General features: G+C 30.0%; 4 protein-coding genes, 1 long non-coding RNA gene and 1 pseudogene across 10 annotated transcripts; 5 read left to right on the top strand and 1 right to left on the bottom strand.

Moving 5' to 3' along the window:
* The first annotated feature begins 25,620 nt into the window (after window positions 1–25,620).
* On the top strand, window positions 25,621–31,794 carry LOC129287757 (uncharacterized). Of its 2 annotated transcripts, none has more exons than XM_054923989.1 (9): window positions 25,621–26,026; window positions 26,802–26,939; window positions 27,166–27,318; window positions 27,500–27,605; window positions 27,913–28,095; window positions 29,677–29,839; window positions 30,184–30,497; window positions 30,814–30,906; window positions 31,331–31,794. In XM_054923989.1, the coding sequence occupies exons 2-9, from the start codon at window positions 26,925–26,927 to the stop codon at window positions 31,390–31,392; spliced, it is 1,089 nt and encodes a 362-aa protein (XP_054779964.1). In that variant the 5' UTR covers window positions 25,621–26,026; window positions 26,802–26,924; the 3' UTR covers window positions 31,393–31,794. The 2 variants fall into 2 exon arrangements, with proteins under 2 accessions (XP_054779964.1, XP_054779963.1); XM_054923988.1 differs by having other exon boundaries at window positions 25,621–26,083.
* Window positions 31,795–33,515: 1,721 nt separating this feature from the next.
* LOC129287761 (uncharacterized) lies at window positions 33,516–34,835 on the top strand. The gene is made up of 3 exons (XR_008587799.1): window positions 33,516–33,631; window positions 33,873–33,933; window positions 34,467–34,835. It is a non-coding gene; the product is annotated as an uncharacterized LOC129287761 (long non-coding RNA).
* A 3,284-nt stretch (window positions 34,836–38,119) lies between these two features.
* Window positions 38,120–41,969, top strand: LOC129287755 (cyclic nucleotide-gated ion channel 1-like). Of its 3 annotated transcripts, none has more exons than XM_054923984.1 (8): window positions 38,132–38,377; window positions 38,799–39,012; window positions 39,222–39,434; window positions 39,539–39,837; window positions 40,432–40,543; window positions 40,716–40,961; window positions 41,036–41,427; window positions 41,539–41,969. In XM_054923984.1, the coding sequence occupies exons 1-8, from the start codon at window positions 38,373–38,375 to the stop codon at window positions 41,825–41,827; spliced, it is 1,770 nt and encodes a 589-aa protein (XP_054779959.1). In that variant the 5' UTR covers window positions 38,132–38,372; the 3' UTR covers window positions 41,828–41,969. The 3 variants fall into 3 exon arrangements, with proteins under 3 accessions (XP_054779960.1, XP_054779959.1, XP_054779958.1); XM_054923983.1 differs by having other exon boundaries at window positions 38,515–39,012; XM_054923985.1 differs by having other exon boundaries at window positions 38,120–39,012; window positions 41,523–41,758.
* A 3,669-nt stretch (window positions 41,970–45,638) lies between these two features.
* Window positions 45,639–46,780, top strand: LOC129289378 (putative cyclic nucleotide-gated ion channel 13; annotated as a pseudogene).
* A 10,359-nt stretch (window positions 46,781–57,139) lies between these two features.
* LOC129287754 (cyclic nucleotide-gated ion channel 1-like) lies at window positions 57,140–64,274 on the top strand. 3 transcript variants are annotated; one of them, XM_054923981.1, is made up of 10 exons: window positions 57,140–57,396; window positions 58,036–58,151; window positions 59,121–59,694; window positions 60,533–60,739; window positions 60,823–61,022; window positions 61,205–61,316; window positions 62,505–62,741; window positions 62,900–63,294; window positions 63,513–63,816; window positions 64,057–64,274. In XM_054923981.1, exons 2-9 carry the CDS (start codon window positions 58,123–58,125, stop codon window positions 63,814–63,816), a joined length of 2,058 nt encoding a protein of 685 aa, XP_054779956.1. In that variant the 5' UTR covers window positions 57,140–57,396; window positions 58,036–58,122; the 3' UTR covers window positions 64,057–64,274. The 3 variants fall into 3 exon arrangements, with proteins under 3 accessions (XP_054779956.1, XP_054779957.1, XP_054779954.1); XM_054923982.1 differs by lacking the exon at window positions 64,057–64,274 and adding an exon at window positions 63,917–64,012; XM_054923979.1 differs by lacking the exon at window positions 64,057–64,274 and having other exon boundaries at window positions 63,513–64,012.
* Window positions 64,275–67,743: 3,469 nt separating this feature from the next.
* LOC129287760 (non-specific lipid-transfer protein-like) lies at window positions 67,744–68,894 on the bottom strand. The gene is made up of 2 exons (XM_054923991.1): window positions 68,448–68,894; window positions 67,744–68,137 (listed from the first exon to the last, which is right to left on the bottom strand). Exons 1-2 carry the CDS (start codon window positions 68,834–68,836, stop codon window positions 68,116–68,118), a joined length of 411 nt encoding a protein of 136 aa, XP_054779966.1. The 5' UTR covers window positions 68,837–68,894; the 3' UTR covers window positions 67,744–68,115.
* Window positions 68,895–72,089: the final 3,195 nt, after the last annotated feature.

The following is a 72,089-nucleotide window of genomic DNA, read 5'->3' as shown; positions in this document are numbered from 1 at the left end:
TAAGGAGAGCTTCTAAGAAAGCACTTTTTTTTTTTTTCAACTTTAGTGCAATTGAACTTGTTAGAAATTATACGTATATATAGTTCCTATATATTTCTAGTAAAGCATAGCTAATGTTTACATATATAGGGACAAAGAGGCAAAAATATCTAGTAACTTTTTCTCCAAACACACTTAATATCCTTAAATAAAGAAATGTACAAGAGTTTTCATGAAGTTATTTTAATGAGTGCAAAAGTAACTAAACCATTAAATAGTTCAGACGTTTGTTATCTCCTTTTGTTTTGTTTTGCTTACCCTCCATGCTCTGATTTCTCAAATTCACTCTGCTCGCAGAGCCACTTATTGAGAGAGATGCATATCCATCCTAGCTTCGTAGCTCCTAGATCTCTTTCACCAACTCTAGTGATGGCTCAACCTAGATCTCCTAGATTCACCTTCTTCGGCAATGGCTCAACCCATATGTCTTGGATTTACCTATTCCAGGGATGGCTCAGCTTCTTGTGAAGAAGCACAGTGACCGGGATGTGATGAAGGTGATTCCTCCTTCGTCTTATCTCTTACTTTGCATTTTTGATTGATAAACAGCATCTTCCTACTCTTCCTTCATCCTGTACTTCTCTTTTTCCCTTACGACAATCGAAAGGGCTGATGGGTGTCCGCCAAAGCTTCATCCTCTATGGATTTTTTTTATTTTCAATTTTGATTTTTTTACTTGTTTTGAAGTGTGGATCTACATTTTTTATTATTGCGAATGTTAATTGTGACCGTGGATCTGAAAATTTTCTATTATAGTTTGGTCACTGTTTCTTGTCTTTTCTTGTGTTGTTCAATCCGGTGAAAAGGAAGCACTACTACAAAATATATATATATATATATATATAAATATAAAATAGTTGTTTTAGCTAATATTTAACGGTTATAAATTTTTGAGTAACCTGACGCTAAATGTTCTTGGTGCCTTTATTCAAACATTTTTTTTTGACAAAAAATGGTTGAATATTTAATTTGTTTAAAAAACCATTGAATATTTAATTTGTTTCAAAGATTTTGGTTAGCATCTCTGAGAGGCAATATTTAACCATTGTAGTCTCAGAATTGTTGAATATTATGAGAAATTTCAACAGTTATGGTCTCAAAATTGTTGAATAGTTTGCAATATAAAATGGTTGTGTGACATAACTGCTCACTATAAAAAATATTCAATGATTTTCCTTCGTAACTATTGAATATTATAATCAAATTTTTAAAAATAAGGGATTGCCTATCTAGCAACCCTATGCATTGTAAATTACATAACTATAAGCACTTAGAAACAAATTCCAACTAACAATAATAATATATTATCACGCTCAAAAAATAGAGGGTGACTAGCACGTAAGGTGAATCACATCACACATCTCTTAAGTTTCAAATAGAAAAATTATTCTATTTCTAAAACATAATTAAATTTATATTGAAATTATGACATCCTTAATAATATTCATTATAACTAAAGCTTCAGTATTTTATAAAAATTTGATAAAACTTTTCCTATAAATAGGATTTCTTGAAATCTCTACAACAAAAAATATTATAATATGCATTCAATAGTTCAGAACTACACTCCCTAGCAACAAATAGTCTAACATAAAAAAAATAAAATCAAGATCCTATCTATAGTTAACGTGGAGTACCTCAAACATAATCTTAAAATAAAACACATCATTGAATATTTACATCAAAAGAAAAGACATTTTCAAATATAAATATTCACCCAATATAGTTGTATGCCCTTCAATGATCAGCAAGAGGTCCAACATCAATTAATGAATCTGAGATCAAAATATTTTTAATTGAATAATATCCTCAAAAATAAAATTTAAAATAATAAAAATAATAAAATCAAACAATTATGTAAAATAATTAAAAAATGATAATTCAATATAATAAACTTAATAAACCTATAAACCTTAATCATAATCATAAATTGAGAGTGAACTAAAATTGCTTTATTCTATCATACTTGAAGAAAATAAATTATCCATATGTAAATCAAAGTAGCATACTTACTAACTGAAAGCAATGACATTTCAAATACCTAAGTTAGTTAAAAATATAGAATTTAGAGAATTTAACAGAATAGGTAATAAATGTGAACACATAGTTCATGAAGGTAAAATAACCAGACGCGACTTATGCCACGAAGATAAATGTAAACACACAGTCCATGAGTGTAACTAACCAGATGTTTTCAAAGATACTAGACATACAGTCTACGAAGATAACTAACCAGACGTGATCAAAGCCATGAAACAAACACAGGTGTAAGATTAATGAATAACAGACGTGAAAACATAGCTTATGAAGATTCAATTAGCTAGTCATTGATCAAAGCATGCCAAGGACTAATAGAATTGCTGTTAACAATAATGTTCTGCTTAAAGTCCTCTCTCAACATCAATTTTCGAACATGCGAGAAAAATAATCATTTTTGAAATATAATTTTCATTCTCAATACCAAACTTGTATGAGTCATCTTAAGTTCTAATTCGATACTTGTCAAAATAAAATTTTATAAATAATGTCCATTCTTGCATTTGTTGAGTGGCCAAAAATTTCCAAAATTAAATAAATAAGAATGCCTTCATCAACCTTAAAAATATATCTCTTAAGAAAAATACTAATACAAATCATAATTTAGTTATCCCTTAACATTATTCTATAATTTCTTAAAAAAATAATTTAATTAACAAGGTAACTGATATTTATCATAGTTGTTAATAGAAATAATATACATAAAAAATGTAATAGTTACAATGAAAAAACTTTTATTAATAAATCAACTGGAGTGCTATTCATTTACCTATTAAATTCCAAAATGCAATAATTTGCTCCCTCAATTCTCAACAAAGTACTCATCCTCCACACACCCTATATTCAGAAAAGCTAGAAGCAAAGAAGGAAGCGAAACTATGGCCGAATAGGGGAGAAAGTTTTAACAATGGCACACAAACAAGAAGCAGAAAAGAAGAGGTTGATGGTGTTACACAAGGTAGACGAAGGAGACCCGATGCACTCCTCAACATGACATGAATGGTGAGCTTGAAGCAAGGGAAGAATGGGGGGATTTTCAGTCGATGTTTAGCAGCAGCAAACGAACTCTAACACCTACCAGCGGTAGATGAATAGACGAACGGTAGATACTCACGCCGGTGATGATTGAATATAGAAAGGGAGGAGAGCGGAGGACAAGAATTAAGGACGAAGAGTTTCAATGCTTTTGGTCTCTAGCTAGTTGCTCTTATCATAAATTTTAATTTATCTTAAATTGCAGGGCTATTACACACATATACATGAATATACAATAAATTCAAAATTTAATGACAATAAAATGCTTTTCCAAGCAAAATCATTAAAGTAAATATTTTTTTTAGAAAGCAAGAAGTGTTTGAAAGATGTATACAAAAATGATAATACTAGAATAAAAAATATGGTTGATGAGGGAAAAACTTTTATGTCATCAAGGAAATACGTTTGATACATTCAACTTTACTCTTTTTCTTGGCTTGGTAGATGATTAAAAAGCTTTTATTTTTCTTGTCCTGCTACTTTACTCTTTAACTTGAGCTTTCTTCTCCTCTTTCAATTCCAAAGCTATTCTTTCCCTTTCCAATTCAATCTAGCCAAAAAGTAACATTAATTAATTAATTTTTATATAAGTTGAGGATACCATTGAATTCACAAATAGCATCACTAACTATGTCTTTGGTGCAACTTTAATATGCTTGAAATATGTTATAATCTTCATGGAAAATATGATTTGCGACATGTCATGTGTAAAAAAAAAAATAAACAAATGAAAATAATTATACCAAACTACCTCAAAAGCTCAAATAAACATATCAAGTTCTTTTATATTTGTTTTAAGAAAAACTAACATTTTTTGTGTTAGGAGTAACCCACGTGCACGGCAAGAATGGCTAGGATAAGAGCAACCCATGGTGGTAAAATTGCCCATGAACGGAATGGAAGAGGAAGATGAAATTAGGAAGAGGAAGAGGAAGAGACAAAGAAGCCATGAAACCCACCAATGAGCGTACCCATGGCAATGCAAGGAGAAATTGACAATGGCAACCCAAAAATGACGTATCAACAGCCTGTGAGGATTGGTTGGAAATGCAATCCTAAAGCTTGTGGAGATGGGAGCATTTGATTTTTTAGAAAGAAAATAGAAAGTTTTGCACGACTTCAAGTAAATAATTTGAGAAGAATATGAAAAAATTTTAAAAGATACTATTCAACAATTGTTGAGAAACAACTATTAAATAAATAATATTCAATGATTTTTATAAAAGAACCATTGAGTATTTAAACTCTTTCCTCAGCAATTCTTTATAAACAACTGTTAAATACTGGTAGAATTTTAAAAATAATAAAAATAAAATAATACTCAATGGTTATATGACATTACCGTTGGGTATTGTGATGCAATATTCAACGGTTTCACTAAGAAATTTCAAATTTTTACCTATTTATGTACACAATAGGTTTTTTTTTTAAGAACTGTTGAATAAATCGCACTATGTATTGCCATTTTTTTAGCAGTGAAGAATCAAATATCAATGCAAGAAGAAGAAAAGGAGAAAGAGGAGGGTTTAAAAATGGAGGGGTTGGGTGGTAATTTGAATGAGTTTGAGAAGATCATATTTCGCTTACCACTCTCTCATGACCCATCTTCTTGAAAAAGCTCTTGAACATGAAGATGAAGCCATACATACCAAATTTCAAGCTAGCCTTTAAGCATTTTTGTATTCATGCCAATGTGAGAGAGATAGAGTGTGGCAGATGATGTTTGAGAAGGATGAAGAAGAGAGACACATCATGTTTTATACTCCACATCAATGGAATTTGTCAACAGTTTTCCTACATAGACAGCATAACGGTCAACATCTTAGCTATTTAACAGTTTAGGTATTCTTGCACACATTAAACTAAATTCATGAGCACTTTTGCATAGATGCGGCGCTGTGTTTAATTCAAGGGGGCAAATGCACCCCCCAATTTTAGATAAAATTACAAAGAGGATGGATATGTTCTATTATTTTTCACCTTTTAACCTAAATATTTTGCACCCCTAACCCACCTTTGAAATGGTTGGATTCTAAAAAAAATTAATAATGCTTGATAATTAACTTAAGAATTACATAATTGATATGTGAAGAAATACTGAATTTGCATAGTCTTGCACAAAAATTGGTGTAAACAAGAAGAAATATAGTTTATTCCTTACTTTATACTCTCTTGAAATTAGCAATGATATTATCAATTGCCACAGCAATGGTAGAAAGAGCCTTTTCTGCTTTGAAGTTTGTAAAGAATCAATTGTAAAATCATATGAGAGATTCATTGATGAATAATTATCTAGTGACTTATATTAAAAAAATGTTGATGGTTGTTTAACAATTTCATAATATGAAGTCATGAAGGGTACAATTGTAAAGTATGTACATGCTTTTTTTAAAAAATTACTAAATAGTCTTTAAATTATTAATTTTAAAAATATTGCACCCCCTGACCTAGGGCCCTGGCATTGCCACTACTTGCACTTACTTCATTTAAAGATACTAGGTGCCCTTAGAAGAAATGTCAGTGGGCATTTTTATCCCTTTACCTATATATATATATATATATATAATTAACAGCATGGTTAATTGCTCAATCACCATCATCATGTTGTTGGTGTTTATATATATTTTTAATTTTAATATTAAAAGGGATTGTGTTAAAGCCAATAATTTGGGTTTGGAAATTTAGAAATTTTCCTTTACTTTAAACTTATTCGAGCTATTTGAATAAATTTAAAGAAATCTAAGTCAAGCTCAAACTCAAACTGGGTTTTGCCTGAGTACTGAATTTTTTATTATTAATAAAATGAAATTAACATTCGCTTGAGCTTTTACGTATTCAGTATTTCATTATTAAAAAAAAACCTCTTCCAGACTCTAAGTTCACACATTTTACACTCTTAAACGAAGTTCTAATATCCTAATATTTATTTGTTTTGAAATTTCTTGAAAATATAAAGGAAAAGTAAACGCAAAATATTATTTCATATATTTTCATTTTTATTCTTTAATGCTTGGTCTCACTTTAATAAGGATAGAAAAAAAGTGCATTGTATTGTCATCATGTTACTAGAATAATTTTAATTTTAAGATAAAAATTAAAATTGACTTAAAAAATAAAATAAAATAATATTTAATAATTCAAGACTTGAATAAGTCTGAAGCATCAGGACCAAGCTTGGTTATATGATTTTTTTTTATATATATTTAGGTATTTTAAATTTGACCAACATTGAATCTAACTCAAACAAACCTAGTCCATCCAAATTATTAGCTCTAGGTTGTAGTTGAAGAAATCATATCATGCATCTGAATTTTAATTTAATTATTTATGCAACAAAGACAGAAATTGAAGTATTGTAATTTTTGAAATGTTAAGCACAAGTGCTTGTGTTTAATTAAAGCTCCTGGCTTATAGTTTGAGTTACCCTATACATAGCTTAGCACCATTAATGTAAAATTAAGCTTTGATTAATCAGTCAAATCTACCAAAACAAGACTCCTCTGCTCTTTCTTTCATCGATGTTCATGAACTTCTACTCAAGTGGCAGTCAAATTGCGCCTAAAAATCACTTAAATTAATGACTCCAAATTGAAGGGAAAAAAAATCTTTGCTAAAAATCACTAAAATATTATGACGAGTCATCAGCTTGAATATAATTGAATCCAACCTATGCAAGGAATATCAAGATCAGCCAACAATAAAATCCGAAAGGCAGTAATTGAATTCAATCAATATAATTACACAGTTTACTAAAAACTGAAATGGAGTGAGGATTATTAAAGTAAACCAAAGAAAGCCAGTGGAAATATTATAACTTCTATATAGCATGTGTGTTTGTGAGAGGGAGTGATGATGATACTCATCCAAAACTGTTTCATTCAAGGGGAAAAAAGAGGGCAACAGATAATCTACGACGTGTTTGGATTAATATTAAAACAGAATTTGAATAAAATTGATTTATAAGTATGATTTTAGACATAATTGGTTTAATCAAAATGAAGAAGCTCATGGGAGGATAATTGATTGAATTAGTTAAAAAGGTAGAGATATGCAAGGGGCAAGGAGGGGTGCTTCCCCCCCATTGTTGTATGCTCTTCTAGTACTTGCATGTAAAACTTTTAAAACTAGGTTTTGACCCCCATTCAATGTTTTATTTTCAATTCCCCCCCATTCATTAGCATCCCAATCAGTCCTAGTCAAGTCAACTTATCCTAGTGTATTGGAAAATTAGTGATGGACATAAGATGTCATCACATTTTCATCCAATTTTATAAATTTAGTGACCAATTTAAATCGATCACTAATTTCCATCACTAAATTTTTATATTAGTGAAAAATGTTTTTAATTGAAAAAAATAGTAAAATGAGCTCAAATATTTTTTAAAAATAAATAATTTGTAATATACATAAAGAGGCTCACATCAAAAATCTTCAAAATTATCAAATTTAATAATTAGACAAATAATTTTTCTCTTATTATAAGTAAAATATATAATCTAAAATTATATGAAAATAAAAAATATTTTTTTATTATGTAAATTTAAATATAAAATAAAATTTTTACCGTATGAAAATATTTTAATTATATCATAGATAATATAAAACAATATGTACAAATAATTATTTTCATAATATATATTATTTGGTATTAAATAATATATTTATTAACTAATAATAAATATTAAATTATATATTCATGTGTTAATGTGTGTGTTTGATAATATATGTTATCAACATATTTAAATAATAATATATAAATATATATATATATATATAATACATTTAAATTAAATATATGAGTTCAATTAAGTAATATACATTAAATTTTGCATACCAAGAATGAAAGATTATCACAGCTCAACTTGCAAAAGAAATGAGATCTTAGGTTCAAAACAAGACGATGTCACATCTAAAAAAAATTAAAATAAATTATTGACATGACAATGATATGGCGTGGAGGTCCAAGTGGCGATGACGTGGTGAGTGGTGAGTGATGTGTACTTGTGAGGTGGCATGGAAGGTTGGACCCACAAAATTTTTTAATGATACAATAAATTAGAAACAAAAGTTTATTAATTAATGACAAATATTTTTCATCACTATCATTTTGGTCACTATATTAGTGACGTAATTTTGTAATGAAAACGGATGATCTTGATGGATTTGCTTACTAGTGACAAATTCGTCTATCACTAATTTCATTTTTGTAGTAGTGGGATTTAAGTTTTAAGATATGCAATCATATTAAATAAAAATATTGAAGATATTCACAAGGTACCCCATGAGACTGCCACTAATAAGAATCTGTGGTCACACGCAACAAGGTTAAGATTAGTATAAAAAGATAGTAATATCCCAAATTTTCCAAATACGAGACAATGGAATTTTAAAAAAACAAACAAACAAACACAATTTGAGCTTTCATGATTGAGTTAATCTAAATGAGTGTTTAGTTGAGTATTAGATAATTGATTTCATCAAAACAGGTGTTTAGATAAATTTTTAGAAAACCAAATTTTGAGGGTTGATAATTGATTTCTAGAGCTATCCCAACATAGTTAGATAATTAACCGAGTTTGCTGCATGTGAGATCACAGTTGAGAGAATAAAACTACTGTTAAGAGTCATTATTTTGTCGGTTATAAGTTATTTGCATATTTTTTTCACATTTATTTAATTATTTTTAAAACATTTATTTTTCATTATATATCAAGCTAGCACAGTTCTGTGCAACAAGCTAATCATTGGCGAGTCATTTCCGGGAGTTTATTCTTGGCTATTCAGAAGCTTGAGCGTGAGATTCTTGTTCTTTCCTTCTCAATGGATTATTATTCCATTAAAATTCCTTTTATTGGTTTGAGTTCCTATCAGAGAGAAAAAGAGAGAAATTTCTAGAACTGGTGTGGTAAATTTAAAAATTACCATCTGTAAATATCGCATCTAAATTAACATTCAACCACAATTTTTAACAACCACGGCTGAATTCACTATTGTCTATTAAATGTCAATTTCCTTATAGTGTGTCCCTTTCCGGGTATTGCGATAGTGTGTGTATATAAATGGGAAAATACCAGCTAAGGATCTCTAGAGAGTTTTTATATTTAAAAAGTGTTGGAATACCTAGTAGATAATCTGATTGGAGTTGTGTTTGAGGGCATTATCCTTAAAAGTTATTTTGCCATACTAGGACTAAACAAACCCTTTCTGTAAAAACAGGATGCCACAGAACAATAGAAATACATAAACTGAAAAGAAAAACCTAAGAGATGGAAGGGGAATGCTTGAAAGCTCAATAATAGTGTATTCTAATTACTCCACAACTATGCCTTCTATGTAAAATAGCTGTACATGAATGTTGAGCCTCATTAAATGCCACCATTAAAACCTTTTAGAGTTTTTAAGCACTTAAACATTAAATCTAAATTAAGAAACTTGTTAATAAATATCGTAGATTTTGAAAGGTTAAAGCTTTGAATAAGTCAACATTAATTACTTACAAATTCTAAAGGATAATAGATTGAATATCATTAATAACCATCATGCATATTGCAAAACTTTAAAGGTTTGGACATTGAAGTCTGCAAAATATTTTAGTAAAAAAACCCAATATCACATCTCACTCACATACAATATATGAGCACACTCACTCCTTGATTTGTCTCACTTATCCGAATTTTATCTTAGTATTATAAATTAAGGCTTCCCTGTCTCGGCTAATATGAGGTTTCTCTTGACACACACCCATAAAATTACAAGAAGAGCCTTAAAAATATAAAATTTTACCACACCAATAGGTACCTATTTGAAAATAAGATTTTGTGAGAAAAGATCTAATTATCCCTAAAACTTTAGGGATGCATTAATAAATATTTATTTAAGTTTTGACAAGTAATCATATGTGATTAATAACAATTCATTCAAAATGAATAAACTGCAAAAGCTAATAACACAAGTTTAATTATACAAGATTGATTCTTGCATAAACAAACATCCATTCAAATTTTGACAACTAACTTTATGTAATTAACAACAATAACCCATTTGAAATCATCAAGTAATTGTATGTATTAGTCCTATATAAACAAGTATCCATTCATCTTTTGACAAGTAACCATATATAATTAATAACAACTTATTTGAAATTAAAAAGTGATATAATTGATAGCATAGGTTTAATTATATAAGTGTTAGTCCTAAATAAATAAGCATTCATTTAGGTTTTGACAACTAAGAATAATTAATTAACAACCTATTAAATTACTAAACTTTAGGTGCAATTAGATCTTTTCTTATGAAACGTTATTTTATACAAGCACCTAAGGAGTGCAATGAAAATTCATATTTTTGAGGCCTTTCTTTGATATGAAAACTCTCCAAGAATGCTTAGATGATATTCCCCCTCTATATATATATATATATATATATGTATATGTATTTGTTTCCTCCAATAGGAGTTTGTTCAAATGGACTAAATTTAAATTATATAATATATATGTATTATATATTATTGGTGAAAGCACAATTTAGCAATGTTTTAAAAGTTAGGATGGATGTTAAAATAGGAAGGCTAGTTAGTCTCAATTTTAATAGTCTAACTAGTTAGACAGAAGATTAAACTGATAACATAATAATTAAATAAAAATTAAATAAAAAATAATATGAAATGCATATATATATATATATATATAATAAATCCAAAATATGTCTATTTGTTATTAAAATAACATATTGGACCATATATCAACATGTAAATTATACTTTTATTTATAAGTTGTCAAATATATGTTGATCTTAGTTAAATTGAAAAATAAGTATTTTTAAAAGCATCTACATTTTCACACATAGTTGTCAATATCTTCATAGAAAAATGGCCTCAAATTTTATTATATGTGTGAAGTGTTTAAATGCTTCTTATATACTTATGTTGAATGGACAAAGAACTTTTGGTTATAAAATTCTGTGTTTCTTGAGATGTCATGGTATTAGTATTTTCAACTTTGGCTCTCCCAAGAAAAAGAAGAATAAGATTGCTGGGGCTTAAAATTTTGAAGAAGACTTTTTTTTTCAAATATTTTATTTGAATTGCTCTCAAGAAGTACAGAATATGATACAGAAATTATATAACTGGCATGAATCTTATGTTTGTCACCTGCAATCTGAAAAAAAAAAAATAGTCATATCATTCATGATTTATGAATAGTATAATTTATTAAAATGTTTATATTATACATTTACACTACATAAATTATACTCCTTTTGTTTGACCTGAACAAATAATGCATTATGACGTTAACTTTAGCAGCATATGAATTAATATTATATACAAGGCTAAATGATAAATTTTCTCCTAAAATTTAAACCATAAGTTTAAGAATATCTATGACCCTAAATTTAATTTTGATGTAATATTTTTTTTAACTTTTGAAAATGGTGTATTAGTATTCTATAGTTAACAAATGTTAACTTTAATCGCTAGTTGATATAAAAAATTAAAAAAATGATATAAAAAATTATAAAAAATAATCAAGAAAATGTTTTCAGGCCATTTTTATATTTTTTGGATATTTCTTTGCAATCTTGGGTCCTTTTCTATAATTTTTAAGTTATTTTTTGTAATTTTCTGTTTAAGTGACTATCAAAGTTAATTTTAACGATATTGAACCATTTTTAAAAATTAAAAAAATATTATACTAAAAATAAGTTTAGGATTCTAGACATTTCTAAACCTATAATTTTTGGTTGAAATTGCTGTTTAATCTCTATATATATTATATAGAAGAAAGTTATAGTGTGTTGATAAACTACAAATCTTATAGGTCAAATTCCATGTGAAATTAATATATAAAGACCCACATCTAGGATTCCATCGCAAAAACAGCATATATCAAAAATAAAATATTGTGCTTCAAATATTTAATTTGCATCCAGGCGATTCTTTTGTTGTAGTGAGTCTTGCTTTATAGTTGTTCCGATTAATTGTCTTTTAAGAAAACTAAAGCCACACTTAATATAATGTTATGGGAAACGTATGGCTTCAAGTTGCAACCAATAATTATACGTTGCATCTATTTAGTGCTCGTCTTAATTAGTCGTTGACCGTTAAAATCACGATCAAAAGTTCATAACCGCACTTTCAAAGATCGAAGATTTGAAAATGAAGTGGCCAAATAAATAATTAAGACAAGCGCACTTTATTAACTATGTACGACATGCCTTCCATTCTGACAAAGCGTCATACAATCAATACGACATTAAAGGGAATAATAAATTAAAAAGTATGTTGATTGACTCTTTGATCCGAACACACACACACACACGTACGTTTAAAGAATAGGAGTTGTCGAAACAACAATGATGTGCGTGTTGTACCCCCCACACTCACGTTTGGATGCAGATAATCCAACCAATTAATGCCCACCATTATATTGTATCGGACTCACTAATAATTTAAGTGATCAAGATGGTGAAAGTACCTTCATGCCTTCCATTCTGACAAAGCATCATACAATCAATACGACATTAAAGGGAATAATAAATTAAAAAGTATGTTGATTGACTCTTTGATCCGAACACACACAGCACACACACGTACGTTTAAAGAATAGGAGTTGTCGAAGCAACAATGTTGTGTGTGTTGTACCCCCCACACTCACGTTTAGATGCAGATAATCCAACCAATTAATTCCCACCATTATATTGTATCGGACTCACTAATAATTTAAGTGATCAAGATGGTGAAAGTACCTTCATGCCTTCCATTCTGACAAAGCATCATACAATCAATACGACATTAAAGGGAATAATAAATTAAAAAGTATGTTGATTGACTCTTTGATCCGAGCACACACACACACACACGTTTAAAGAATATAAGAGTAGTCGAAACAACAACGTTGTGTGTGTTGTACCCCACACACACTCACATTTAGATGCAGATAATCCAAACAATTAATGCCCACCATTATATTATATTGGACTCATCAATAACTTAAGTGATCAAGACGGTGAAAGTACCTTCAAGTTATTTAATTGACTTTTTATTTTTAATTAGCATTTATGTCCCAACAATTTTAAATAGTACTTTGTGTCTTTGGCTTCTTATTTGCCTACATGATAGAGTGCTGTTACTCATCTACCAATAAATATATTGGGCAATATATATTCATTTAATATGTTGTATGTAGTTTAATTGTAAATTAAGATTGATCAGTCAGCTAATTTACTACATTCCATGCTATTTTCTTTATATAGTTTCAGTTTTATCAAATGTCATTGAACGGCCAGGAACTTAGTTAACCTAGTTGATAATGTCAATATATATAGGGAAAATCATATTCAAGAATCTAGCAAAAAACTTATTTGCAGGTAAGAATTAATACAGAATGTATTATTATTAAAATGAAAACACAGTCTTGTTTTTTTTCCTAAAATGAGACTTGTTATTAGTTTTTGTTTGTGAATAAATTTTTTATTAGGTTCTTGGATATAATTCTCCCATATGTGTTGTGCGAGCACAAGAGCCAACATGAGACTTATGATAATGTCACCCTATCAAGAGTCGATATTCTCGACAGCTCCACTCCATGATACTTCACTCAGCCTCCTGCTGGTCAGGACCCTCTATAAGTAGTCCTTTCCATGATACTAGAATCTCAATAAAAGCACCAATGTAATGACTGATGAGCACAAACTCAAGGGAAGAATCCATCCTAAAAAATTAATCTATTAGGAAGAAGAATTTCTTAAACTTATAAATATCAAACCACTTGTAAGGCTCCCTGTTGTGGGATCCATGACATGTATATATGCTCAGCACATACAATCGAAGCATAGGATAAGCAAATCAAATAATGATAAATATTTAAAGTATTTAAACCAAGAGTTCGCATTAGGAATGATAATTACCTAGGACTAGTTACCCCTATATATGTACTCTTTAGATTTGCTTCCATTAATTAAAATTCAATTTTACATGCTGTCGTTTCACAAATCTCATGTATATGGTTTGTGCTACCTTGGAATCGGCTTTTTATTGTTCTTCTTCTAAAAAAAAATATTAAGAAGAATGAAATACTCCCTCATGTATATAATATAAGGCACCCTCTAATCATCTAACAAGAATCAAGATAAGAAGAGATACTCAATTCATTGACTCTATCTAAAATGAAAATAAATTTTTAATTTCATCTGCATTTAAGTGGAAATATTTAAATTTGTATTGCATCCTTTCTCATAATCAATAACTTTAGAATTTTTGTCCTTGATATAAGGGGGTATTAATCATATTTTTTAATATTATCCCTGTTTACAAATTTTCATTTAAAGGTGAATAAAATTAAAAATTCATTATATTTTTAAATAAAATTTGAAGAGTTTTATAATGAAGAAAGAAGCAAGGGAGTATCTTACAACAAGGATCAAAAGGAGTAGATAATTATTTACATTATGAATGATGTGGACTCTCTTGATTTCCAACCTCATCATCTGGCCCTCTATTGCCTCAAATCGAAACATTTTATATTTATATTACCATTGTCAATGTGTCACATTTAGATTTGGACTGTAATTAAGAAGGTAGAAAAACTCCTTCACCATATTTATGCCATCTTTACGTTTTGGTAGTTTTTTAATTACAGCCTAAATCATGTGATACATTTAGTAATTATCATCACACATTTATTGACATTGGTTCTATGTGTGTTACATTAAAAAAAACGCTTTGAATTTTTTTTTATATAAATAACTAATTAAGTCATATTCAAACATTGTCAAACCTAGCTCATTGAAGGTAACTATCTTAAAAATATTTTGTCTTCAGACAAATTTAATTAAATTCAAAATCTCATATTTAAGTTATCATAATTTCGTTAACTAGAACCAATTTCTATTGATTTGAGTAATTTTACACCAAGTCATAAGAAAATACCCGTGAGGAAAACAAATGCGACGACAACTATTTTTGGTTTATGCTGTTCGACACTAGAAACCCAAGAAAGTGACCTTTAAAAATATTTGAAGGTGACAATATCTCTTTTATATGTGCGCTTCTTTTTTAGTTATCTTCTGTTTTTATTTCTAACTTTTGATTATTTAAATTTTATACATGTGTCACTGACATGCATGCCCTATAAAATAGTGGCCATTGGGAAAATTGGTTATCCCAAAAAGGCTATAAAAACAATCTGTGCCATGAAATAGACATTTACCTAGTTGGGTTGTTGGTCAGCGTTATATATTCCTCACTCACTAATTAATTAATTTAAGGCATTTTCTCCCAACTTTGTAATTCTATATATTTCCTCAACTCTATTTATAAATTATTTTTATTAATTTCATCAATATCAATATAATAAAAGTACAAAAAATAAAAGTAAGTGAAAATTTAAATATGACCATCAAGTAAAAAAAAAGCAAACAAATAATATACTATTATTTTTTTTTATCTTTCTCTTTCTTACTTTTCTTTTCAATTTAAAATAAAATAATTCTATCAATTAATGATTTATAAAGTGAATCAAATTATACTTTTAAAATGTGACTAATATACATGATTGTAGGAGTACTTTATAACCTTCAAAGCTAAGATAGTTTACTCCCTCCCGTTTATAATACAAGATTTGTTTATAAATTATTTTTTGTTTAAAATTTAGAATGTTTGATAGAAATCTCAAGAAATATATTTTCATTCTTACCTCTATCTTGGTCAATACAAATCATCAATCTCAATATATATATAGTAAATTATCAATATCAATATTATGTAATTTTGACTTAAAAAATAGTTAATGGATATTTTATTAAAACAATATAGATGTAGTATCCATAATAAAAAAAACTGGATGTGGAACCTACTGTTCAAAAGAAATGAGATCAATGTGGGACTCATGATGTATTTACATAGGATGAAGAATTTTACTATATAGACATATATAGATGACAAGAATTAGACATTATATAAAAAAGAATAGCATTTTTTGTACTTTAAAGATCATATGAGGTTCATAGTAAAAATTGGTGGTAGATAATAAAAATAATATGTATTAAATATGGAACAAAATTACAAATTTATTTAGACAGAGTATAAAAAAATAAGTAGGTAATCTAATGAGTTTTACTTCAAAATATAATTTAATTAAAATAAAAAATTCTAAATTAAATTTCACCCAAAAGACAAATTCTAAATAAAATTATTTGTTACTTTTAATTTATATGTAAAAGATAATAAAATATAAACCTAAGTGACAAATTAATTTTATATGTAGATGATAATAAAATGTAGAATATATCCTTCAATTTTAATTTTAACTTTAAAATAATATATCCTTTAGATAACACTTACTCCCTTGGGTTTTATTAAAGGGAGAAAATATTTTTTTATCATATTTATAAATTATATCATTACCATTTCATCATAAATTTTTCCTTTTAGCCTCTATTAAATATTGAAGAGAGAAAATATATTGTCAATATATATATATATATATATTTAATAGGGGTAAAATTAAGAATTTATTAAAATTTTAGACAAAGTTAATAAATTTTAATATTTTTCTTGATTCAACAAAACATGTTGAAAATGATTTATAGATAAAACTAAAAAAATTGAAATGAAAATTTGTACAAAGTTAAATGACTAAAGAAATACTAATCTAGCTAATTTTTAAAATAAAAAAGAGATATTTAAGATTAGCATAAAATAGAGGAGAAGGCAAATAGAAATTTGTCCTAAAGTTTTAAAGAAAAGTGAGTAAACGTGAGACTTATAATAGTAAAGAAATTGTTAAAATAAAAGAGAGATATTTAAGACTAAGATAAAATAGAGGAGAAGGCAAAATAGAAATTATTCCTCAAGTTTGAAAGAAAAGTGAGTGTATGTGAAAGTTAAGTAAAGAAAAGTGAGTGTAAGACATACCATTAAAGAAAAAAAAAATGTGGGGGCAAATATGAAACTCATAATTTAATTATTAAATTTTATTTACAAATGGAGAAAAAAATTATATATATATTTTCATTTCAAATTGAAAAATTTAAACAAGGTGTAAAAAAATAATAGATTTCTATATTTTAAGATATATCATTAAATAAAAAAATATGGGGTGAATATAAAACTTGAAATTTAATTAATAAAATTTATTTACAAAAGGGAAAATTTTCTATATATTTCCATTTATAAATTAAAAATTTAGATAAGTTGTAAAAAATAATAAGATTTTTTATATTTTGAAAGACTATATAGGATCTAGAGAAATACTTTACATAGATCAGGTACACCATATTATTTATGATTTTGTCCAATTAAAATTATTCAAGTAATATAAATAAAATCTTGTATGATATTTTTTTGATAGTGGATATAAGATTCTTAATAAAAATTAATATATAGATGTTAAATATGAAATAAGGTTAAAAAATTTATAAAAAGTACACAGGTAACTTGGTGAATTTTATTTTAAAATTTAATTTACTCAAAATAATAAATTATAAAAAATAATAATTTATTTTAAATATTATTTATACGAGATAATAAATTGTAGATTAAAATATAAAGTTAAGTGATAAATTATAAAGTGAAATATTTTATTATTTAAATTAGGGGATAACACATGTCCTAGAATAATAAATTATTCTTTGTATTTTGAAATTTTAGAGTAAAAAATTTTTAAGTTCTTTGTCTAAAAATAAAACAATTTGCTGTGTATATTCTTAATATAGACAAATACTTTATTCGTGTTTTACTATGCACAAGAGTAAAAAAATTCTAAACTAAAATAAGTTGTTATTTATAAAATTAAATTTATTTTAAGATAAAAAATTATAATATGAAGCATGTTTACATTAAAAATTTATATGGAAATTACACAATTTGGGATAACAAATTTTTTTATATATTTTCCCTTAGCATGGGGTAACAAATTATAAAATAGTTTGTATGAGAATAAATTAAGTTATCTTTTTTGTTTTTTTGCTAACTAGAATAAAACAAGTTATCATTCATCCTATGTGAATACATGCTGCAATGATTTTTTTAAAAGAAAAGAATAAGCTAAATTATATTTCAAGTTATAAGAGATGAAATTTAAAAAAAAATTGATTTTTTTAATATGTTAGAGTTACACAAAGGATTGGATAGGATTAGACTTCGACCTATACTAAAATCTAGTCTCTTATATAAAAAAATATTTGATTAGGCAACTCGTAATCTGGTTTGATTTAATAATAACTTAAAAATTACCATAATTAGACTTGGTCCATAGAACTAAGGTATTGGTCCTATTAGTATAATACTCACTTTACTTTTTTTCCTTCTATGAGAAGTAATAATTCATTTTGACATGATAAACTCAATTAAGATAATAAAAACACTTATAATTATAATAAATTCATAATAATTTCCAACAAAAAGTAAAAAAAAAAAATTTCAGTTACAATTTAAATGATTTAAATTTATAACTTTAACAAAAACAATACTCAACAAATTTCAACAACACTATATTACAACAACAATTTAGTAACAAACTTAACAAATCTCAAATTCATTTACTTTACCATCATCAACATAAAGGAAGGTAATAAAAGAAAAATAAAGAATTAATAGATCAACATTTAATCTAGGGTAAGTCCCACTGAATAATGAAAATATAAAGCCCTTCCTGTTTTCTTTCCTTTGATATGAAAGTTTTATTTCTTCAATATTAAAATAAAGAGGAAGCAATCCTTTGCTTTAATATGAAAATAATGGGACTATAAATAGCAAATAAGCTCTAAGACACGGAAAACGAAAACAATGCAATAGAATCATCAAATTAGATGCATAAAAACTCCATGGCTAAGACTATTATTCTCTTAAAAGTAAGGAGACATCTTTGCAGAGTTCAATTCTACAGGAGCAACAATCCCTTGCAGATAAACTCAATCTTAGCAACACCATGTAATGCATACCTATGTTCATAAGCATTTCAGAACATCAAAAAACTAATTTATATAAAAAAAGTTATCCAACACTACCATCAAGTTGACATGTTTGGCTATTATTAAAATGGAAAAAAATATAAAACAAATAGAGAATGTAACAAACTAATTAAATGTTACCTGCAAATGAATGAACAAGAAATTAACATCAATAAGTAGCAAGTATTAGAAATATATAGCAAAACATGAAGGAATTAGAGGACCCATAATGAGTAATTCAAATCAAAGGTGAGAGGCGATGACGCAATGTGAATTAGAGGAGAGGTGACGACACAATGTGAATCAGAGGAGAGGCAATGGTGCGATAAGAATCAGAGGAGAAAGGCGACGAAGCAATGCAAATCAGAGGTGAGAGGCGAGCACTTGATGAACAAAAATGTCCTAGATGATGTGGTGGATGAGAAGGGCTAGGGCTTCATCTGTTGAGCGAATGGCGAAATGGGCGCGTTGTGCGAGCAAGTGACCTAAGCGTGCAACTGTGTGAGGGACCAGACTTGATAAGTTATTATTAGTATTTTCTTATTATTATAATATTTAGTAAATTAATTATAATAATATTAAATAAATTTAATAAGACCAGAGTGAACTAAGTAGTTCAGATGCCCAATCTCTTGTTCAATCCAACTTAAAAAAAAGTCTGGTATTTTTACTTTTTCCAGTCTTGAAGGATTCGTTTTTAACTAGAACATACCGTCTTGAGTTAGATAGGATTAGAGTACTTCTGTGCAACCCTAACATGTATAGAGATAACAATGCAAAATAAAAATTCTTCTTTAAACTTTAAAGAAAAGTGAGTGTAAGTGTGACCTATAGTAAAGAAAAGTAGGTGAAAGACAAACCGTTAAAGAAAATGTCTATATCGCTTTTCATAAAATCTCTACAAACTAAATTGCTTTTCATAAAATCTTTAAATTATATAAAGAAAAAAATATAACTTTTGATCTCTACACTTTACTCGTATTTTGCTATAGGTCCTTGTACTTTTTTTTGGTGTTTTGGATCCCTACACTTTCATCTGTTGGTGTTTTATGTTCATCCAAGGTCCCATATACTTTGTTCATTTTGTTCATTTAGGGACCTAGAATATCAAAAAATGAAAGTGTAGAGATCCAGAACACCAAAAACAAGTATAAGGACCTATAGTAAAACACAAGCAAAGTGTAAGAATCAAAAGTTATATTTTTCCTTATTAAAAATCATTTATTTTTTTAATCTTAAACAAATGGGCCATTGATCTTTATGATTTAAGAGATTAATTTGATTTCTATTTTTAATTATCCCTACAAATTTTAGTCTTAAATGATTATATTAATGTAAATATGATAAAGACATCCCCTAAATACCCATGAGAGTGTCGTTGATAATAATGGCCATACACAATGAGGATTCGGATTAATCTAAGCGGAGATAGTAATACCCTAAGTTTCTCGGGTTATATAATGTTGGAATTTACTTTTTTTAAAAAAGAAAAAGCTAATAAAAATGGACCCACCTCTAACAAAGAAACTGATTTTCCTTTTTCAGGTCACTAACTGTGTACCAAAAAATGATTATAGTTAAAAATATTAAAATGCTTTCTCAATAATTGGCCCTGCTGAATTTTTTCAAGCCCACGCGTGTTATTATTATTATTATTATTTTGCTAATCGCGCGTGTTATTTTTTTATCTGGTCAATATCACGCTCAACTTATTTTTTTGTGAAACTTTACTGACTTGGTTTAACTTATAATATTATTTCGTAACAACTATATATCACATACTTATTTGATACCAGCTATATTGACAAATAAATACTTGGATATTGTTAGATTCTAACAAAAGTTAACACTTTCAATACGATTTTATACGACCTGGAAGTTAAAATTTGAATATGATATCTTATTAAAGTGGCATAAAGTTTTTGATGGTGTGGTGATTTGGGGTGGCATTTCATATTGCCTCCACAAAGTTGATAAAGAAAATTAAGCAGTGGTTGGAGCAATTGCATGCACGCTATTGTGTGAGTGCTCAAAAGTGTAAATTTTAAATGTGGCAGAGATTAGGAACTCAATATGTTTACAAAAGCCAAAATGCTAAAGTGATTGTGCTTCCCAACTTTTAATATATATATATATATATATATAATTAATGCGTGTGTGTATACTCCCTCCACTTAATCACGTTTTCTCAATATTAATTTTATTTAAACTCATTAACTGCAGAGAAAATAATGCAAATATGAAAAAAATTTAATTTAAAAAAGGGGATAATTTTAAATTTTAATTTATTTATGAGAAAACACAATTGTTGGCTTCTATAGTTTTATCAGGTTTTATTTTTAGTTTTAATAATTTTTTTACTGTGTTTTTAGTCCCTATAATTTTAGAAAGATTAGGTGACTTTTATTTTTCAAATACAGATAGTTTTCATTTTTTTTAGTGTTTTTATTTCCAATGAAAATTGAAAACACTGAAAAAAATGATATGGACTAAAAGTAAAATTCAGTAAAACTATACAACAAAAAATAGAATTTCATCTGTTCCTAAATATAAGATCTGATTTTCACCTTTCTTGTTCTTAAATACAAATTCCAATATTTGGCCAAAAAAAATACAAATTATAATGGAAATTTCTATTTTCTAAGTATAATTAATACTTGTTTTTAAAAATACCTCATATGTATCTAGTAATTTAATTTAGAGATATCTACTTATTGTTCTCAATATCTCAAGGAAGATATTTTCTATTGTCAGTGAGACTTATTTCTTATATTTATAAAAAAAATTCCTATGGAAAATATAAAACTTCTTATCTATCCTTAAATTTCTATAAATACATGATAGATACTAAAAAACAGACTAGTCATTTAATTGATAAAGACAATGTATCAAGGATTAGTGATTCAACCAAGAGTCAACCTAAAGTCAAACCATTCTTAATTAAAATAATATAATATAATTTATATACATAAAAATATTCATGTTTGTATATGAAAATATGAATATTTAAATAAAAATAAGAAGGAATGACAAATAAAGATCTTGTAAAAATATTAATGTTATATTAGGATTTTTCAACACTGATGTTCTTAAATTTTTAAACTCCTATTACCATATTTCAATACTACAGTTTCTGATTTGATATTAATGTTTGTACAAGGTCCTTACTTGTCATATTCCCTAAAAATAATTAGTTCTGCTCAAATAATCCAAAGAAATTTAATAAAGAGAGGAAAATGTTATACTTGTGAACACAATCCCAATAAAAATTCAGCAAACTTAGTAAAATTTCAATAAAAATTAAATGATTAAATAATTTTTTAAAATAAATGGATTGGGTTGATCGAGTCACAACCAGGTTGATCACTTCCAAGTTAATCGATTTCCTTCAAGTTAACACTACCCAGAGTTAGATTATAAATCAGACTAGTCAACTAACCGACTCACCAAGTTACCAGTTAAATCGGTCAATCCGATCTAAGTTTTTATTTATTAAATACATGTATTCTTTTCCATGATATTAAATAAAAAGGAAAACTAATTTTTACATTAATACATAGATTTTGGTATCTTCTTTATTTATATGCTTTTTAATATTATGACTTATATTTAGAGGCAGGGAAAGGATAACAAGAAGACAAATTTCAGTAGGGTGCCCATAATTGACTCCCTTCCAAATGGCCCGTGCACGCATGCATTACTTTATTAGAAAATCCCTTTTGCAATTTTAGTATAATATTTAGGGCTCTAAAAGCAGCATTCAATGATCTCGCCGCACGTTATCCCCGATTTAATTTGTTAACCAGTATCATGAGCTTCCAGTATACTACTGTACATTTAATCCAAATAATTAAGTCAGAGCTTTCAAATGTCGAATGAATAAATTAAGCTTCTAATTTATAATTACCAATAGCATCTTCTCCTAGACGTCATCAGATGATTCTAAACAGAGTGAGGTGTTCAAATCCGAGTCGCAGCTTTCAAAAACTATACTTGTGCTTTAATTATAAATTCCTTTTCAAAGCATATGTTTTACTTAACATTTACATTAAAATATATAAGTGTTGGCTATATTACCAAATTTTCTCTAAAATTCAATATTTTAAATTTGTTGAAGTAAATAAAAATATAATAGAAAAAGTTTCAATAAATATAATTTAAAATTTTTAAAAAGACATAAAATGAAGAGATGATAGTCATCTTTCTCTCGAACTTTTTACGTAGGATATGGAGGTGTCATGAATTCAATCTTAAGTTATTTTTGCCTGTGTTACAATTCTAATTTTCCTACAAATTTTTAAAAATATTCATCATTAATAAAGGAGACCTAGAATAAACCTAATTAAGGAGTAAAATAATAAAATATAATATTAAAATAATCATCATTAATGAAATTTTATTTTTATCAAAATGTTTTATATTGCTACATTTTCTCTGGCAGTCATATTCTATCTAATGCATAATATGTGACACTTTTTAAAAGCATTGTTCAGTCAAAATATAGAGCATTTGGATAAAAATTATAATATTTTTTCAACTATATCTTTATCTTATTTATTATTTATTTTAATTATTATTATTATTATTATTATTATTATTATTATTAAAAAACCATGAAATAGTTATTAATATATATATATATATATATTAATAGAAGACCACAACAAAACTGTGTAGATAGACAATTAAATCATATCAACCTACAAAAGGCTGTAGAGGCCATAAGCCTATAACAAGCATGGGCCTTGTCTCCTTGAGTGAGTTAAGGAGTGTAAAAATATAGTTATGGTTTTATTTAAGAACACTGAATCAGAGGATCCAAATCAAAGTGACGAAATTTTAAAAGTTGAATATAATTTATGGTGTGTTTGGATACCTATCAATTATATCTAGGTTTGGATTTGAATTTAAGAAAAAATTTTATTTGGGCACTTAAAAATTTATATATTTGGATTTAGCCAACTTATAATTTCTCTATAATTTTAAATTCCCTTGACACTTTTGTAATTTAAAATCTTAGTAACTCAAATATCTGTTTCTCTTATATTTCCATCATTTATATCTTTATAACTTTTGTATCTTTTCTCATTTTTTGTTGATTAAAAAATAAAAATTTACTTGTCCTTTCAATTTCTCTTTTTTATTTTGACTTTCAATTCATCTATTTTTTTCACTTGAAATTTTTAAATTACTCACACAAAGAATTTTAAATGCAAATTTAAAACCATTAATTCAAAGGTTACCTTTGTGGTGTGTTTGGATCAATGTGGATTTGACTTTGAATTTAGATCAAATCTCTCATTTGAGTATATAAAAATTTATGGATTTACCATCTCTCGTTAAATTTCTTTTGTAATTTTAAATTTTTTTAATCCTTAATTGTTTAAAATTTCAGTTACTTTAAATATCTCATCCTTTTTCGTATCTTTTTATTGATATATATATATTCATTATATATAAAAGCTTATCACTTTTAATTTTTTTATTTTTGTTTTAAATCTCAACTCATTTCTTTTCTTTATTTAAAATTTTTTAAACTACTTAAATAAAGATTTTGAATATATGAATTCTAGATTTCAGATTTAAAATTCAAGATTTGAAATCTAAAATTTAAATTCAAATTTCAACTATCCAAACAACCTTGGTGTATTTTCTTGTGATGTACTTAGCTGACTCAAGTTAAATTATAAGCCCAACGACATGTCAAATTAATGGTTAGCTTCATTTTACAAGCATGTGCTTTGTTGATGGTATTGGGCTCTGCAGCTCTTTTAAGTAAATCATTACTATCAATAACTGTTTTAGTCATTACATTTTGAAAAGTCATAATAAGAAAAATTGGTAAGAACAATAATCTCTTTTTTTAATGAGTCATTTTCTTTCGTTGAGATCAAATTTTGCAACAAAATCACCCATGCCTGGCAATGTTAGAGAAGTCATCAATAAGATACTGAAAACTGTGAATAGCCATTCTGCCCATTTTGTCGAGATAATATTTTTGGAGGGGTGTGGCAGCTTTATGTAAGCTAGAGTTTGATTTTTGGGGGGGGGGGGGGGGGGGCGGTGATAGTAAAAAAAATTAATAGATAAGTCACGCTTACTATCATTTTATATAACCATACATGAGATTTTCATCTCATACAGCTCATTGTTCAATTCTTTCAGAGTAATTGGATTCCATTGAAGCACTGAATTGCAATCCTATATTCAAGCCAATATGATACTGGAACTGACAGACAATTTTGTATTATACAGGCAATTTTGTATTCACATGTCAAAGTCGGGCCTTTCATAGCTTCATGCTGGGCCTAAGCCCCAATAACACCCTAGGGTTTCAAAAGACAAGGCACTTGTACCCAAAAACAAAACCGAGACATGGTAGTTGAATGGGCCGAATTAGCCCATACATGGCACATGCTAGTCTCAAAAAAATTACATTAACAGTAATCAATAAATTAGTTTAAAATTTTAAATACAATAAAAATTGAAATAATAGTTTTTTCCATAATAATTATAAAATCCACATTCAACCTGGTCTGAAACCCGGGTTGAGCCGACCCTGTGAAAAGCTGGATCCTCCACGTCTTTTACTTGTCGGAGTTTCTCTGCCTCCCTCACTTTTGCTTTGAAGAACGTTCACCGGCCGTAACTAATTTCAGGAACCCCATTGTTACATTTATATCTCGCGTAATTTGTAAATATTATTTCCCACCCCTTTGAAAATATCTCTTTTCGCCGCTATTCAGTTCCGTGGAGCACTTTTTCCTACGCTACCTGTGCCCATCAATTCGGGGAGCGCCAGCGTTTGAAGTTTCATCTCTAGTCCTATTTACCAGTTTAACTTTCATAGCTTCAAGCTTCTCGGCTAAAAACCTCAAACTTGGTGTTGGGTTTCTGAAGTCATCGAGATACAGGGTGATTTTGTCCTCGTCCTCGTGTCTGCTGGAGATTCAGGAACTAGTGTTAGGTACTCTTTTGCTGGATCTTCATTTCCCCCTTTGGCTTCGCGGATTTTTGGGTTCTGGTAAAGGCATTTAATTTATTTACTATTAGTTTTAAGTTTCACTTTTGAGTACAAGAGAAGTGTTTTTAATGAAAGCATCTGAGGCTAAGGACCTGGTAACAGCTGAGATCTGGTTCATTTATCTACTTCGATGTGGTTCAGCAGGATATTGCTGGCTGCTATGATAGTGTTACATGATTCGGATGTTCATGTGGTGGATAGTTGTAATGCCTAGTCTTATGGAGAACTAGAGTAGACAATTTTTTGTTTGACAAGGATATCTTTAGAGTATCTAAAATATTGTGGTTGAGGATCCACTTATTCTTGCATATTGAATAATGAGCTTACATATTCGACTTAGATGAAGCAAACTCGAATGAGGTGTCTTGTTGCCTCAAGCTAACTGCACTATTTTGTTTATGTCAATGTTACTTTAGTACTAGCGAAATAATAATGTAGTTGTCATCAATCGTGCTAAAACCTTTCTGATTGTTTTCTTGACGCTGTTTTTGTTAAGTAGTTTTTTCTTTACAACTAGATAATACTGTTTAATATATATCTCACCATATTAACATCACCGTAATTTAGTGGATATTCTATATATTGTATTGAGAATAATTTTTAAGGACACTTTTAGGATGGGTTTGAATTTCCATCAGTAGTGTGTGTTGGTTTCAACGATGATAGGTTCCTCTTAGCAATTTATCTTGGAATTCAATCATTATTCTTCTTGTTCCAGATAAAAACTACTGCAATTTGAAGTGTTGTAGACATCTGCAAATGTTTTGTCTTCAAAGTGTGGCAGTTGGTGAATGATTTAAATTCCTTCCAAAGACATGTGGCCAGCCTTCTTCCAGTTGAAATGAAGAACTCACAGGTTCTCTCGTCATGCTCCTTTTGTGCTATTACTATGTATTCTTTCCTTATTTAGAATGGTTGTCATACATATCTCATCAAATTGTTGGGTCTACTGCGTTTGACCTTTGGTCAAATTTTTTTGTAAAGAAACTATTTTCTTTAGTCAATCAAAACATCTCTTCTTAGATTATCTGAATATTGGATGTGAAACATCAACATGAAATGGAAGTTTTATGGAATTACAGAGCCCAAAAGAAGAACCCTCAACTCAAGCGTCTCATGAGTCAGAAAGTGAACAGCCAAACAATCATACAACTGATGCCCCCATTACAGACTGTGGTTCAGTATCTGCTTCAGGCAATGACAGCAAAAAGGTTTCACGGCAGGATATTGAGCTTGTAAGACAATCCACTGTTTATAGACATTTGACTAGATTTCTTTTATTCTGAGGATTTCCTCATGCTTTCTTTGTTTCTTTCTTTTCCTGTTGTTCATTTCTACAGGGATAGTTTACAGATGCTATCTTTAACTGTTCTGTTTCTGTTTCTAGTTGATTAGTTGTTTGAACTACTTTTGTAGGTCCAGAATTTAATAGAAAGGTGTCTACAATTATATATGAATAAAGATGAAGTGGTTAAAACACTTTTGACTCGGGCAAAGATAGATCCTGGATTTACAACTCTGGGTAAGCACCTTGAAGTATCTGTCATGCTATTAAATGTTGCAATTCTAGTTGATAGTCATATTTATATTATATTTCTTATTGAAACTTATCATCCAATTAATGGCTTTTCTTTTTTCCTTTTATGAGTTACACTGTCATTTATGTGTCAATGATATGGAAATCAATCTACTTTGACAGACAAATTGTGCTTGAAAAATATGTTCTTGGATGCTATTATTATTTTCCTTTCCTTCCCTGAGTCCAAAATTATAAATATCAGTATCTACATCTCCAATTGTGCTTGGACTCATTCTTTAAGTTAATTCAGTGTGGCAGAAGTTGGAGGAAGAGAATGCTGATTTCTTTAGGGCCTATTACACAAGATTAAAATTGAAAAAGCAAATACTCCTCTTCAATCACTTGCTTGAGAATCAGTACCATTTGATGAAGCATTCCATTGCTCCAAAGGTTCCATTGGCTCCGATTCAGAATGGAATTCATCCAATGCCTGGTAAATCTTGCCTCAGATTAACGGAATTATTCCATTATGCATATTGTAAACTAAACAGTGATTGTGATGAATGGCACTTACATTTTCTTTTTTATATTTTATTTCATATGTGATTATTATTCTAACTGCAACATTAACATCGTAGCCAACAACTTGAATCTGGTCATATTTCTCATGGCTAGTCACAATTGACTGGTGATTTCCTTTTAAGAATGGGAAAGAACAAATACTGGGCAAAAATGTAGGGTTTATAGAAGTTTATCCTACCCAACTAGATTTCTTATCAATGTATATGCGTTCCTGCATGTTGATCAGTCTTAACGATATTATATTAAGAAAGCAATTTGGTAGACTAGGTAGATGATATCTCAAGATAATGTTAGTTGCACATTTTTCCCTTTAAGTAAAATGAAGGGTGAGCTCATTGGTCCAAAACCCAATGGGTATATGTGCTTCTTTAGTTGCCAGTTTACTTTCTTGTCTATGAAATGAAAATGATTAATCTTTCTTCTATACTCCATTAAATTCTTTGGATATTTAAGCTCGCTATTTTATCTTACATCTTTCAAAAATTGCACTCAAATTTTTTATGCATAATAATCATCTTAATATTCCTGGGGATGGGCAATATATGTTTGTTGGTCTTTTCTATTTACAAGTCACACATTTCCAATGAATTTAGTGATTTACTTGCGCTTCTACAAAACATCAACCAATCACATTTTGTCCTCATTGATTTTCAAGAATGCAAAATCTATTTATGATGTTAACATTCATTCCACCGCAAAATTTATCCAAAAAAAAAAAGGAAGAAGAAAAGAAAAAAAAATGATTTGAATTGCCTTCTCTGAACTTTCAGGATCTCAATATTGTTAAAATTATTGCATAATTTATCAACAAGCAAATGTTTTTAACTACTTTCACTGCAAGTTCAGAATCTTGATGAAATGTATGATATAGACAAACGCCATAGCCAGTTTAATGAAAATATCAATGAGTGTCCAACAGTTACATCTGTTGTTTATATTGATATCTACCCGGAAAATGCAGATATTGATGAACATGAGAGATGGTGCTGATATGGACACAACCACATGAGAAACTGTGAAGTGTTATACGAGTTTATGATTTTGAAGTGTTTGTGTTACATAGATGTATGCTGTTATCTTCTTTGGATGTAAATTGTATTTGGATAAATTCAATAAGGAAGCTAACACATGAATTTCAGGGGAATGGGTACTAGTTACTAATCAGAAACACTTGTAGTGTATTGACTATTTGACTGTCACTGACCTTTACAAACCAAATTCGAGCTTTTAGATCATGGTTGGAATTGGATATTGACGTTGGTGGATTCATGAGGATTTATGTTACCAAATAAATGCTTGGGAAACTTCCTGGACCTAAAAGTCTTTTTGAGTCTTTTGCAAAGACTTCCTAGTTTGGTTGCTGAATATGTGAATATCATGTATGCTGTAAAGTAAGATAAACTAGATAATTCTTATGTGTTACGTTCAATTCTTCTGCTACATTTTCCCTTATACCCCCATTATTCTATAATACCACTTGTGTGCAGTGCAGTCAACAATCTGCCTATGGGATACCCAGTGTTACAGCCTCCCAATATGGCAACAGGTCAACCACATCTTGACTCCATGGGCTCTGGAATATCAAGTTGTCATGTGGTTAATGGAGTCCCTGCTCCAAGCAATTTTAATTCCATTCAGATGAATTCTGGGAATGAGTGAGAACCTATCCAACAACATACTATTTTTTTCCATTTTCAATTTATTGAACAAGAGCACTATAACGGCTCTGTTATTTTGGCATTTTGGTTGTTCTCCAGATGATTTAGGATAACTTTTTTTATGAGTATTTCCGTCTGGAATGTGTAAATGGGTTTTGCATTGTTTAAAAGTTACAATTGCTTTGATCAATGAGCTATTACTATTTATTAGCCTGGTTACCATGCCCGTAAATACTAATAGTGAAAAATGGAATGCTTGATTACTTCTTTGTTTTGCTCTGTTCAAGTATTTTGCTCGATAGAAATTCTGCTAATGGCAGCTGCTTTTGTCATTGTTGAAGCATGGTGATGGACCACAGTGCTCCTGATATGGCTCCTGTTATTCCATCAATTAACTCAATGTCGTCATTGTCAGAAATGGCAGTGAGTCCTACATCAGTAGCATCCAGTGGTCGTTTCCCATTTACTGCAGCAGATTTATCCGGAATAAACACAGACGCATCAGCTCTGGATACCGCCTTTGCATCTGAGGTAGCCAGTTCAGCAGGACTGCAACTTGCAGCAGAAGGAAACACAGCAATTTCCAGATCGCTTGAGCAAATTCCGTGGAATTTTAGCCTATCTGATCTATCTGCTGATCTGTCTAACTTGGGAGGTATTAAGTTATTTGACTTTACGCAATTCATTTTTATATTTTTAATTTAGTTCAACTTAATCACAGAGCTCGTCTGGGAATGAAATGTTTCAAATGTACAACTTGTGTTGTTCTATCATACCTTGAAAGACCAACAGTACTTTAGATATTTGTGCAAAGGTGAAGCTGTTGGAAACAAGTTATAACTTAGCAAAGATGCAGTAATATCTTTCAAATAGAAGCACAAATCTCTGTCATTATGTGTACAACAGTACTTAATTTGGACAAATTGGACTTCCTTCTGTTTTCTTCATCAATTATCTTGAATTCTTTGCAGATTTGGGGGCCCTTGGTAACTATCCTGGTTCACCATTTTTGCCGTCTGATTCTGATATGTTGCTTGAATCTCCAGATCAAGATATAAATAATGGTAAGTGCATGTGTGTTTTTGTGTGTGTCTGAATTCCTTTCCCTTTTTACATGTCCTGACTCTATAATTATTTTGGTGAAAAATAATGGGCATACTAAATTCACATGACATGTGAAGAACTAGATGATTGAATGCATTAGAAAGAAATTGAACTTTCTATAATCGCACACATTGACAGAGGACCTAAAACCATATAGAATGACTATCTCAACGAGGAAATTTGGGAAAGAAATCAAATATTTAAAGCCAGATAATCAATAATGAAGTGAAAAATTGATAATGACAAACATATACTTTCTGGAAAGGAAATATACATTTGTATATAATGCTTGAATCTACGTGAAAACTTACTCCTTACTCCCTCTGGCTTTGGTCCAAGCTTTGATTGTAAATTGCAACAATGGCGGCTTTGTTTTGATTTCAGTGGATGACTTTCTTGTTAGTTCTGAGCCGCAGTGCTCTCACTCAGACGAGCAGAAGTCGTAGATGCAGGTTAGACAACATGTGTTTGGCATGAAAATTGATAGATTAGTTGAATTGGGGGAATAAATGTCATTCAGTTTATTGAATATCACCTTAGTGTAGGCAAACTACCCTTCATTATCATCCTCTAGATGGAAAATTTCTTTGTTACTGGGTAGCTGTATTTTTCTGTATTCATTGGGGAAAACTATTGTTTGGAAGGGTTGGGGGGGGGGGGTGGTTTGTTGAGGATGGAATTGATGAGTTTGGATGCATATTGGTAGGATTTAGACCATTGTCAGTGCCAAGGTTGGTGGGTTTGTACTCCAGAACTTCACCTGATATAGTGATGAAATGAACTGAATTGAAGTGGAGCACTCGTTCTTCGATGAAAATTGATTGATTTGATTTTTTTTTCTTCGGAGATGAAGCACAGTTCATTTCTTTGGTTATGACTATTTTGCTTTTTGGCCAAAAAAGAACAATTTATGCATAAAAATATTAAAATAGAAAGATTACATCAAGTTCAGGGAATTAAGGATAGATCCCGCCTGTTACAACATCTTGTCAACGGCTTTCTGATGGCATTGAGCCCCACATGGTGATGGTTGTCTGTTTTTGCCTGAAGAATGTTTAAATTTATAATTATTACTAGCGGTGTTTATTGACATAAAAATTATTATTTTAATATGATTTAGTTTTTACCATTTATTAATTGGACATACAAATATTATTTCAAATTATTTATTTTTAAATTTACAATTTTTGTTGCAAAATATTAGAGCATAGCAAATAATTTAAAAATAAATTATTTCAAAAATATTAAAAATTTATTTAGTTCTTAATTTAACATCACGATTTGAAAATAGTATAATATTAATTCTAATTAAAAATAACTTTAATACTAAATTTATTTTCTCAAGAAATTTCCATTTGAGTTTTTTCAATTTTTAGGAACCAGTTTTTAGAACTGTATTTTTTTTTTGACCTTTAAGCTATAATTTTTTAAATATTAATTATAATCTCCTCATAAATCAATAATAATGGATGTTTAATTAAAATCAAATACTGAATAATTATATTGTTATAAACTTTCATTTTTAAATGGATTTTGAATAATTAATCTTGATGGCTATAAATTTTGGAAGTTTAATAATAATTTTCTACACAATTGAGCTATATTATTGAGAGGGTAAGAGCATATTTCTTTTATTAAAAAATGTAAGGTATTTTTTAAGGAGTTGAATATTAAAAAATTTAAGATATTTTTAATCTTTTGAGGTATAATTATTTTTTTTTAAAAGTGCCTCTATTGATAGTGACTTTATATTTATATAAGGTGTTTAATAAGAGTAAATATAAAAAAGATAAGGTTAGTTTGAAAATATGTAACTATTCTATTAGAGATGAGATTTAATTAAAAATATTTTATATTTTTTTAACGGAGGAAGTATTTGTTAATTAATTTTGTTACAAGTCAATAATAAAAAGAAAACTTAAAAACTTCATTTTTCCTTCTCATATGCAGAGTTATCAATTAGGGTCGAGCTCGTCTAAGCTTGAAAAAATCTAAGGCCGAGCCTCTTATTTGAGCTATAAAATGGTAAATTGAGTTTAAAGGAGCTAGTCTTTTTAAACTCAAAAATAAAAGGGCTAGCCTTTTGAAACCCTTTTATTTTTTTAAATTTAATATAAAAAATAAACACTTCAAAACTAAATATTATGTGTAATAATTGATGAAGCTTCACAAGAAAAAAGATCAAATTATATTTATGATAATGAAAATCATTAAAATTTAGTTGATGATGTTGATAAAGTTTAATTATTATCAATGTCGATTTTATGATGTTGCTACTTTTGATCAAACTTAAATTTATTATTGTATGTATTATTTTAAATTTATTATGTTAGATTTAATATTATGTATAATAATTTTTTTATGATTTTAAATGTTTTTTAAAATTTTAAATTGAAAAATAAAAAAAATGTATATAGATTTGAGGCCCCTTGAGAGTAACAATTGAGTCGGCAAAAATAAAACCTTAATGTAAAATTAGGTTTTATAAAGCTAACTTGTTTAGATTCTGACACTTTAAAAACTGAACTGATCTTAACTGACAACTCTATCAATATGCATGAACTCAAGAATCCTATTTGCTTCAAGGCTCAGGCTCAGGACACCCCTCAACGCTTCCCATCCTTCTATCCTCTCTGCTTTTCCTCTGAATGGTTCCCCAGAAAGGGAAGGAAAGACGACATTGGAGTAAGATGCTCTCCAAATTCCTTCTCTTTCTAAACCTTCAATTTTCTCTGCATATTCTGCTCCTCCATTTCTACATGAATCGTTCATTTTTTTAAGGAAAATTCCCCGAATGGATCCAAACTTGGTCGGAAATAACATTAACTACACTGTCACATAAATTAAATTTCAATGATTTAATTTTAATTAATATTTCGAGAGTGTTGCTTTTTTTTTTTTTTAACGAATTGCTCATGTGAATCAGGGGTGCCAAAGGTTAAGTTGTAATTTGAAACAATCATGTGGACTCAAACGGCCTGAGACTGGTAAGGCGACTGAAACTTATATGGCCATAATTAGGAGCGTTGTGCATGAACATGAAATGGGCTTAAAAACTAGATTTCATGACTCATGAACAGTATGGTTTGCTATAAGGTATGGTTTGCTATAGGATATAAATGGCTTATTTATTTTAAAATATATATTTAATTGTTTAACTTTATAAAATATTTTATTTTAATATTTTAACTTTATAAATTATCTTTTGAGTCAATACTATTAGTTTTCTTTCAACAAATTTTTACATTAAACTTTCAAATATTGACAATATTTTTAAATATTAATATATTAAGTTTAATTTTTTTTTAAATCACAATAATTGACAAAAAATAATTATTTAAAACTAAAAATAATAGGGTTAAATGATTAAAAAGATACTTTACAAAAGTAAAAAAATAAATTAAAATTTTATATAAAATTGTAAGATTAAAAGTATACTTTGACCTATTTTATTTAAGGACTAATAATAGACGATAATTATTTTTTAAAAATTAAATTATTTTTTTATGCATGTATATAGTGGATATGCAGAAGACAGCACCCAAGTATTAGGCGTCACCTGAGAAAGTGGATTGGAAGGATGATTTTTGTTGAAACCTAAACTTAGAAGACGACTCATCCTTACAGTTTCTGCTTTTTAGTTGACTTCGTGTAACCAGGATCGATGCATAATTGGAGTCTGCAATCATATGTCGGAGGTGATCTTGATCAGTCGACAAATTATAATTAGAAGACGATGATTTAAATGTCACAGATAGAGAAGGTGCGAGAAGATAATTAAATAAGCATGATTTGTAATGGCGCTGTCTCTTGATCCATTATTCTTTTACATCCCGGAGATTATATTGACGGCAAGCGAAAATGCCTTGTTTTGGATAGGCCACTGAACATTACCACCTCTGTTCTTCGCACATTCCTTGATCTCTTCTACATCATTCTCCGCGTAATACTTCAGATTCTAACTGGTTTTTATCCCCCCTTCTTCTCTGGCTATTGCAAAAACGTGCTTCTTATCAAAATTCGTCATTGACAAGGAATTTATTTCTCTCTGTATTATATTTTGTTGAGAAAATGATGAAAGAGAAAACTGAATATCCATTAATGGAATGATACGGTATGACAATAAAATTGATCATTCACTTAAAGGATTTAACACACCAGTCTATCCACCTGGGTGATTCTCAAACCTCTTTAAATGTGGGATTAAATTCCCTTACTCAACACAATAATATGATCCTTTTATATAGATTTAAGGATATCAACTAACTAAGTGATTAATACTAATTACTCCTAATATTTTAACATACTCTTTCGTCTTTATATATAAGAAGTCTTCTAGAATTTTTTTTATTTTTAAATATAAAAAGTTGTCAACATATTTTTTATTGAATGGACCATTATACCTTTATTAAATTAAAAAGAGAAAAAGATAAGTACTCTCGTTAATTTACTTTAAAAAAAGAAATTTATTTTTTATTTACAACAATTAAGGATAAAATTGAAATGTTGTTGTACCTTTAATTAAATAACTAATTTTTATTGATTTGTATAATTTAGTTAAAAATATTTTATATATAGGAGGAAGGGAATATTTAGTATTTTTCCTTAGGTTTTACTGTGCGTTCACTACATCACATTCTATTCATCTCCATTTTTTTTTGAATAAAAATATTCGTCTCCATTATTGATTAAACTGTAAGATGAATCTTCTTTAATTAATATGCATGGGGACTTTGTTATTCGATCGGCTTCTACGCGGGTACGGCCTTGATCGAGTCATTTTGCCTTTCAAGTCACAAATAAATGTTACGACGCAAAGTTGGATGAAACTTTTGAAAAAAGTAAATTCATTTCCACCTCTAAGGTATCCAACACCAATCACTGAAGGCTTCATCTTCAAGTTCAATATGAGAAATAAAATAATTTCTTTGTTATAAAAATCCTCAGTTCCAACTTCCAAGTACACGTCCCACTGTTATAATTAATAATGCTTAGAACCTAATGGCCTCAATACAATGGCTTTCTGATGGCATATTGACCCCCTCATAGTTGTAACTTATATCTGTTGTTGCCTGAAGACTGCTTATTCAATATCTGAAGTCAATAACGTTGACTAATTTGAATTTGAGCTGAGTCAAGCCCAAACAGGGCTAGCTCTTTCAAGCATGTTTTTCATTTCCATTACCTCAGGAATTGAACCTAAAAGCTAATGGTTAAGGAACTCAAATTCCTTCCATTTGGGCCTTCATGTGTCGGTAACACTGCTCAAACATTTAGGTTAAATTATACATTAGTCCTCCAAACTTTGAACTATATGTACATAATATTTTTAATCTTTAAAACTTTATAACAAACTCCCTCAAAGTTTAGAGGGGTTGTGTGTAATTTAGCGATATTTATTAACATAAAAATTATTATTTTAATAATATTTAGTTTTTATCATTTATTAATTGGAATTACAAATACTATTTATAGTAAATTTTTTTTAAATTAACATTTTTCGTTGGTAAATATCATGTAATAGTAAATGAGTAAAAAAGAAATCATTTTAAAAATATTAAGAATTTATTAATTATTAATCTATAAAATTTGAGTTTTTAAACCAGTTAATATCACAATTAATATAGAAAGTCAACCTTTAAATTAATAGTGACCTTAACCAATTTAGAAAGGAGGGACTTTCTACGCTAACTGTATCTCACAATTGGTTTAGAAAATCCTTTTATTTTCATGGGGCACTTTCTAAACCAATTTAATTTTTGATGTCTAAATTGATTCTAGAACTAGTTTAGAAAGGCTTTTTTTTAAAAGCCTTTTCTCTCACTCATGTACAAATTTAATATTGAATAATTATAATATAAACTTCTATTTTTAAATGATTAATTTTTGGAGGCTATAAATTTTGGAAGTTTAATGATAATTTTCTTATTACTTGATAGAAAATTCTTAAACATTTAAAAATAATTTTAGTAAAAATTAACTGTGAAATTAAAATTTGTTCTCGGATGATTTTCAATCAAATTTTTTATTTTCTTTTGGCTAAAATCCATAGAACTTCCCTCAACTTCATAGGACCTCTTACCTTTAAAACTTGATTGAAAACCTTCCTTATCTTTCATTTTTATTCATAAAAGCTCCTTTCGTCAATAAAAGCTGTTAAACCATTAACAGATTTTAATTGCCACATTATATAAATATTGCCACATCTTGATGATATGTCATATGAAATGGCTTTGTTAGCATTTATATTATTCTATGAATGTAAACGAATTGGCCCTTCAATTTGTACTTATCAATGTACCTAATCGGATATCCGTGTTCCCTTGCCATGGAAACCTTTCAATTTCTCAACAATAGTTTCTTTGACCTTCATAATAACATCAACATATGGGGAATATGGTTTACAGCATTAAAAAATCAATCAAGTGTATCTCGAATTAAACTCTTTCATCACATACAGCTTGGATGCAAAAACATCAATGGACTTTTCAAGATGAAGGTATAAAAATCAAGCACTCTTGCATAATTTTTCATTAAACTGATTCTATGTTACCCAAATATTCCTTCTAGACCACGATTTCCAAACATTATTGTCTACATAGAAGCCTATAAACTACCCAATTATATATCAAATTCTCGACCTACAAAATTTCTATTCAAGTGCCTGTACTTTCTACAATGGCCAATTCCACACTGTCATTGGGCCCTCTTTGTCATTCCTGGGACTCCGTAAAAACCCTCGCAAACCCTGTTGGATCTGTCGGTGATAAATAACTCATTGGCGTCACGATGAGTTCAAGGCTTGGCAAAATCTGATGCCAAGATGTTAGGTTCAAAGGAGTATCCCACCATTGAGTTGCTAAAACATATAATTTTGCATCCTTATTTTTTTTTTTTCCATCTAAAAAGGTTTGAGGGCTTTGGACAGAAATGAAGAAAAGATTCAAGGGTATTTTGAAACATTCATCTATCTTCCCTAAGCCATGTGGAACATGTCATTTAACTAAACTTGTGTCAAAATCACAAAAAGTTAAAAAAGGAGAAGAAGAAGAAGAAGAAGATGTGGTAACATTTGTTAGTGATTTAACAGTTCTGTCAAGGCAAGGGATGCTACATGCACTTCATCTAAAGTTTAGGGAAGACTATTTTTGCTTTTTGGTTTTTTTTCCTTTTCAACTAATCTTCCTGTGAGTTTTCCCAGTGTTGTTTTTGCTTTTTGGTCCATTGAGTTGTATCATTGAGATAAGAGCACACCCCTCTAACGCTCTATGCTTCAAAGCTCAGCCTCAGAACGCTCCTCCTCCTCCTATTTTCTCTTTGCTAATCCATTCTGGAGCTTTGGTTGAGACATTTTCTGCTCTTTCTGGCCTCTCTGCACTGTGCTTTTCCTCTGCCTCGTTCCCGAGAAGGAGAAGGAAAAACGACAATGGAGTAAGACGCCTGACCTGAGTCTTGCTTTCTACTCAATAATTTGCTTCTCTTTCTATATCTTGAAGGCTCCTTATTGTACTTTGGGAATTAGACAATGCTCTACAGTTTCTGCTATTTAATTTACTTGGCGTACCCAGGGTCGATGCGTATCATATAATTGGAATCTCCGATTTTCATCCTTAGAGTTTATCAGTCGGCAAGTTGTAGCGATGGCGTAAAAGCCAGACCCTCTTTGAGCGAATTTAATTAGAAGACGCGTCCATATAGAGAAGGTGTGAGAAGATAATCAGATAATGAACATGAGACTTGAGAGTTGGAACAAGATATTACTAATGACATGTGTGATGGCACTTCCTGTTGATCCACTATTCTTTTACATCCCAGAGATTGACGGCAAGCGAAAATGCCTTGTTTTGGATAGGCCATTGACCATTACCATTTGTTCTCTTCGCACGTTCCTTGATCTTTTCTACATCATTCTCCACGCAATGCTTCAGTTTCGAGCTGGTTTTATCGCCCCTTCTTCTCGAATATTAGGTTCGGATGTGCTCGTTGTTGATCCTCAGGCTGTTGCAAAGAGATACTTATCATCAAAATTCATCATTGACATCCTATCAATTATTCCACTTCCCCAGGTTCTTCTCATTCGATCATTTACTTTCTTATATATCACTAACACTCACATAAATAATCTCTTTGGAATTCGCGCTTTAGGATAGGATCACTGCTTATTAATAAATGAAAGCTTCTGTAATTTTCTCTGTGACATGATTATTACTTTGATGCACATAATACAACATTTGCAGTTGATCCAACATTTTTTTTCCCCTTTAAATTTAATCAGCTTTTTGCTTTAGCCATCATCCCGATCACAAATTCAGCAATTCCATGTATAGCAAAAGAGTGCTTGAAGTACATAGTAGTAGTCCAGTACGTCCCAAGAATTGTTCGGATCTATCCGTTATTCAGCGAAGTGACTAGAACTTCTGGCATACTTACAAAGACAGCATGGGCTGGTGCTGCTTACAATCTCCTCCTTTATATGCTAGCAAGTCATGTAAGCTGTTTTTATTATGACTCACGGATGAGACCACGTGCCTTATCCATAATGTTAGATAATCACAGTATGTAGTATGACCAAGCTTGGAATATTGATGCCAGGTGGTTGGAGCTTTTTGGCACCTATTTTCGGTAGAATCAGAGATTCAATGCTGGAGCCAAGAATTGAAGAATGCGAATCTATCAGCGGCTTCATACATGAGCTGTGGACATCATAATTCAACTGTCATATCACTTCTCAATAATGCTTGCCCCCTCATTTATCCTGATGATATTGACCACCTCGGAGTGTTTAATTTTGGAATATTTGTCGATGCTCTAAGATCCCGTGTGGTGGAATCAACAACCAATTTTCCTAAAAAGATTTTCTATTGCTTTTGGTGGGGTTTGCGCAATTTAAGGTTGGTGAATCGTCTTAGTCACTTTGCATCCAATACAAGGTTCACATTTTATATACTTGGAACCTAGCCCTCTAATGTCCCTTCTTTGACGTCACTTCTTTTAGACCCAAATTAAAGCTTACAGATTAAAAAATTAGAAATCTTAGATTTAATTAGTTGTCAATAAATTTTATGATATTTTAGGATGTTGTGTAGAATCTAAGCATAAGTTTTCCAAATTATGATCTAGTGGTACAATGTGTGTGTGTGTGTGTGTGTGTAGATAATTGAGTATTGCTTTTCTTAAAATAAAATGTTACACACTAGCTAATTGAGTATCTACCCCGAACAAATTATGCAATATTAAAAAGAAATAAAGAGAATGGTCAATTGCACAATTGGATCATGACTTTGGTACAAACTTCAAGTTCCAAAAAACAAAAAACAGAGTATATCATAGTGGACATTGGTAGGAGGACATCAAAGCCCCTTAGCCCTTGAAACATCAATTATATCTTTTTTTAAAAAAGAAATAGTTTTCCCTTTCAAGTTTTTTTGGATTTTATTAGTTATTAATGCTTGTAATTATTCATAATTTTGTGCTATATTCTGTAGTTCTCTCGGGCAAAACCTCAAAACAAGTACATCTATTGAGGAAATCATCTTCACTATCTTCATTGCAATCTTCGGGTTGGTTTTATTCTCGTTCCTCATTGGAAACATACAGGTGATTAGTCATCCATTCTGTTAAAATCACACATGTTATCCATGCATGCTAAAATGAATGACTTGGAGCTAGCATTCAGTACAGTCAGAATTCAAGTTGTGTGTTCTACGTACAGAGACATATATTTGATGAATGATCTCAAGTTGCACGTGTTGAATATTACTTGTTACAGAAATATCTACAATCCATGCAATCTACGGCCATTAGCGCCGAAGAAATGAGAGTGAAAAGACAGATTATGGAGAAATGGATGTCCAACCGTAAGTTGCCTGTGAGCTTGAGGGAAAGAATCATGCAGTATGAACATTACAAATGGCAACAACACGAGGGTGTGGATGAGGAAACACTAATCAACAGTCTTCCCAAAGATCTTAGAAGGGACATAAAGCGTCACCTTTGCTTTGATTTACTTAAACAAGTGGGTATCATCCTTAATCAATAACCTTGGCTTGTTGGTTTAGTTTTGAATACTTTAATTATATGCTTGATCAGGTGCCCATGTTTGAGCAAATGGAGGAGCAGTTGTTGGATGCACTTTGTGATAGGCTGAGGTCAGTTCTTTATACAGAGAAGAGCTACATTTTTCGCGAAGGAGATCAAATCGATCAAATGCTCTTCATTCTGCGAGGAAGCCTCTCTACCATGACAACCAATGGTCGAACAACTGGTTTCTTCAACACCTTCGTCATGAAAGCAGGTGACTTCTGCGGAGAGGAGCTTTTTCCATGGGCCTTGGATCCCAACTCCTCAATTCTTCCCATTTCAACTAGAACTGTAGTATCTATATCAAAAGCTGAAGCCTTTGCTCTCACCGCTAATGACTTGAAGTTCGTCGCTTCCCAATTTCGACAACTTCACAGCAAACACGTCCACCACACTTTTAGGTAAGGCTTGCAATCTCATTGATCATGTGCTATATCTCCTTTAGTAAGCTTTATCAGAATGGCACAGAACCATGAAGTTCTCTTCTTTATGGTAGGCTACTTTTTCTGCAGGTACCATTCCCTGCAATGGAGAACATGGGCTGCGTGTTTCATACAAGCAACTTGGCGTCGCCACCTCAGGGTTAAGATTGCGAAAACATTACGCGAAGAAGAAGCAGCTTTGGCAGATGAACAAGGGTCATCAGCAACCAGTCTGAGTCTGGGTGCTGCCATATATGCATCCGTGTTTGTCAGCAATCTCACGCTGCGAAGCTGGCGAACACGTGGCGAGCAAAACCAGAGTTTTCTTTTGAGACTGCCTCCGAAGCCGGACGAGCCTGATTTCTCAACTTGCAATTGACTCTCTCCGGTGTTCCTCACATGTGCTTAATTAGAAATTTAACCATGTTTGCATGATGCACGTTCGTAGCTTGTTGAATTCCGTCGACCAATTACATATTTGTGCGCAATGAATTCAAGCTCTCAATTTGGGGGTCCTTGTTTCGTGCTGTCCAAATTTGAAGTTTTTTAATTTCATTTATTTTTTTATTTTATATTTATTAAAATAAAATTTTATAATGTTTTTAATAAATAGTTTGTCATCGATCATGATTGTGTAGATTTAATTTGAATGATCTAATTTAATGTTAAAATTTTTATAAATTAACCATCCAAATATATTCTAAATAGTTTAGATTTAATATTAAAATTTTCATAATTTTTATAAATTTTTATTTTAACCAATATAATATTAAAAATAAAGATAATATTCTAATTAGTACTTTTAAATTTGAACAATCTAAATTAAATTTAGACTATTACGTTAGTAACAAACAAATTTATTAAATTTTTTACAATTTTTTATTTTATTAAATATAAAATTAAAAATATTAGATCTAAACCATTCAAATTAAATCATTTGGACAGTCTACATCTCATGATATTCTTATCACTTTGGTGAGCACCGAAGATGATTCCCTCAATTTGATATTATATATAACATATATATACCATCTTCTAAGACAAAGGATGATATTTTTCCCTATGTAAATTCATGAGATTGACTTTACGTGAATTTACATTGTCATTCCTTAGATTTACAATTATACAACTTTTTTAAAAAAAATTTGAGTCACCTTTCATTGGCTATTTCAATCTTTTAATTATAAATACTTCCTTCATTAAAAAATTTAAAATATTTTTTAAGAGGTTGGATGTTAAAAAATATAAAGCATTTTTAATCTTTTAAAATGTAATCATTATCTTCTTTTTTCTTTTCCAAAAGTGCTCCTATTAAATATGTTATTTTATATTTTTTTAGGGTGAAAAACTTTATTAAATAGGGATAGATATGAAAAGATATGATTAATTTTAAAAAAATAATTATTTTATTAAAGGTGAGATTTGATTAAAAAGGCCTTACATTTTTTAACAAAGAGAATAAATACTATATATATAACTTCAATTATTATTAACATCTTTATAAGATAAGTAATTGTTAGCAAGATTGTTAAACTCACAAGTTTAATTAAACTCATAACTGAAATGTAAACTCGAATTGTAAACTCATAAGAGTTTACTTCTATTAATAAATAATCATTAAAATATGATCATAATTCAATTTAAATGTATTTAAAATATAAATTATTAAAATTAAGTCCATCTATATTAATAAATTATCATATATAAAACATATAAATTTTAAAATAAGAAAGCTAATTTTTGGTATTTTTTATTTTTATTTTTATTAATATTAGTTTTTGCATTTTAAGTTTTTTTTATTTGAATCAAACCCTATAACTTTTATGAATTAGATTCTTCACAGTATACATGTAACTTGCCCAACTAGAAAAAGAATTAAGGAGCTTAACAAGTTTAATTAAATTTATATTTAGCTTGAGTTTATGAATTAGTTGACACGATTTTATAAGTTAAAAATATAAAAACAGTAAACTCAAAGGTAAACTTACCGATTTAATTGAGTTTGTATCTAATTTAAATTTATGAGTGAATTGACATAATTTTATAAGTTAGAAATGTGAAAATGTTAAATTTAAAAAGTCAACTCAAAAGTTTGAAGATTATGATTGTTAGTTTTGTGTACCTAGCTAATTTAACATGTATATTGTTGTTAAACTTTTGAGTTGATTCTTTGATTTTATTATTTTTACATTTGTAACTTATAAAATCATGTCAACTAACTCATAAACTCTAACTAAATATAAATTTGGATAAACTTATAAGTTGATTTTATAAATTTACTATTTTATATTTTTAATTTATAAAATTGTTTTAACTTATTTATAAACAAGAACTAAACACCGCCCAACACTTCTCATCCTCCCGCCCTCTCTGCTCCATCTGCTGAAAACGACATTGGAGTAGGATGCTCTATGAATTCCTTCTCTTTCTGAACCTTCAATTTTCTCTGTATATTCTGCTTCTCTATTTCTAAATGAAACGTTCATTTTTTAAGGAAAACTTCCCCAAGGGATCCAAACTTGGTCAGAAATAACATTAACTACACTGTCGCATAAATTAAATTTGAATGATTTAATTTTAATTAATATTTCAAGAGTGTTGCATTTTTATTTATTTATTTATTTATTTATTTTTACGAATTGCTCATGTGAATCAGGGTTGCCAAAGGTTAAATTGTAATTTGAAACAATTATGTGGACTAAAACGGTAAAAGGCTGAGACTAGTAAAGTGACTGAAACGAATGGCCATAATTAGGAGCCTTGTGGATGAACATGAAATGGACTTGAAAGCTGGAGTTTCATGAATTTGAATTCGGTGAATGTATTTAATATAAATATTAAGTATCTATATCATTTAAATCATTTTAAATCAACATTTCAGATAAACTTATTTCTTCATTGATATCAAATCAAGCATATATTTATAACAATTAATTTGAATTTTAACGACTCAAATTGTATAGGTACTCAGTATCTGAATTAAGTATAGTCACTAAATTCAAATTCAGAGTTCATGACTCATAAAGAGTATGGTTTACTGATAATAGACGATAATTATTTTAAAAATTAAAAAAAGTTTTTATTCATACATACATACATACATACATATGCATAAAAACTTAGAAGGGTATGCAGAAAGTAGCACCCAAGCATTTGGCGTCACCTGAGGAAAGTAGATTGGAAGCATGATTCTTGTTAAAACCTAAACTTAGAAGACGACTCATGCTTACAGTTTCTACTATTTAATTGACTTGGTGTAACCAGGGTCTATGCATAAGTGGTGTCTGCAATCATATTTCAGAGTTGACCTTGATCATTTGTCGAATTATAATTAGAAGACGATAATTTAAATGTCACAGACAGAGAAGGTGTGAGAAGATAATTAAACAAACATGATGTGCAATGGCACTGCTGCCTCTTGATCCACTATTCTTTTACATCCCAGAAATTATATTATATTGATGGCAAGCCAAAATGCCTTGCTTTAGATAGGCCGCTGAACATTACCACCTCTGTTCTTTGCACATTCCTTGATCTTTTCTACATCATTCTCCACGTAATGTTTTGGATTCTAACTGGTTTTAACCCCCCCCCTTTTCTTTCTCTGGCTATAGCAAAAACATATTTCTCATCAAAATTCATCATTAACATCCTCTCAATTATTCCACATCCCCAGGTATATTTCTCAATTACTTTTTCATTTATTGTCTCTAGCACCCACCTAAAATATCTCTGCCACCACCCATTAAAGACAGTTATCTGTTAACATGTCATAATAAACTTTAATAGAGATCTCTGATTAAGTTAGCACATCTTCTTACTAGCTAAGTTATATCCTTGTTATAAAATTTACTTTAATAACGAACAAAGAAAGCCATGTATACAGTTGTATAGTTGGATCTCAATTAACCATGCATAGAATACAAGAAGTTATAATAAATTTGAAGTGATTTCAATTCCAAAGTTCAAGTCATTAATTAGGTGAAAATGTAGATATGAGCTTGCAATAATCCCCAACAATCCCCAAATGAAGGCATTTAAATGTGAGTAATTAATTTGCTGGGATTATTTTGATGCACAATGAAAAATTTGCCGTGGATTCAACTCTTCTGATTTCTCCTTTTTTTCAACCAAAAAAAAAAAAAAAAAAACAAAATAAACAGGTGTTTGTTTTAGTTATCATTCCAATAATGAATTCATTAGACCCATTAACAGCAAACGAATGTTTAGAGTATATAGTACTAGTCTAGTATGTCCCAAGAATTAATTTTTCGATCTATCCGTTCTTCAGGGAAGTAACTAAAACTTCTGGCATACTTGCTAAGAAAACATGGACTGGTATTGCTTATAATCTCCTTCTCTACATGTTTGCAAGTCATGTAAGCTGATTTTTATGATTCATGAATAAAATCTTATCTATGTTACTAGATATTAATTTCTAGGTGGGTAAGTAAATCTGGCATATACACATCAGGTGGTTGGCTCTGTCTGGTACCTACTTTCGGTATCAGAGATTCGATGTTGGAGGCAAGAATTGAAGAATGCTAATCTCTGCGACTACATACATGAGTTGTAGACACCGGAATTCAACTGTCATATCCCTTCTCAATAGTTCTTGTCCCTTCATTAATCCTGATGGGATTGACAGCCCTAGAGTCTTCAATTTTGGAATATTTATCGGTGCTCTAAGATCTCGTGTGATGGAATCAACAACGACCTTCCCTCAAAAGATCTTCTGCTTTTGGTAGGGTTTGCGCAACGTGAGGTTGGTGAACATATATATGTATATATTTAGTCTTGTTTGTTCTTCACTAATTATTCCCACGCTAGGTTCACATTTTATTACAGTAAATTATTGATGCTTGTAATATCCGAATGAAGGAAAAAGAATATATATTAATGGCCATAAACTTATTACCATATATTTTCTGCAGTTCTCTCGGGCAAAACCTCAACATCACTAGTACATTTACTGAGGAAATATGCTCCACTATCTTCATTTCCATCTTCGGGTTTATTTTATTCGCGTTACTCATTGGAAACATGCTGGTAATAATATTTATTTTGTTACCAAAATGTCGACAGACACAAATGTCATACTCATATCCAACTAAAATGGATTGACTTGGAGCATTTGGCTGTAAAATTAGAATTCAAAGGTGTCGTCTTACGATACCAAAACGTACGGATACATCTCATTTGCTAGTTTCTTTGATTAAATTACCGAAAGTAATCCATATGGGAGTGATAAATATGGTAATGAATGTTGAATCTCCCACGTTGAATAAATTCTTGAATTGTGTTGAATATTGCATTGCAGAGATATCTATAGTCCATGCAATCTATAGCTATTAGAGCTGAACAGATGAGGCTGCTGAACAACAGGAATATATGAACATTACAAATGGTTATGGGTGTCCTGCCGTATGCTGCCAGAGAACTTGTTTGGTTGGGGGGAAGGGAAGCCTCTCCCCTTGTTTGGCAAAGTGGAGGGGAGGGTAAATTTTAATGAATTTTCACAAAAATTAAGACATTGAAAAAACCTGATTTTCATTTGCATTTTGCAAGAGAATTTCTCAATCATTTTCTCTTCTATATTTCTATCAACAACTTGAAATAATGTGTTATTTCATCTTGCGAAACAGAGACCCTTGTAACTACTACTCATTTGTGATAGATTATTATAATAATGTTATTGAATACTTTTACTCGAAGAAGACTATATATACATGGAAAGATAAAAGGAAATAATAATTTTTTTTTGAAGGAATTAAGTTAAGGGGAAATGATAATAAAATTAATTTAAATTATGTAAATACTAAATTGATCCCATGAAGTGATATAATTTTTCTGGAGTCCTAATTCATGTTTCCGTCATTAGGGAATTATGAAAAATGACACTTTTACCCTTTATTTAAATTAAAAAAATTCACAAATTTTCATTCACAACTTTTGTTCATATATTAACAACTTTTGTTTTAAAATTCGTAACAATTTAATAGCTATTCACAAGTCCTAATATGTATCAGGTGTTGAAAATTTATAATTTTTCATTTACAACTTTTGTTTCTATATTAACAACTTTTATTTTTAAATTTGCAACAATTCAATAGTCATTTGCAACTTTGTATCTATAGGTCCTTATAATATTGAAAATTTGAAACTTTTCATTTACAACTTTTATTTTTATATTAACAACTTTTGTTTCTAAATTCGCAACAATTCAATAGTTATTTGCAACTTTGCATATGCAGGTCTTGATATGCATCAGGTGTTGAAAATTCATAACTTTCTATTCACAATTTTTGTTTCTAAATTTATAACAATTCAATAGTCATTCACAACATGTATATGCAGGTCCTGATATGCATCAAGTGTTGAAAATTTATAACTTTTCATTCATAATTTTTATTCCTATATTAACAACTTTTGTTCTTATGTTTGCAACAATGCAACAAGAAATTGTAATTTATTAGTACCCTCTGTAAATTAACTAAATCAGCAAAAATAAATTACCACTCTAATCAAAGAAATAACAACTTTCATTATTTTAAATGACAAGAAAATCTTGAAAAAGTGATAACTATCTAAGGTTTTGTTATCATTTACATGATCTATAACTTGTCCCAAAATACCTTGCAATCCTTTTGACAAAAATATATGAAGGGTTGAGTCTTCTAGTGTTATCCCTTCTCTTATCATTTTATCCTCACACTCTCCCATCATATTGTATTTTACCTTTAATATTTTTTACAAATGTCTCCCTATGTGGAAATAACAAAATAGTTCCTTTCCAAAACTAAAAGCAAAAAAAGTCATTGCTCATGTCAACCTGAAATAATAAAATAGTCATTCATCAATATGTCTATTTTTCAAATATCATAATCACATATATGTCATGTTTTATCCAACAACAATTATTCTTCTTATATTCACAACATTGTATTGGATATTCACAACTTTGGTTTATGCATTTACAGTACAATTAAAAATAATATATCATTTACCATTTATCATTTATCCATAAGTAAGTATCCATACTCACGTACAACAAAGAAAATGAAGACCACAATCATGAAAAAAAAATAATGACCTTAATCATTTATGTACATTAACCTATATCAACTTCAACTATCACATATGGGAGGAGAAACTTTCAAGAAGGAAAAGAAATTTACCCACATTCAGTATAGCTAATAGAGGAAAAATGATTGCTTACATATACCTATGTATAGTAGCTTAACGAAACAAATCACCCACGTACAGAAACTCAAAAAGAAATAAAGCAAAAGACAAGGAGAAGGAGAAGGACCAGAAGAAGAGCATGAATAAGAGAAGAAGAGGAGAATAAGAAGACGAAGCAGAGCCAAGAACGTGCGAGAATGATTTTGCATTTTGAGGCTTGAAATTTTTGTTTTATTTGAAGGTAATTTGGTCATTTCTTTTAATTTTCTAATGATAGAAAAATCTCATAGGACTCCAGAAGAATTATGTCATTTCATGGAATCAATTTATTATTTATATAATTTAAATTTAAATAGATTTTTTTATCATTTTCCTTTAAGTTAAAAAAAGTTCATCATATATCCTATAAAACTATAAGAAAATTAAATAAGAAATTAAATAAAATTAATTTAAGAAAATTAAGGAAGACATAAGATTATCATAATTAAATTCCCGACATCAGACAGGATTGATTTAAATAGAAAGATAAATGTGTATTATAACTAAAAAGGACTAAATTAAAGTGTTCAGTGAAGGCTAGCGTGTAGGGTTTAGATAAAGCACAAAGATAAGCACGATGTCGCGTCCCCTGCTGTCTGTATCTTTGTTTCTTTCTTTTCTTTCGTATGCCAATCAGATTCACCTTGTGAGTAATTATTAATGGATTGCTGACAGACAGAAAATGGCTTCACAAGCAAAGTGGACATTTCTTCTTTTAAGTAAAGCCAAAGTCCTTTCTTTTCTCTCAAAAAGCATGCTTTCAATTCATTCTTGTCAAGGATTTTCTTTCTCTATTTAGTATTTCTCTGATTGGTTTTACTGTACGTTTCACTACATCACGTAATATGATGATTAAACTAAACCTTGTTTAATTTATACATATAGGGGGCTTCGATACAGGTACGGCCTCGATTGGAGTCATTTCGACTTTCAAGTCATAAACAAATGTGGATTGAACTTTTGAGAAGTAAATTCGTCTTCCGCATTTAAAGTATCCAAAACCAATCATTGAAGGCTGAATCTTCAATATAAGAAATAAAATAATTTCTCTGTTCTAAAAATCCTCGGTTCCAAGCACACATCCCACCGTTATCGTGCTTAGTAAGCTAGTGGCCTCAGTCCCATGACAATGGCTTCTTGATGGCACATTGACCCCCTCATGGTTACGACTGTTGTCACCTGAACACTGCTTAAACCATTATTAGCGATGTTTATTGGCATAAAAAATATTATTTAATAATATTTAGTTTTTATCAAATCATTAATTTTCGGAGGCCATAAATTTTGGAAGTCTAATGGTAATTTTCTTTTTCAATCGAGTTCTTTTCTTTTCCTTTTCGACTAATATTCTTGTTAGTTTTTCCCAATGTTGTGTTTGACTGTTTGGTTTCTATAATTGACCTGTAATGTTGAGCATTCGCGAATCCGAAGCAGCGTCCCTCAACCTGGTCCATTCAAATTATCAAAATCTCATCAATTCACACATCACATAGTTATTAAAAATACATGTCAATAATTTATTGAACTTAAATAGAGACATACAATTTGTTTAAATTTTAACCCAATCTATTTAACAAAAAAATCATACTTAAATTTATAATTAAATTTATTTACATAAATAGGTTAAACTTATTTAGTCAAAATCTGACTTAAATCTTATCTATTTTCGCCTTGCATGATATTTTAAAATATTTATTTTTTATTATTTAAAAATAAATTGTTTACATATGTTTTTAATGGTGATGTGATGTGGATGTTGATAAAATTGTGACTATTTGAATGGACCAGATTTTGCTGCTGAGCTACGCTGAGGATCGTGGCAGCTGAGGAGATCCGATTCCGAGTATTGACTGGGTAAGAGCACAACACTGAGCTCTCTGCTTCAAAGCTCAGCCTCAGGGACATCCCTGAACGCTTCTCCGCCATTCTGAAGCCTTGGAGGATACACTTTCTACTCTTTCTGGCCTCTCTGTTCTGTAACGTAAAAAGGTCTAGCTAGGGAGATAGTAGAAACTGCAAAAAACAAAAAACAAAAAAAAACACTTGCAGAACAAGACTGGTGCGAACATGTGCAGATATGTGACCATAGACTTTTATGCCTTTTAAATTCAATTGTCCTTTTTGTCTGCTTGCTCCGTTAAGTGGGGAAAAAACTAGACACAACTTCATTTGAGAGTTCGTGACTCATAAATAGAATGGTTTGCTGTCGGCTATAAATGGCATGTTAATTTTATTTAAAGACTGATTGATAATAGATGATAATTATCTAAAAAGTTAAATTATTTTTTATGCGCGCGCACCCGTATATATAATGGATATGCAGAATGCATCACCCAAGTATTAGGCGTCACCTGAGAGAGTAGATTCGAAGGATGATTTTTGTTAAAACCTATAGCTAAACTCAGAAGACGACTTATGCTTACAGTTTCTGCTATTTAATTGACTTGGTTTATCCAGGGTCGATACATAATTGGAGTCTGCAATCATCTTTCAGAGTTGATCTTGATCAGTCGACGAATTGAAGCGATGATTTAAAAGTCATACCATTGTTGAGCGACTAATAATTAGAAGACGACTCCAGATAGAGAAGGTGTTAGAAGATAATTAAATAAGCATGAGACGTCAAGGCTGGAACATATGTCATTGCTAATGACATGCGTAATGGCACAATTGGCACTTGCCTGTTGATCCATTATTCTTTAACATCCCAGAGATTGATGGCAAGCGAAAATCCCTTGCTTTGGATAGGCCGTTCAAAATTACCGCTTGTGCTCTTCGCACATTCCTTGATCTTTCCTACATCATTCTTCATATTTCAGTTTCAAACGGGTTTTATTGCCCCTTCTTCTCGAGTATTTGGCACGGGTGAGCTCATTGATTCAATTCAAAAGTTTAAGTTATTAGATGAAAATGTAGATATGATGAGCTTCCAAATAATCTCCTACAATCTCTTCCCTACTTTAGGATCACTTTTCAAATACCAAGGTAGGAAAATGGAGGCATTTAAATTTGTAGTAATTTTCCGGGATTATATTTTGACGTCCAATGAAATATTTGCTGTGGATTCAATTACTTTTCTGATTTATCCCTTTTTGTTCAAATTTAAAAATAAAAATGGAATGTTTAAAGTATATAGTACTACTCTTCATTACTTCCCACTCTCGGTTCACATTTTATTTGCTACGAAATTAGCTTTTTAAGTATACTTTTCTGTTTCAAAGTTTTGTTAGATTTATTACGTTAAATTGTTAATGACTGCAATTCCGAATGAAGGAAAACGAACATATGTTAATGGCCTTGTATAAACTTATTCCTATATACCTCAACACCAGTACATTTATTGAGGAAATATGCTTCACTATCTTCATTGCCATCTTCGGCTTGATTTTGTTTGCGTTACTCATGGAAACATGCAGGTAATAATATTTATTTTGTTACCAAAATGTAGACAAACATAAATGTCATTCTCATATCCAACTAAAATGGATTGACTTGGAGCGTTTAGCAGTAAAATCAGAATTCGATGGTGTTGTCTCGCAATAATAAAATGTATGGATGCATCTCATCCGCTTATTTTTTTTTTTTATTGCATTTCCGAAACTTATCCATATGGGAGTGATAAATATGGTAATGAATGTTAAATCTCCCATGATTGAATAAAGTCTTGAATTGTGCTGAATACTGTATTACAGAGATATCTATAGTCCATGCAACCTTCAGCTATTAGTGTTGTATGTGTGTCAAAAATGTGCGTGTGTCAAAGTCTCACATTGACTAAAAGAAAGACTCTCCTAGTGTATATATACTAAGGAATGAAGTGGGCTAGTAAAATGGACTTGGAGAAAAAGTGACCTTGTGTACATAAGATAGGTCAACACAAGGCAACTGCAGTTGAAATTAGCCGATTCACTCCCCCTTGCGTGCAAGTTCAAGAGGCACTAGGTTCCTCTTACCAAATTACTTTTCCAAAAATAATTAAATAAATAATTATTTAGCTTACAAATGTCTCCGGATTAATGAATGCTAAACGTTTTCGGATTAATGGACGTGTATATTTTTTAATGTGTGTATAACCGAAGCATTAACCGGTGATTATGACCCAGCATTTTTGCCGCATGCTACCAGAGGACTTGAGGGAAAGAATCAGACGATATGAACATTACAAATGGCAACAACATGAGGGCATGGATGAGGAAACATTAAATAAAAAAAATTTCTCGAGATCTCAGAAGAGAAGTGCCACCTTTGCTTGTGTTTACTTCTAAAATTGGGTACCGACTTTAACTATCCCTCCGTAAGTATGTTTAACTAGCTTACATTCTTCTTGGTTCAATTAGAAAAGGTTTACCTCAGAATTCTTGTGTGTCCAATTATTTTTCCTGACACCTAAACATGCTTATTATGATTTGCTTCAGGTGCCAGTGTTCGAGAAAATGGATGAGCAACTGTTGGACGCACTTTGTGATAGGCTAAAGCCAGTACTTTATACAGGAAAGAGCTACATTGGATCAAATGCTCTTCATTTTGAGAGGAAACCTTTACACTATGACAACAAATGATGGAAGAACTGGTTTTTTCAACTCCGTCGTAATCAAGGCAGGTGATTTTTGCGGAGAGGAGCATTTAACATGGGCCTTGAACGCCCACTCCCCCGCCCGCCACTTTCTGCGTGTTGACCAGAGGAGGTTGCTCATAGATATTTTTCCATTAAAAAATGAATGCTTTTTTTAGTCAAAATTCATACCTTAATTTATCACATTATAAAATACTAATCTTTTTTATTAAACCTAACTCTGTCGTTCTTTTCTTTCTTTCTTTTACTTGATGCTCATCAAGTCAATCAATTCCAATATACTTTCTTTGAAGTTTATTATAAAACATCTTCTAGAAAAGATAGATGATCTTCATTTTAATTAACTTAATACAGTATTAATTAAATATTTTTAATATTATCTTTATTTAAAGTCCTTAATTATGAGAAAAATATAATGCAAATTTAAAAAAATTCATTTAATTACAGGTAAAATTAAAAATGTTTTTTAGGTAATTAAAGCTAATAATTGAACCACTTCTTAATTTCCATGAGTTGAGTTGATTAGATGTGACTTATAATAATGATTGGATGGAGGATATACTTAATACCAAAAGAGAGAACCACTTGTGTCAGACACTTAATATTCTGTTAGATTAGTTAGATTAGGCATTAATAAAATTTTTTATTGAAGTTGTATGGGTATTACTTACTTGCACAATATATAAATACTTCCTCCGTTTTTATTTATCAAAGAAATTGTTACTTTTAATTTTTTTTTATAAACAAAATCACATATCTCAATAAACATTTATTAGGAATTTCTTAAATTACCTCTCATAATTTACATTAATAAAAAATAATTAATGCATACTTATGTTAATTAACACATGATGTATGAGTCCAATTTTTTTTATGTTTAGATATAATTATTATAATTAATTGATTTTTGTAAACTGTATAATACTACTTTTTTTTCTTATATATAGAAATGAAAGGCGTATATGATTGCATTACTATGATCACCAATAATACTCAGCACTTCCAGTATTCCCTTTTCGTACTTGGTCACAACTTCATCAACCTATATATTAACATATATGATTCTACATTTCTATCAAACAACCTGACATGGTTCGTTATTTCGTCCTAGTAGCTACTCCTCATTGGTAATAGATTACTATATTAATGTTATTGAGAACATGTATTAATTTGTAAAAGATAAAACGAAATAATAATTTTAGGAGGAATTAAATCAGAAAATTATCATATATATCTGATGGAGGGACAGGGAAAATAAGGAAGGCATAAGATTAAATTGAAAAATAAAATAAAAGTCAATTTGTAAATTGTACAGATTGGGGAAAATAGGGTGGGCAAATAAAAGGAAGGTGCCGAGAGAGCGAGAGAGTACGGATGGGAACCATGCAAGGTATCCATCATTTGCACAGAACGCACAAAGGATGAGCACGAAGGCGTGTCCAATGGCTGATGGCTGGCTGTATCTTTCTTTCTTTCTTTCTTTGTTTTTTTTTTTTAATGCCAATCAGATTCGAGACCGCATAATTAATCAGTGGAGCATTGCTTCTTTTCATTAAAGCCAATGATATTTTCAAAAAGCAACCTTTAAACACATCTTCTTTGCATTATTGTCGAGGAGTTTCTTTCTCTATTTTGTACTTTTCTTTGTTTTAATGTTTCACTTTTATAATAGTTCATCCATCATATTAAATAATGGAGATGGATCTTCTTGTATATACAAGATCTTCCTATGTATGTATGTGTATATATATATATATATATATGGACTTTGTTACTTATCTGGCTTAATCTATATGGCCACAGTTAGAGTTAAAAATAAAACTCAAGCCTAAAAGGTTGGGTTTAAAGATTCTGTTTAAATATGGGTTCGGACTTTAAAATTAAATTTTTTAAAGTAACTGAATTTGAGAGCCTGACCTTGATAAGCCCTGTAAAAAAAAAAAAAGATTTAGGCTCGAGCGACCTTTCAAACCCTATTATATCATCATTATTATTATTTTCTTTGGCAGAACACACATTTAAGGTCAAGAAAAACCTGCTCGCCTGAAACTCTGATCCTACATTGTTATATTATTAATGTTAATTTATTGTAAAATTAATTTAATATAATTTAATAAATACCAATATACATTATAACATTTTTAATATTTTTTATTTTGTATAATTATTATGTTTATGTATTTGTACAAAATGAACTATTTTTTTTAATCAAGATTTAAACTTTCTTACTAGACTTTTAAATATTTTTTGTTTAATTTTAAAAATTATAAAATTTTTTATTTTTATTTAAAAATATTTTAATTAATTTATAATATTTATTTTTTTATTTTTTCATGATAGAATTTATGGGACAGACTCTGAGCTCTTCCCAGCCACGGCCTTGATCGAGTCATTTTGCCTCTCAAGTAATAAAGAAATGTAGCAACTCAAATTCCCATGAAACTTTTGAAAGTAAATTCATTTTCCACATTTAAAGTATCCAACACCAATCATTGAGGGCTTAATATTCAATAATTAAAATGCGTGCGCGCACAAAGAGAGACGGGTCTTGGGGTAAATTTCTCTGCAATTAATTCATACAAATTATATAAATTTCTCATAAATATTGTTAAAATTATATATTTTCAAATTTGAAATATATTCCTTTGGAATCGGAATATTATTTTTATTTGAATTGAATATAAAATGCGTATCAAAATTTTCCAATTTGACCAAATAAAAAGATGGAAATTTTTTAAAGATGATGAAAAAGAATTCAATTGGTTTGGTTTTCAGTAATTCAATGCATATATGTATTGGAAATCGCAGAGTATATTTTAGTAAAAACATTCAAAATTAACAGCATATCAATATCTTCGTATTTTATTGCTGGTAAAAAATTCTTTGTAGGGAAAGTGATAATGAAATCTCCTCAAATTATATAAATAATAATTGATATCTCAAAATATCATAATATTAATGAAGTCTCTAGAGACTTTTTTGTCAATAAATTATTTTTAAAAAAGATTATTTTACTCTTATTGATAAATTGTAATTTCGTGTTCAATTCTTGCAATTTTTTAAATAAAAGTTGTAAATAAAGTTTGTTAATTTAAAAATTTATTTATTAATAACAGAAACTATACTTGATAAATTGTGATTTCTTATTCAATTCTTACGATTTATAAAACAAAAGTTGTGATTCATTAAACAAAAGTTATGATTGAGTCTTGTTATTTTCAGTGAGAGTAAACTAGTCTTTTTTCTATAAAAAATTATTGACAAAACGGTCCCTAGAAATTTCATTGATATTATGACATTTTAAAAGATCAATTTATTATTTACATAATTCAAAAATATTTTATTATTATTTTTCTTTCGTTGTATTTTATAAAAAAAGTATGTATATTTAAAAATAAAAAATTATATATTTCTAGTCAAGTCAAGTCAAATCAAAGAGGAAAATAAAAACAATCTTACTTTAGTTTATCAATATATATATATATATATATAGTAATTGCTACATGCATGTGACAAAAAAAAACAAAACAAAACAAAACCTATGTGTGCATTGAGCACGTTCAGTTTGGGAGAGGTACTGAAAAAATAATTAATCTAAAGAGGAAATAAATTAAATTTTATATATTTTCACCCGTTCTGTATTCCTCTATCTCCCTTACAAAACACAGGATTTTTTTTGCTAATTAGATTGCTCAAGTCAATTATTAAATGTTGGCAGCATGAATTTTAAATTTTTTTTAAAAAAAATTCACAAGCATATTAATTATGATGTTGCATTGTTTTGGAGAAGGTGAATTTTCGTAGGGTCCCACATTCACATGGACATTGACACTGATGTTATCATAACGGAGCCACCCATTTCCTATTCCGTGGACTCATAAAGGCTGACTTCAATGAATCAATCTTCCTTCCCACACTCTTGCGTGGATTCAGTTTTTCAAGTCTAACTCTCTATGCAATTCAATGCTCAGCTTCAGACATCTCTGAACACTTCTCCGCCTATTTTCTCTTTAATTTGCTACACCATTCTCAAGCTCCTGTTTCTGGCCTCTCTGCTCTCGTTTGGTTCCCGAGAAATGGGAACGAAAAATGTCAATGGCCTTGGCAAAGAAAGACGTCTATGCTATTTGAACCATCTGCACATATTCCTGGTTGGTGTTTCCTTTTTCTTCAACTTTTTGCAAGTTTTTCTTTTTATTTTCATCTTGGTTTACTTACCCAAGAAAAAACTGAAAATATAGCATGGAACAAAATTTTCACCTTTCTGTACTTTCTCAAAAATCCAGACACAAATCTATGTATAGCCTTCGACTCTGATTTGCTGTTTTCTTCTATCTTATCTTCTGTAGTGATCATGCACGCATGTTTGGTAGTAGGTACTTCCATGAACTTCAATTTGATGACAAACTGCCCCAGTCAAATCTTTCAGCATGAAAGTTTTTTTGCTTTTCATATTCACCTGTATTTTACTGGTTGTTCAACTTGATTCATGTTTTCTTCATCTTGGTTTCTTCTATATCAGTGAATAGTCCTACTTAGTTTCAAATCTTTCTCCTTCCTTCTTTGTCTCTCGATAAATTGGTGTGTCCCATGTGATTAGCACTTGACTTGCTAGATTGACTTCATTGACTTAATCGTTAAGTTGTGCAAGTGTTACTGTGACCTTATCTTAAGAATACTTTTTTTTTTTTATTTAACAATGTAACTTTATTTTTTTCCTTTAGTTTCTTTCATGTGCAAGACTCTAATTTTTCAGAGACGTGACTCTTAACCGAAGTTGGATTTTGCAGGCCTGACCTGAGTCTTGTTCTGTACCCAATAAATTGCTTCTCTTTCTAAAGCTTAAATCTTCTCTTGGCTGAATAAGAGGGCTAATCATGGATGCCAAGGGGCAAAAAGTTGTGAGGTTAGTTTCTTTAATCATGGTTTTAACCATTATTATCCCACATATTACTCCATATATCTGTTACTTCCTTTTTTATTGCATTTTTTTTTTTACCTGAATATTTCTGTTGCTTTCTACTTCCTCTCTTGATGCGGTACGGTTGTACTGCCTGAGTCGTCTATTTCTAAATGAAACGTTCTTTTTAAGGAGAACTCCTCTTATGGATCCAAGCTTGGTAACAAATAAAGAAAAAATTAATTATTTAGTCTCTAATTTTGACTGGATTATAACTCCGTCCTTAAACTTTAACTCGTACAATTCAATTTTTATAGTTTCGACCAGTTACAACTCAGCCATTAAACTTTAATTCATTGCAATGCAACTCTGTCCATTTAGTTGTAATAAATTAAAGCATTAGTCATTGCAACTCAAAGCGACCACTAATGCTTCTCAGAGATATCATTGATTTTCTGAAGTTGGCTGACATCACATGCTTTTTAAAATTACTAATTCAGAACATCTTTGTAACATTGAGAAAACTGAATTGCAACTTGAACACGAGTGGTAACTTTGAAAGACACTTGTTGCAACCTTGGTTCTTCAGAGGAACTTCAAAAGATGTTTCTCTTCAAATAGAAGAGCTTGACACCAAACAGAGCAATTCACTCCCTTAGTTTGGTTACAGTATAAAATATGTCATTCCAAGTTGGTTAATAATTAACGTTTGATCATAGGACAAGACAACTGGCCCTTGATTTTCAACGACTCTGAATAAAACATATTAAGTGGACTTAAAATCATGAAGAGACATGAAAGACTGGTCTTCTTATTATCACAAATTGGGTCTACCGAGTATTCTTTCCCAGACTAAATCTGATGATTTTTGTTAAAGCTTAAAACTTGATTTCACATTGTTGGGAATAAGATGATGCTCACATATTGTTGGTACTTGCTGTTTAAGCTACTCGCCATGTTTACATTTCTATCTAGGTTTAAGGACTGGAGATCAGAATCATCTTTCAGTGTTGAGAACACAAATTCTACTGATGATGGATATCCTCAGAGAAAAATTAGACCAAGAGTAAGAGCTGTGTTTAAGAATATTAGAAGAAGACTCCAGAGAAGGTTTGAGAAGATTAAAACCTTGAGAAAACCTGTAAATGTGCATCCAGTAAGTGATGCAACACCTAAGAAATCGGCTTCGGGAAGGAAGATTCTTGATCCACAGGGGTCTTTCCTTCAGAAATGGAACAAGATTTTTGTGATCGCATGTGTACTGGCAGTTTCTGTGGATCCTCTGTTCTTTTACATCCCAGTTATTGATGACGAAAAAAAATGCCTTGCTTTAAATAGCAACTTGGAGATTACTGCCAGTGCTCTTCGTACATTCTTTGACCTTTTCTACATTCTCCACATAATATTTCAGTTTCAAACGGGTTTTATTGCCCCTTCTTCTCGAGTATTTGGTAGGGGTGAGCTCATTGATGATCCTCATGCCATTGCAAAAAGATACTTATCTTCATACTTCATCATTGACATCCTTTCAATTATTCCATTTCCACAGGTATCTCCCTCTTCTCATTCTGAAAGGCTTCCTTATATGCCAGTTGAAGTTACTTGACCCTTTATCTTGCGTAACTTGTAAACATGTGATCAACTCATACAGTGAGTTCAGTGAATTTAAAGCCTTGAGAATCATAAAGGCAACGAATATTCCTTTATCTTTGTCAAGTATCACTTTATGTCCGAAGTTTTTAAGTGAAGGCATGTGAATGTCTCTTATTATAACTTCTGACACCTTACTTCACAAGAAGTTTATTGGACTGTAGACAAAACACGAGCACACGGACTTTGCAATGAAATTAGATTTAAATATGAAGAATGAGAGGGGTAATGAACACACCCCTAAGTATCTGGCCATAGAAATTTTGATACCATGTCAAAAGATGGCTTCAGATGCAATGCCCTACTTAGTACTCCCTCTGTCCTATTTTACAAGACATTTTTTTTGGGGGGTAAAATTGCAAATACCAATGAAGTCAATTAAATACAGTTTGGAATTTTAATTTTTCCACAACGAAATATAAATTTCTGAAAACACCATTCATTTAATAAGGGAGAAAGAAAGAAAGAAATTTCAAGAGTGGGATGACGAGAGGTAATTTTTAGAATAAGCTTCATCAATGAATCATTGTTTTTTTTTTTTCAAAAACATCTTATGTTATGGAATATCAAATCATTCAAAAAAAAAATCTTATAAGATGGGCCAAGGGAGTATTTTCCTATGTGGGGTATCATGGAAGCAAAGTAAAGGCATTTGTTGTCATGTTTTTTCCGATTCACTTGATGCGCTAGACATAATTTGCTGTTGTTTTTATCACTTTTTATGTTTACTTATTCAGGTGGTTATTTTGGCACTCAGACATTCAGTTCCACGTCCATCTGTAGAAAAGGACTGGTTAAAATATGCAATAGTAATCCAATATGTCCCTAGATTTCTTCGGATCCATCCATTATTCACAGAAGTAACTAGAAATTCTGGCATATTGACTGAGACAGCATGGGCTGGCGCTGCTTATAATCTCTTTCTCTACATGCTAGCAAGTCATGTAAGCTAATTTTTCTGCTTATTGTCTATAACACAAGACATCATACTAGATTCCTTGATCACCGTGTAAATGTGGGGTACCAGGTGGTTGGAGCTTTCTGGTACCTGTTTTCAGTAGAATCAGTGCTTCGATGCTGGCGCAGATTCAAGTGTCACTTCGAGGATCCTGACGAAATTGGTTTTGGAATGTACACCGACGCTTTAAAATCTCATATTGTGGAATCAACAATGGATTTTCCTCAAAAGATCTTCTTCTGCTTTTGGTGGGGTTTGCGCAATGTAAGGTTGTTCAGTGATCTATGTTCTTGACTTCGCATGCAAGGCCCGCATTTATAAACTCCAGATCTGTATACTTATCTTAGTTTTTGGCCTCTTTAAGTTTTTATGGATTCATTGATATGTGTGTGACATGTTTATGAAGGAATGAACATGCTAAAAGTCCAACATTTTTCGCTATGTTCTGCAGTTCACTGGGACAGAATCTCAAAACAACTACATATGTAGGGGAGATCATCTTTGCTTGCTTCATCGCAATTTTTGGGTTGGTTCTGTTCTCATTACTCATTGGAAACATGCAGGTGATTATTTACTAGAATTATAAGATCAAATTCACCAGCACCGTCCAACTAATAAACTAACTCAAACAACAACAAATCTCACCTCATTAAATGAGATTGATTAAATGGATTGTATCACACTGTTGTATTTTACCTATTTGTATTAGCAAGGTTAAAGTTCACAGTTGTCTTTTCACAAACATTTGTTATTAAAAACTGGTCTATGTTAAAGTTTTACGTTTATCATAAACTAAGACTTATCACTTACACCAAAATAATTTAATCTACTTTGAAGGACTAACCACACACTAATATAGTTGTGACTAATTATCTAGTGATTCAACATGAGACTATCATTAATCTAATATTTTCCTTACTATTTTTCCTTTCCTTTCTTTTTCTTTTTCTTTTTAATATTAATTATTTTAGTTTCAAATAGGCCCGGCCCTTGAAACTATATTAGGGTTTTACCAAAAAAAAAAAAACTAAACTAAACTAAGACTTGTTACTTACACTAAGATAGCTTAAGTTGCTTTGAAAGGACTCATCATACTTATATAATTGAGATTAATTGTCTAATCACTTGACATGGCACTATGATATATCTAATAGTTAATACTGCTCATTTTATTTTATTCACTAAAAGCTAACAAGATTATGTCCTTATTAGCAAATACTCCCCTAATCTTTTTTACAAGTCATTTCTAATTTAAAATAATAAAATTATTTTAAAAATAAATTACTTTCTAATTTTATCCCTAAATTTTAAAAAGAGTTATTTGAAATGTGGAAAGAGTTTTCTTGAGAATTGAAATAGTCAACTTCTTTTCAGAATTTGTTGGAAAGTAGTTTTCGAATTGTGCATCAAAGGTTAAAAAAAAAAAAACAAGGCAAAGTGACTTATATAAGGACCAAGAAAATCTTCTAGAATTTGATCGATAAAAAGGACCGAAAGGAGCAACGTTTAATTCACGCCAAAAGAGGTGGGTGTAGATTGAGCGATTACTAACGAGAATGAATGTTTCAAGTGATGAGGTTTACTGACACCCCACTTGAGTAAACTTCTATTGGGTCTATTTACCTATATATATTGAATGTAAGGAGAGAATCTAAGAATATAATGATCCATATATTCCATTGGGAACCAAGTATTCATCATTCTGAAAGTTGTGAATATAACTTATTGGGTTGTTTTGAATATAATTACAGAAATATCTGCAATCTGTAACTGTCAGAGTTGAAGAAATGAGAATCAAGAGGCGAGATGCAGAGCGGTGGATGTCCCACCGTATGCTGCCTGAGCACTTGAGGGAAAGAATCAGACGGTATGAGCATTACAAATGGCAAGAAAACAGGGGAGTGGACGAGGAAACATTGATCCACAATCTTCCTACAGATCTCAGAAGAGACATAAAGCGTCACCTTTGCTTAGGTTTACTTAAAAAAGTGGGTATCATGTTTAACCATCTCTCCCTCATAAGTATGCTTAACATGCTTACGTGCCTCTTATTCGTTCACTTGGACAAGGTTTGGCTAAGAATTTTTCTGTGTCCAATTATATTTTCCCTGACATCTGAACAGGCTTATTATGATTATTGCTTCAGGTTCCACTGTTTGAGAAAATGGATGAGCGGCTATTGGATGCACTTTGTGATAGGCTGAAGCCAGTACTTTATACAGAGAAGAGCTACATTGTTCGAGAAGGAGATCCAGTGGATCAAATGCTCTTCATTATGAGAGGAAACCTTGCTACTATGGCAACGAATGGTGGAAGAACTGGTATTCTCAATTCCTTTGTAATCAAGGCAGGTGATTTCTGTGGAGAGGAGCTTTTAACATGGGCCTTAGACCCCAACTCGTCCTCAAATCTTCCCATTTCAACCAGAACAGTAGAATCTATATCAGAAGTTGAAGCCTTCGCTCTCATGGCTAATGACTTGAAGCACGTTGCTTCCCAATTCCGACGCCTTCACAACAAACACATCCAGCACACTTTCAGGTCAGAGCTATCAGCCATGCAATCACGTTTCTTCCTGTTTATATACTTGATGATGTGTTATCTTCTCTATTTATGGAATATTGCTGCAGGGAAGAACGTAACACAGTTTGTAGAAACCAAAGCCTTCAAGTTTTCTTCTTTATCTCAGCCTTAAAGTGTATCTTGAATTTAAGATAGAGATGTGAGGTTCATAATGTAGTTCACTGCTTTTTCTTCAGGTACTATTCCATGCAATGGAGGATATGGGCTGCCCGTTTCATACAAGCAGCTTGGCGTCGCCACTGCAAAAGGAAGATTGAGAAATCATTACGTGAAGCTGAGTACAGGCTACAAAATGCTTTGGCAAATGAGGAAGGTCCGTCTCCAAGTTTTGGTGCCACCATATATGCATCAAGGTTTGCTGCCAATGCGTTACACAACCTGAGAAAAAATAGGGATCGAAACAAAAGAATGCCTCAGAGATTGCTTCCTCTTCTGCCTCAGAAACCAACTGAGCCTGATTTCACTGCTCAAAAGCTTTAGGTGGGGTGTCAGTTTTTTGTTGTGATATTTGTGCATATGTTGCATGCACTCAACAAATTTGTGTGTATATGGATATTGAAGCTTGCAAGTGTTGTTGCAGAATTCCTGCAACAAAAATATATGACTGTGAAAAATGCTATGAAGACTTGTGATGGTTTGCTTTCCAAAAATAAAGTGCGCATGAGATCTTTCTTTCTTTCTTTAGTCTCACTATTCTTATCTCTTACTCCTTTTTCTCAGAATTGCCACGAAAAAGCGCGAGAAAATATTCATGCGAGTGAAACATCCGTTGTTCATATCGTTATCCTTGGATTCATCTTCCGAGAAAAAAGCTTGAAAAGGTCTATTGAGGTTGGGTGCTTCAAACATTGTCACAGTAAAGGCTATATTATATTAATGATTTTGTGACCTAGTCACACTTCTTTTGTAAGTGAGGGGTGATTCAGCTTGTAAATTTAGGCAGAACATAATTATTAGTTCATATAATTTTATTAAATTTTACTTTTAATTTCAGTAATTTTTTTTCTCTAGTGTTTTCAATTCTTATAAAAAATGAAAATAATAAAGCTATAAAAACTTAAAAAGCATACGTCACACTATCTTATTAAAACTATAGAAATTAAAAAAAAGTAAAAAAATTACAAAAATTAAAAGTAAAATTCAAAAAAATTATAGAAATTGATAATTGTGTAAAATACTATTGATCCATGCATTTCCATATGCTTGTACTACTAGTTAAATTAAATTATTTAATTTATTTGGTACTTCATAGTATATGATAGTAATGTCAAAACAAAACACTACTGATACATATAGAAAATTTTATAATAATAGTGTCCGATCATACTTAAGCAAGTAACAACAAAGGTCTGTTGATCAGACAAGCCAAGCAATTGGACGACGCAATACATTAACCGGGCAAGTTATTACATAGATAATTTTTTTTATTGAGTTAATTATGGATACTAAGATTATTTATAGCAAGTTTATGGCTCCATGTCATCCACCCTAGATTCAAAGGCTAGCCTCCAAGACCGCTAAGAGAAGTTGTTATTATCTTTCAAGTTGCTACGTAGGAAAACACTAACACACAGTGTAAAGATCATGAGTTTTTAAACTGTAGAAACTTGATTGCACACAGATTAATATTTTTTTATTAGAAATAATCTTATTCAAAATATTGTTAGATATTAAAAATGTGGGAATTTGAACTTTGTTTGTCAAGTTGCAAGGGACTAACCATTTCTGTCCAATACTCCAATCAAGTTGTTGTAGAAACTTGAAAATATAGATGTAAATATATAGCTCGAAGAAGAAAGCCTTACTTGGAGCCATGCTGCTAGTCACATGCTTGTACAGTTCTTGCCTTGCTATATGCGCCATCTCGATCGGTGTTATGTTTGATGTGTGAAATGAAGAAATAAGGAAACACAACGGCCACTTTTCAGAGTGATGATGTTGCCTTTGTCTTGGTGTTTTGTTTCAAAAGTTCAGTGACTTGCTTCTACGAAACCCAGTGTTCTAATATATTATAGGGTTAATAAATAAATAAGATCCTAAGCTACTATTCAAAAATCACTCTGAATCCTAAACTCTTAAAATATGCAAAATAAATTTTAAAAAAAATTTTAAACTTTTAAAATTATAATGAAATAAACTCTGATCGTTAACTTTTTTAACATTGTTAATGTTCACACGAATATTATAACAGTCAAGATTAAATTCGTAGAAAAATAAATCCTGAACAGTACCTGTATGGACAGTAAATATGTTAAAAAGTTAATAATCAGAGTTTATTTTAATATAAATTTAAAAGTTTAGAGTTTATTTTACATATTTTAAAAGTTTAAGGTTCAGGATGATTTTTGAACAGTTGTTTATAATTTGCTCATTAACCCTATATTATATATATCATCACCCTGAGATATACTTTAATAATAATAATACGGCATGGGAACAGGTTCTTTTTGTAATTAAAAATTGGGGTAAAATACATTGACTTTTCTCCTGCTTTTATAAAATTATAAACACCTCTTCTCTATTTTCAAAATCCAACTTTTTATTCTAATTTTATAATTTTTAGTCCAATTTTTTTTACATTATAAAGAATATTTTGGTAAATATTCTAATATAAATTATAAATATCAATGATTAATTTATCCCTCGTTATGATATTAAATCCATAATTCAGTAAAGTTTCCTCATCTATAGCGATTGAGGTATTTTTCACCACCATATACATATTGGTTTAAAAAGTTTAAAATTTAAATTTTTTATATTAATATGAATGTTAAAATAAAAAATTTTAAAAAGTTTTAAACATAAAATTAATCAATTTTAAATATGACAAAAAATTCAAAATATTTGCATTAAAATTTTTAATAACTTATATGATTTGTAAATATTTATATTAAAGAGAGGTAATTTGATAAATATATATATATATATATATATATGATTTAACAATCAATTAAATTAATTGATAATTAGATGAGTAAAAATGGAATCTTAAAAAAAAACACACACACACACACAGAGGAGGTCTATATATGTATCATAACTTTTAATTTTGAGGGAAATTTATGCAAGTTTAAATGAGAGGTCTCTGTATTAATTAATTATATAGGTTAAAATAAATGGGAAAACAGTGTATGTTACTCAAAAAATTGGCTACATGGCTTGAAAATGTACTGTGTTCCTTGTCAAGTTTTAAATGTGAAGGTGATTATTTTCATATAGGTCAAAGCTCATATAAGTTAGTCAAAATTTTATGAGAAAAAACTATTAAAAGTGGCGCAATGGTGACCATTGTGAATAATTTGCATGAAGTCTTGAAGTCCAATTTTTTTGCTGGCTAGTGATGAGAGATTGATGCGCCAAAAAAAAAAAGTGGATTTAGAATGTTAACAAAACATCCCCAATCAAACATATCCTAAAAGTGGGATTAGAATCTTACAACAAAAAAAAAATAGTGAATTTAGAAAGAAAAAAAGAAAAGAATTTTGAAATTTCAAACTTTACAAATTATCAGCTTTAATTATTAAACCAAAAGGATTATTATGGGAGCCACGCATAGGTACGCCAAGTATGAAAGGCTTCTGAAATGGTGAACATTTGCAAGATTTCAAACCTTCACGTAGTAAGATCCTCTTTCTGTCCCTTCGGGGACATCTCATAAAAATGAGTAAGTAAGATCCTCTTTCTCGTTTTGTTGCACCAAGCGGCTTAACCATTGACATTTTATTCGTAGTTAAAATTTGGAAGCCCATTATACTTTCTATTAATGATCGATGATAGTCTTTTTACTTGTATATATTTTCTTCGTTATTGATTTGCTTTTCCTTAATTTGCAGAATTATCACTGGACCAAACTAAGATAATGGGTTACCATGTCAAATTACAAATAGTCAGATTCTTTTTTTCCTCCAAACATCTTATATATTCTCTTCCGGTTAGAACTATTGATTGTTGAATGAAATTTTATGAAATGAAAAGTTAGAATCATGTAAGAATCACACTAACAATGATAGGTGAAATCCATTTATATCTATCACTCTCCCTCTGTTTTTAACTCTCTGTTTTTTCGGTCTCGATCGCCACATCTCTTTTTTCTTTCTTTTATTTTTTTGATAAACAAAGGTGTTTGATTTATTTGAAGGCTACCTAAAGATGAATGGACCACGATGCTTGATTGTTCGTACAGATAATTTTTACATTATTAGAGGGAAGAAACTCAGAAAGTTCATTAAAATTACTTTAATCCATTATTATTCTCATCGACCGTGAATTATCATCTAGTTACTAAATAAATATACTTATCCAATATTTACTTTTTTTTTCTTGTTAACGCACCAGCTCTTGTTAGGATAGGAGGGGAGGGAACATGAGAGGACCTGCTCTCCTTTGTAATGCCATATAGAACACTGATATTGATATACATATAGAAAATTTAATAATTATAGTCAAAGAGCATACTTGAGCAATTGGCAACACAGGTTCCGTTGACCAAAGCAAGTTAAGCAACTGGCAACACAGCATTCCGTTGACTAGGCAAGTTACGTGGATTTTTTATTTTTTTGAGAGTAATTATCTATCCTCATATTATTTATAGCAAGCTTGTTGATTCATGTCACACTAGCCTTTCGTTTGAATAAGGAAAAAAAATAAAGAAAAAAGAAAACTAGAAAGAAAGACTCTTAAAAATAGTAAATAAAATTTACTATTTTTTAAAATTTTTTCTCCTATTTCTTTTTTTTTCTGTTTTTTTCCCACTTCTTCTTCATCCAAACCAAGCCTTATTCAAAAGCCACCCTCCACAAGCCTGCATAATTGAAAGAGAATCTTTTCAAGTCATCGTGTAGGCAAAACACACTAACGTATTAAAATTTTGATTAATCATTGAACCCTTTAAAATATTGGTTCAAGGGATTAATGATTAAAATCATAATCAAACCATGATCAAATTGATCATAAACAAAACATTTTATTAAACCTCAAAACATTGACTCATGGTTTACTAGTTCAACCGGTGAGTTAACTAGAGCAGTTTTTCAATACTATGCAATTAATTATGAGCAAGTTGTAGAAACTTGATAACAGAGATGCAAATATAGTTAGGGAAAAAGGCTTACTTGGAACAATCAGTGTTCTTACTAATGGCAGGAAGGGAGAAAGGGAAGCCACACTGTTTAGGAATCATAGGAATGCGATTAGGATCATATTTGCCCACTAGGGAGAGTGCTTGCTTGATGCAGTTGCACGCAACAACCAGGTCTTGTTTGGCTCTTGACTTCTCGTTGATGATCTTGACGCCATTGCAGCAGCCTTCAGAAGGCTTGGAATTAGTTCCCATCAAGTATCGACGACAAGGAGTGATCGCCGGAATAAGTTGATTGCACGAAACTGCTGCCGCCGGCGACCCATGATGCTCAGCTTCAGATGTTGATGATAACAGTACAACAATGGCCATAACCATCATGGCTACCAGGCGAAACATGGAAGAAGCTCCTGCCATTTTCATTGATTATATTGTTGAAGAAATTCACCACAGCGTACGTGTTTTTGAGGGAACTAGTTCGCTCGCTGCTTGACACGAGATTATGCATTCCTGAAGAATGAATATATGTAGAGAGATTGGTGAGTGCATACATTGAAATTAAGGAATTGTAACGGCCTCATTTCGGAGTGATGGTGTCTTTGATTTTTGGTGCTTTGTGTGAAAAAGTTCACTGACTCTTGCTTCTACGAAACTCGGTCCTCTGATGATAATATATAGTGCCGGATGGGATTTTATCAATGATCAACTTTTTGTTGGTTAATATTATGATTTTGTAAAAATATATTCAAACATTTTTATTACATGCCAAAATTAATTATCTACTTAAAATCATGGTTTTTTTTTCAAAGTATTCAAACAGCCATAATATATCATGACTCTGGAATAATTTCTTCACACTTCCATTTATTTTCTTACAAGACATTGCCTTGAAAAAGAAAGAGAATCATATAATTATGTGCAAAATTTACTTTTCTGCTCTTTCTAATTATTATTTTTTTAATTTCTTTAAAATAATAAATTATGATTAAATAATGGCTAAAATATATTTTTAGTTATCTAATTTTATATAAGATTTTAATTTAATTTTTTAATTTTATAAAATATCTTTTCAGTCCTTCAACTCCAACATCGTTAACTTTAAATGATTATTTTTTATATCATTTATTGTTATTTAAAAAAATAAACTTAAGATATTCACATTTTGAGTATATTTTTTCAATATTTAAAAGTTTAATGTAAATTTTTTTTTGTAAAGAAACTAATAGTGTTAAAATTAAAAGATTAAAAAGATATTTTATAAAATTAAAAAATTAAAATAAAACCTTATGTGAAGTTAAAATACTAGGTACATTTTAGCATTAAATAATTGAAGCAAGTAAGAAATTTTTATCTTTGGCCCAAAAAAAAAACAAGTTTTTTATGAAATATCAAAAGTTTAGTTTATCTTGGTAATTTTTTTAATATAAGGCCATGAAAAATCCATGTTAAATGATGATAAGTCATGTTAGAGTACCAAAAATTTTTACACTCATTGGGAAATATCAAAAATCCTAACATCTAAATTATCATTTAAAATTTGATGTGCAAGCAAATCAGTTCATTTATTGACTTTTTAAAAACATGATCAAACATGATTATTCAGTTTCTCATAATAAATTTCCTTATTTTCCTAATAATTTCAATGAGGGGGTGGGTAATAAATAGAAAGTTGTTAGTAAATATATATATATATATATATATAAGTGAGACAACAAGAGACTGGAGAGCCTGAGACGGACATGGGAAGTTCCTAAGTTGCTTGTGTAAATAAAGAAATGAAAACGGAATATTAGCTGCGGATCTTCTCATCGGAGGGCTTCTAATAATATTGTTTTGTTTTTTTTTTTTTTTCTTGCAATAGATGTTCTGATTTTTGATATTTCATCTCTGGAGTTCAGAAATCTTTCGTAATCTAATATGACATCGTTTATTTTTTTCCCTTGTACGGTTTATCAATAGCGTTTTACTTTAAAAGGGCTAAAGGCAAAACATCCGTTGACCATTAAAAAAACGTAAACAAAGATACAAAAACATTCATAAGCCTTTCTTTTTTAAAAACTTTCAGTATTCTAAAGTCAATAATAATGATATATTATTACTCATTAATTTTATAAAATAGGACCACTTTTTCTAATTCATTAAATTCTAATCCTAGATTTTTACGGCCAATGTCAAGTTATTTTAACAAATTGAAAAAGGTTAGAGCCGATGATTTAAATAAAACCAAATAAGTTAACTCAAATAAGCTGAAAAAAACTTTATGACCAACCTTGATAGTTTATAAAATTTTCTCTTTTTTTCACTTATTTGCCCAAATAAGCCGGACAAAATTTAGGCCCAACTCAAACTAAAAAAAAGTTGAGGTAATCATATTTTTTATTATTAATGAAATAAAATAAAAATTAAAAATGTCAATTTTTAAGATAAAAATTGAAATTGATTAAAAATAAAATAATACTTAACAATTCAAATATTTGGACCAGGCTAAATAAGCCTGAAAGCTTGAGTTATTAGGGGTGAACTTGACTAGATAACCTTTTTTTATAAGGTTAAGATATCCATGTACCATTGTTAATTTAAACATACCAAAAGCGTCTGACAAATTTTTTAAATATTTTTAAATTTTATATTTTCTTCCTTTTATTGAAAGGTCAACGTTAGTGGACAGTAGTTAAATTTATAAAATGAGTAATATTATACTTATTATAATAAGTTTATAAGTATTCTTGCACCTTTATTCACTTAAGAATATTGGGTGCTCCTAAGAAAAGTTGATGGATGTTTTTGTCCTTTAATCCTATTAAAAATCATCATGTAATGGTTAAGATACTGATGAATAATTCAATAGTTGAATACTAATTAGATTGTGATCAAATCGATTATAGTTAAATTAATATATTGTTAAATTTAAATTAGTTATTTTACATTAAAAAGTAAAAAAAGTTATAAAAATAAATCTAAATAATAATAAAATTTAAATGAAATATGAAGAGTCTAAAAATACTAAAAAATATAATAAAAGAGATACTCATATTTATTTTAATTATTTTATGAAAATAAATAAAGATTTCTATAGCTATATCTAGATGAGGCATGATTAACTCTTGATGTTATCCCATCCCTATAATGGTGTTTTATAAGAATTGTAATTTTAAAAAAAATAAAATGGCAATAATTGCTAGCTTATAGTTAAGGTTGTCCGATTTACTACCGGTTTGTAAGATCCTTGATTTAAATGCTTTTCTAGATGAGTTACCTGACGAGTTTGCTTGTTTATGGGTGAAATGTAACCCAAAAAAAAAAAAAGCCTATCAAGACTTTGGATTAGCCTGGCTAATAACCGAGCACATAAATTTCTCTCTCTATAAATAACTTTTTTTAATACATGATCACAACAAATTATGCAAGGAAAAATATCTAGGTTATGTTAGACATTATATAATTTTTGCATCCATCGATAGATCATCAAAAATCTTAATACTAATGTTACTGTCTAAAGCTTGACAAGCAAATCAACACGCACACATGTTAGTTTCTTTAAAAACATATTTGAATGTGACCATTCAATCTCTCATAACAAAATTCATGATCTTGTCCAGGGGTGGGCCTATGTATATTTGAGGGTGGGCAATCCCCCCACCAAAAAAAAAATTATGATGCTTCATGTAAATATGAA

The sequence above is a fragment of the Prosopis cineraria genome, unplaced genomic scaffold (assembly GCF_029017545.1).
Source record: "Prosopis cineraria cultivar Desert tree isolate PC_DT_omini unplaced genomic scaffold, ASM2901754v1 PC12, whole genome shotgun sequence".
Taxonomy (NCBI): Eukaryota; Viridiplantae; Streptophyta; class Magnoliopsida; order Fabales; family Fabaceae; genus Prosopis; species Prosopis cineraria.
The sequence above is the reverse complement of the archived record's forward strand: the minus strand, read 5'-3'. Positions and strand labels throughout refer to the sequence as shown.

Coding starts and splice junctions, on each gene's coding strand:
- LOC129287755 (XM_054923983.1), top strand. CDS start 38,671: ATGAACATGAGACTTGAGAGTTGGAACAAGATATTACTAATGACATGT. Junction 40,544..40,715: donor TCCTCATTGGAAACATACAG/GTGATTAGTCAT, acceptor TACTTGTTACAG/AAATATCTACAATCCATGCA. Junction 41,428..41,538: donor CACGTCCACCACACTTTTAG/GTAAGGCTTGCA, acceptor CTTTTTCTGCAG/GTACCATTCCCTGCAATGGA.
- LOC129287754 (XM_054923981.1), top strand. CDS start 58,123: ATGGATGCCAAGGGGCAAAAAGTTGTGAG. Junction 61,023..61,204: donor TGGGGTTTGCGCAATGTAAG/GTTGTTCAGTGA, acceptor TATGTTCTGCAG/TTCACTGGGACAGAATCTCA. Junction 61,317..62,504: donor TACTCATTGGAAACATGCAG/GTGATTATTTAC, acceptor ATATAATTACAG/AAATATCTGCAATCTGTAAC.
- LOC129287760 (XM_054923991.1), bottom strand. CDS start 68,836: ATGAAAATGGCAGGAGCTTCTTCCATGTTTCGCCTGGTAGCCATGATG. Junction 68,138..68,447: donor AAGAACACTGATTGTTCCAA/GTAAGCCTTTTT, acceptor TCAATTATGCAG/GCTTGTGGAGGGTGGCTTTT.
- LOC129287757 (XM_054923989.1), top strand. Junction 29,840..30,183: donor CAGATGAATTCTGGGAATGA/GTGAGAACCTAT, acceptor TCATTGTTGAAG/CATGGTGATGGACCACAGTG. Junction 30,907..31,330: donor AGATCAAGATATAAATAATG/GTAAGTGCATGT, acceptor TTTTGATTTCAG/TGGATGACTTTCTTGTTAGT.